Source organism: Candoia aspera, chromosome 1 (assembly GCF_035149785.1).
Source record: "Candoia aspera isolate rCanAsp1 chromosome 1, rCanAsp1.hap2, whole genome shotgun sequence".
NCBI classification, from domain to species: Eukaryota; Metazoa; Chordata; class Lepidosauria; order Squamata; family Boidae; genus Candoia; species Candoia aspera.
In genome coordinates this window covers 312,064,927-312,137,015 of record NC_086153.1, presented here as the reverse complement: position 1 = coordinate 312,137,015, position 72,089 = coordinate 312,064,927, and the positions used below count along the sequence as shown (strand labels likewise).

Below are 72,089 nucleotides of genomic sequence, written 5' to 3'. Positions count from 1 at the left end.
TGTCTGTCAGAAAGAAGTACTCTTTTCTCTTGTGTAGTATTCTAACTGGGATTTCCTTAAGGACAATTACATCTGTATTATCAATCCTCAGTCTAGTATTAAAATGCTGCTGTAGTACTTGGTCTCTTCTCTTCTTCCTGACAAAGAGCACAAAGTCATCCCTTGGAACATTTCTTAATTTTGCAAAACATGTGTTGATCCTATAGACCTTATCAATCTCTGTATCAATATCATCTTCCTCCCAATCCAGGAAATCAGACAGAGACATAACAACCTTTCCTCTGATATCCGCTCCATGTTCTTCTGGAAGTGCTCTAAATCTTAAGCAGAATTCTTTTTCTGTTAGTTCCAGTAATGCCAAATTGTCCAAACCCTTCTCCGTCTCTCTATTTATAACATCTGTCTTACTTTCCAAAACTTCCACTTTGTCAGTAATTTGTTTTAAGGATTTGCAGGGATGAAAAAATATCTGAAAGAAGAAGGTTAACAAAATTGAAGAATCTGTAGGGCAACTGCCTAAAAAAAATGGCACTGTCCAAAACGGCATTTTGCCTGAATTTTGATGACACAATGAGGACAGGGGGCCCTGGGTGATGTATAAGTGGTATGGGAGATGCATGCACCAGCCCTGATGCAGATAGTATGATTTGCTAGTTCTTGTGGCAATCTTAAAACCTTCCCTCCCTCCTGCCCAACATACCATCAATGTGGCTGATTAAAAAAGAAGCACAGGTAAATGCTTAAGTGAAACCTTCAAAATAGTTTTAACTTCCTACAATGCACCCAAGAAATAGGGAGGGACAAATATACATATTGGAATTATATCTAGACATTTTACAGTAGAGAAAATGAGTGAAGAGGTTCCTAGTACAGGATAGTCCATGCCTACTCTGGTAGGAGGGAGGCTTGCATGGAATATCATTCTTTTTCCAGCAACATGAAAGGTTGTCCGTCCTTTTGCTAATAATTTCAAAAACAATCCTTCAGTGAATTGTAGTACATGTTCCCTAACACTTCATGAAACTACATGTGATGTTTCACACTCTATGGAATGCTTGTGTTTTCAAATACAGGAATTTCCTTTCAACCAAGAAGCATCTGTTATTCACCACCCACAAAGCATCACCACCCACAGTACATTCTGTGCCATCATAGTAAGTCCAGCCAGCACTTTTCATTCAGGGTGAGATTTTTTTTAGATGGATGGACGGATGGAGGGAGGGAAGAAGGGAGGAAGGGAGGGATACTAGGGCACTCTTCTAGACAAATGTCAGTGACTGGCCATCCTAAGTAAATAATCAATATATAGACCCAGTTTGGTCTAGTGGTTAAGACAATGGGCTAGAAACCAGGAGACTGTGAGTTCTAGTCTCACCTTAAGCGTGAAAGCTGGCTGGGTGACTTTGGGCCAGCCACTCTCTCTCAGCCCAGCTCACCTCACAGGGTTGGTGTTGTGGGGAAAATAGGAGGAGGAATGAGTTGGTATGTTCATCGCCTTGAGTTATTTATAAAAATAATAAAGGCAGGATATAAAATAAAATAAAATAAAAATACACAATGTTATCCATAACCCAGTAAACCATATTAACACCATGCATGAAACTTACCAGCAATCATGAGCTCAATAAACTCAATAATGTATAGAAGCCCTAAGACTGCTAGCTTAAGGGTATAAGGCACCCTAAGGCCACAATGGTACAATCAAAGCCCTGTCTTTTATTACTCATATCACAGCTTGACTTTTTTGACCATACCCTATGGATACCCCTGGATAGGATTTTTCACTACTACTGTACTTGTTGGGCTGAGAAGAAAAACAAAAAAAAGCAGTCCAATAGAGTTTCCCAAACAATAGCAGTTTCAGTGCTCAAACCCGATTGAATCACTCCAAACGATGCCTCTGAAACAACCAAGTTTTGTTTCATGCTCACAACAAAGCTGTCAAAACACGTGTTTTTACTTCATAACAGAACACTCAAAATGCTGACCTCCCAAAAACATGAGGTCAGAATGTTTCAAACTCAGAATGATTTGCACACCCATATTTATTTCTACAATACATTATTTTCTGCTGCGTATTCATATGATTAGATTTTGTATGTTATGCAAATAAAAAAAAGCCCACCCACCCACCCTTAAATTTGTTTTTAATTCCCGTAACATGTCTTGCCTTAGAACCTTTGTCCTCCCACCTTAAGTCCTCAAACCAAGAAGATTCAAATGATCAAGCTGTAAACATAACCCACAAACATTTTTCCTAATTCATCTGCACTATAAAATTGTAATAAAATGAAAGGCAAGAGTGAGATCATAAGATGATTATAGCAACACAAGAAGGCATTTTCTCTACACCAAGAAGGGATTGTTTGAGTTTAATTTTCCTTCCAAGATAAAATACGTAAGAAAAATAACAAATTATTTGTTGACAGACCCCCTGCTCTCCAAATAAGTATCTATCTGGGCTAGAATACTGTGGTTAAATATAAAATAACACTGGGAATTAACTGCATATGATGGAGCTTTGCTATGAGAGCCAGTTAATATTTCCTTTGGGTTAATTCCATTAAGTTGGATTATAATATTTACAAGGAACTTAAATTCAAGCCTGTATGAACTAGAATACCCAAATTAGTAATGGGATATGTGCTACTGAAATTTTGGGAATTCAGAATTTTGTAATATAGAGACAAGCCTAAAAAAATACCCTTTGCTCCCTGAACATGACTTATGGCTGGTTGTATAATCAGAAATGCATAGCAGAGAGGTCTGGATGCTATTCAGATACAAGCAACAAATGACTGTGGCTATTTTCATTCAAACATCTGGATGATCATGTTGTGTATCATCAATACATATCAGAAGAAATGTTTGTGTGTGTTCAGTGTGAATGAGAAATGAATCAATGACTCATATTGTGTACATCTCATTTATCCTAGTTTGGAAAAGTGTGGGCTTTCAGGCTTCTCTGCATTCATTCTTTCAAAACTCAGTCTTCCCTGGTAAACTAGCCCCACAGAAGTCTACTAGGATGAAAAGGTTTGCAAGCCCCCAGAAAAATGTACAGAAATACATGCGGATTTGAGAATACTCAGTGATGAGCAAGATTTAAGTTGAGCTACTGAGTTCTGATTGGCCTACTACACTGCCTTTGCTCAGCAGTTAGTTGACTTTGAATGAGCAATGATTGCCTGATGGTATTCCCTGCAAGATCCAGAATATGTTTTTACTTTGCAGACAATACAGACAGTGTGGGAAAATGAGGCTTAGATTTTAAGTGTGTTGGTAATGATTTGCAGGTTGAACAGATGGTGGTGCAGCAGTTCCCACTTTGTAGTCCTGCATTACTGCTCAAATGCTATAAGTTTTATATATATAAAAAAGAGGGGGTTTTTTCCCCCTGTGATGGTGCACTAGAACAGTTTGCTTTTGACTGGAAGGAGTTTTTCATTATTTAATTATTAGAATTCCCAACTTGCCATCCCATACATGTGGTGGGACCATAGCTCTGAGAATTGTCAATCACCATGATATGCCAGCTGGGAATTCTGGAAGCTGTGGTCCCAGCCTATCTAGAGTGAGCCAGGCTTGAAGTGCAATTATAGAGGCAGGTCAGCTAGCTGGAGCTGGTTTGTTTGAGCTGGCAATCAGTGAGGCATCACTGAAAGATCTCTTGAGGTCTCTTTCTAATCTTAGATAAATATAGGCATTCATCAGTGGAGATGAACATCTGCAACACTTTATACATGTTTTCTGGAAGAGAGAGGAGTCCTGCCTCCACCAGAAGGTGAATGTCATGACCCAAGTAGTTCCTTCCAACTGTATATTTGTATGATCTTATCAGGGAAATGTAAGAAAGTGAGGAGACAACAGAAGGCTTAATGGAAGATTTCCAAATAATTCCATTTTTATGGGTTGTCTTGGATGAAGGGAAGAAAAAGAACTACATAAATGGAAGAAACTTAACAGTTTCTTCTTTTCCATGTCCTCAAATGCCAATTCTCAATTCAACTATCTCCCCCCTCCATACACTCATACACAAGCATTCATTTTAATTAAGTTCTCAGCTGGCTCCCAAACTCCTCTTATTTAATGGACAAAACAAGCTGATTTGCCCAGTAAGGCTCACAAACTCACACAGCTCTGATTCCTACAGAGATTTACTGCATTTCTATTCCCTCTCCTTGAAAGAACCTTACATGAACTAAATCAAATGAAAAACACATGAGCTAAAGGCAGCAGGATCTTGCCAGATACCCTTCTCCATCCAAAACGGCGAACTTGCAGTCAGTTTGTCCTTTCATGTGTTGTTTTTTCTGGCTTCATGACCCAAGAATTTTTTTTTTTACTACGTGCAGTAGTATAACAACATATTATGCAATTCTGTTTTCCAAGGAGAACACTGTGCAATTCATGAAGTTTACTGAACCAGTTTTTCTCTAAAGCAAGTCAGCAGAGTAGGATATGTAGGTATCCACATATCTGAATGCCACAGTGATGAAAACTACTTTTTACCCTAGGATGATGAATGTTATTTCAGTGGCTCTGTATGTGGGGCAGAAATTTAATTTTAGATTTGCCAAAGCTGAGCCCTGCATTTTAGGGCCATTTCGTACAATATTCAGAAGACAAACCAGGTTTGCTTGCATTTACAAAGTTGCTAAGGTGAGTTGCAACTATGTGATGCAATTCTTAGTGTGTTAAATTAAGCTGCCTTTCTGGCATCCAAAATTAATACATATGTGTAAGAACTGGTGTCCTGAACATTGGTCTTGCCCTGAATATTCTCATCCCTGTAGAAGGAACATTCACATTTCTGCATATTCAGCATGAAGATCTGGAAAGAGATTCTAAATACAAACCATAAACACATTTAGTTCTAGAGCGTTTTATGCACCATTATAATAGGACTTTGAGGCAGATGTCCAGGGCCCTAATAAGGACTTGCAAATCAGTAAAATTCTACTCTATTTTATAGTTCGTTTTTGCTGGATAATTTTCACTGAATTTGTTTCTATATAGATTTTTTAATATCATATTTTTAGAAATACATGTTTTAGGGTGTTGGACTTCAGTTATTTACTGTATGAGGTGGTTGTGGAGAAGGGCAGGTCTTCCATTTCTCTTTTATTTCTTCTTAAATCAACCTGCACAGAGGAGTCTTTGATGGTGGTTTCCACACTGCCCATGTGGACAAGTGATGTTGAAGTCAAAACTGCATTCCAGGAAGTGCTGTGGAAGAGACAACACCTTTAAAGGTCAAGGAAAAGACTTTCTCCCCCACTGACTTTATGCACTGAATAAAGTTAAGTCCATCTCCTGCCCTTATTTATTTCTTCATTTATTAATTAAAAGAAAGTTGAACATTAGCTAGGTTCTGCTCAACCCAGTGTTTATTTCAACCAATAGCAGCTCTCTGGAGGCCTAAAAGGAATCTTTCCCAGCTTTCCTGCTTCCAATCCTACAAATCAGAGGTGCTCAGGTTTGCATTGGCCCTGCCACTGCGGTATGAGATCAATGCTTCATGAACTTCTTGTTCAGACTCATAAAAGAACACCTAGCATACTTCAGGCATATCAAACTGTTTGTTAGCATTAGATCATACCCTCACAGAGAATTCACAAGGGAAAATGTGGGGGTGGGGGGGTTGATTAATGTGGTTTATTGTGTGTTTATTCTCTGGACACCATTCAGAAAAGGACACATTTGTATAAATTCAACCTTGGTAGGAGTTCTATGTTATGATTTACAGTTCCATGTTGGTTCAGATCAGTGATGTCCATAGCAGTCAAATAGTGCCTTATTGGAGATGTTCTTTTTCTTTCTACAGGTGAACCTTACAAATATACCCATCCTCACCCCTCTACAATCACATGTGGAATATATTTAATAAGTCATTCATTCATTGTAAAACAAGGGTAACAACTCATGGGAACCTATGACATAAGCACCTGATCACATAGCATACTGTATATTGTATTGATGGTAGAAGGACATCACATTTTCAGAAGAGTCCAGATAACATGGAGTAAGTTCAGAAAAGGACAACAAGCATGACCAGAGGACTAAAAACTCTTTATAAGAGAGATAGATGGAACTGGGAATGTTTAATCTAGAGAAAACTGGGGAGTGAGGGTGGGGAATAAATATGATAGGACTTCAAGTACTTGGAAGTATTGGAAGCCTTAGGCCTGTAATCTGTCATTCCAAAGGGCAGAACATGGAAGAATGGCTTTAAGCTATAAGAAGCCAGTTTCTAATTTAAAAAAAAAATCTTAACTTTCTAACAGCAAGAGCATGTCAAAAGTGGAACAAAATAATCGGTGATGTAGTAGGCTCACTTTTACTAGGTGTTAAAGTGCAGGCTAAACAGCCATTTGGACTTGTGCATGGTAGAGGATTTGGATTCAGTGGCTTAAAGGTCCCTTCAAAATTCATCATTTTATGAAAAGGGTGTACAAAAGCTTGAAGCTTATTCATACCACACCCAGGCTATATGCCAGACCAGTGTCTGAACCAAATGAGGAATTACTGTCTTATGCAACCGTTGAATAGCATTTCCCAATCAGCTATGTAGGTTTGGCCCTATGAGTTTAATATTTGGATAAGAAGATTATTTAACAGCCAGCATCACTAGACTTTGCATCACTTTTATGAATACTGCTGTGTGACAGTAAAGCTACACCCTCATATATGATTTGGCTGCTACTGTTTATTCAGATATATTCATTTTGTACATAAACCTTTTTTGACATACTCTTCAGATGTGGTGGACTTTAACTTCCATTTGAAGGACACCAGATTGAGAAAGTTTGTGTTATATTACATAAAATTCACTCCAACACATCCAGTATAAAACAAAGCTGTTTTGAATTCCTTCCACTTTCATCTACATCCAAGAAAAGAATAATTTTCAAATAATGATTTATAACAATTATTTCTAATTATATTCATTAGTGTTTCCTTATGAGTCTTGAATACTAAACCTGTGTATTAGATCCATGTCCCTCCTGGCTGCTTAAGGCCTCGTGGAAGATAAGTGAGAGGGTGGTCCTGCCTGTGACTAAGGAGGAGATGATTCAGCCTCTCCTCAAGAAGCCATCATTGGACCCAATGGTGCTGAATAATTTTTGACCTATTTCCAACCTTTCCCTTTTGTGGGAAAGTTGTTGAAAAGGTGATTGGGTTATAGCTATAGAGGGACCTGGAGGGAGTGAATTATCTAGACTCCTTCCAGTTGGGATTCAGGCTTGGATATGGCACTAATATTGACCACACTTGTAGTTGATCTCTGGTAGGATCAGGATGGTGGTAGTATATCTCTCTTGTCCCTTTGATCTCTCAGAGATGTTCAGTACCATCAGTCATGGTATCCTTCTGGACCAGTTCAGAGGTTTGGGAGTGGGGACCATGGTGTTGCAGTAATTCTCCTGCTTCTTACTGGGTCAGTTCTGGAGATGGGGGAGAGGTCTATTCTAAGCCCCTGATTTATGGGGCTATTTAACATTTCTATTTAATATCTACACGAAGCCACTGGTTGAACACATCCCCTGGCACAGGGTTAGGTAATACCCAGTGATACATCTCTTGGACAACGAAGTGATCCTGGAGGCTCTGGAGATCTGGATGGGAAGGAACAGGCTTAGTCCAAACAAGATCTGACAGGGCTGATATACTCTGGGGCCCTTCTAGTAAAGAGTGATATCTGATGGGACCCAGGAGATCTGTCTTTTCTGTTGCTGCCCTGTTCAACAGAATATTACCTCCCCCTCCCACCAAAATCCACATGGTCCCATCCCTGCCTACTTTTCCTAAGGCACTGAAGACCTGACGTTTTCCCCAGGCATTGAGTGAGGAAGTTAGGTGAACCCATTTAAACAGATTTATTCATTACAGATGCACAAGCTGTCTCTGGCACGATATGTTTTAATTGCTGTTCTTTATTTTGTTGATGTTTTTAGCTGGTTGTTAGCTGCTCAGAGTTGCATGGTGAGTGGGCAGCCATATACACAAATAAATAAAGTTTTCAATGATACAGAGTTGCCATGTAAGTAATTTTATCCATCATTTAACTAGCTTCTTGACAAAATCCTTAACTGAAGTACCATATTTTAATTTAATCTCATGTTGCCTTCATTTTGGGTTGAATTCTTTCAGAAGCCATCCTTAAACAGTTTGACCACCTATAGTTGTTGAACACTAGCTTTTGATTTGACTATTAATCAAAGAGAATATTTGCAGCTCAGGGTTGAACTGTTTCATTGCCGTCTAGGCAACATCTTCAGTGCAAGCCACTGAAGATGTTGCCTAGTCTGGCAATGAAATGTCTGCAAGAAAACAACAAAGCTCAGAGAGCACCAAGGACTCCACAGATTTGGCTATTATTTGTTCCAGAAGCAAAGGAGTTGGGCAGATGGATCCATGGTACAATTCAGGAGGTCGGAGATGAAATTTGGTCAATTGTACAGAGCTTGGAAAAATCTAAGGGTCCTGTTTTTGGTTTTTAGATTATGTTCTTGCATTTCTATTACATTTTAGTATTTTAGTATCGGTGGATTGCTTATTCATATATTTTTTAGTATTTGTATGAATATTTAGTTTTTGTCATTTTGGAATGGAAAAACAGTATATAAATAAAACATATGATGACCATCTAGTAAATCACAGCTGTAACTGATAAGATCTGGTGTTTATTGGATTTGCCATTAAACTGATCAGATCAGTAAAATGCAGGTTGGAAGCACCTTCGTTTTCTTCAAAGTTGCACTCTCTAGAATACTTTTTTCCCCTTTCCTTTAGTTGGTGTAGAGGGGAACATGACAGCCGTTACAATGAGGAAGAGATCTCGATAGTCAGCAGAGTCAATGACATTCAGAAGACATTGTATGGTTCACATGCCAAGGTTTGTTTCTACCCATAGTTTGCCAATTCTGATTCAGGGCAACCAAGATAACATCTCGGTATTATTTCTATAAATGTTTTAAATTAATGTATACGTTTTGCTCCATTAAAACATTATATGCATTTTGCTGTTCTTTATACACCAAATATTCAACTTTTCAAATATGAAATTTCAGCATTATCAAATTGTTTCTTAATATAGGGAACATTTTTATTTTCTCAACCTGGCAGTTTTTCTTGCACTCAGATGTTAACTTAATCATGCAACATAGCATAGTTTTACAGTAACTTAGAGAAACAATTGCCTTGGTTTTTTTTTAAATGGAGGAGGCTAAGTTATTTAGGAAATTAAAGCTGCCCCTCCTGGCTATTATGTCATCATGTTTCCCAAGTTAAAGCACCTGCCAGAACTCTATCCCAGCATAACACCTGTTCATTTTCTGAGAGAATGGTACCTATTGTTGCATGCCCCATCATTCTGGAGTATTGCAAATCATCATCATCATCATCATCATCAAAACTTAAATGGGCAATGGGTGAAAACTGGAGTTCTTAAAAAGAAACTGATGGAACCATCATGGCATTACAAGAACAGGCTATGCAAACAAACATAATCAAAGACAAAACTGATCATCTTTCAAATGATAGCAATTGCCAACTATGTGAGATCAAAGATGAAATTGTAGATCACCTCATTAGTGGCTGAAGCAAAATTGTCCAAACTGTGTACAAGCAATGTCACAACAGAGTTTGCAAAAATCGTGCATTGGAATTTATCTAATGAGTTGGGCTGTACTGTTAACAAAAATGACTGGGACCACCCATTAGAAAAGTCTCAGAAAAGTGGAGGTCATGATCTTGTAGGATTTTAAAGTACAGATCAACTGACACTTGAAACACAACAGATCAGACACTATTATTATTGAAAAGAAAAAAAAGTGTCGTTCATAGATGGAGCAATACCCTGAGATAGGGCAAAATAGAAGAAGTAGCAAAATATCAAGATTTGCAAATCGAAGTTTTTGGAAGAAAAAGTCGACTATAATGCCAATACTTATCAAGGCTCTTGCAGCCACATCAAAGGGATTTACCAAAGATTTGGAAGTTTTAATTTTACTGGACTTGATATCACCGAGTTTGCAAAAACCCATCTGAGGGCTGGTTTGCTGTATTGGCTAGGGTGCTGGGCTAGAAGCCAGCAGGGTATGAGTTCTAGTCCTCCCTTAGGCATGAAGGCCAGATGCCTGATGTTGGACTAGTCTCTCTCTCTCTCTCAGCCCAATCAACCTCACAAGATTGTTGTTGTGGGGAAAATTGGAGGCAGGAATTTTATGTGTGTATACCACCTTGAGGTGATAAAAAATAAAGGTGGGATAAAAATAAACAAACTGCCTTGATTGGAACTTCCTACATGTCACAAAGATACCACCATGATTCCTAAGCTCTTGGCTAGAACCCAGATCTTGGAAAATACTAAAGACTGTGGATGAATAATAGTAGCAGTAATAATTATAATAACAAATTGAGAGAACTTTCTGCAAATCATCCTTCCTTTTCAAGAAAAGGGATAAAGAAAAACAAAGCCTCTAAAATTTCACAGAAAAAGGTATTGTTTTAGATCAGTTATAGTTTTAATTACAATTATCTTATATATAGGTTACTTAAGTCTTCCCCAGTCTGATGACTTGGAGATGTGTTAGAAAATGACTCTGCAATATTACATCAACCACTTGGCTTTTACCTGCCTGCCTGTGTGCCATCTATCTATGTCCATCTGTCGATCAATCAATCAATCAAACAAAATTATTGGTAGACAAACTTAACACATAATTAGTTCATTATGTTATGAATCCAGTTTTGTAAATCTGGAAGATATTCTCCATATATAAAGTTTTTTTAAAAAAATCTTGCTTTAACATGTGATCAAAATTCATCTTTTGAACACAATGTGCATGATTAGTTCATTTGTGACTCACCCATCTCCGGATTTTTAATCTGTCAGATCTCTCTGCTATCAGGTATTTGCAGAAGAAAGTAGATTCAGCTGGCAAAAGTGGCTTGTGGGTCATCCTAATCCCTTGTAGCTGCCACAGGTTCTTTTTTAGAGTAGCTCCTTATATCTGTGCTGTTGACTGAAAAGGGGAAGTTGAGACTGAGGAAGAAAAGCTTCTTGAGGCTACCTTGTGAGTTCTTGGTAGATGCAGGATGCAAAGGTGATTTGTAGCCCAGTCTCTTAGCCACTGTGCTGTCCCAGTTGAAGCCCAATCTCTGGATCTATGATGTTGCAGTAGCTTCAGAAAGGGAAAAGGACAGGCAACACCAAATCTTTAAATTATTGGAGGTGATGGGATTTTCATCTGCCTAAAACAGTGTCTGTTCTGTTGGCTGACTGTTTTCCCACCCTTCTTAATAGGTTACTTAAGGCAAATACCATTTCAGGAAGTTGCATGGAAACATTTTATATGATTGATTGCCCTTATTAAATAATTGAATTCCTCCTATTTTTTTTAATCCTTACTACATCTGTGATGGATTTTTAGGAGTTTCCCCCAACAGCATAAAAATAGAGGACAAATGGGAATCAAATATATAAATCACATAGTTTTCATATGACAGTGCAGTTTGTTGGCATTGGGAACTAGTGACTAATGCAAGAGGAAGGAAAAGTGTTTCATTTAATGTATTGAGCAACATGTTATATCACATATAGTGATGTAACTATTAGAACTTTCAAGGCTGTTTGAGGAACACTAACCTGAATGGTGCTGCTCTCTGGTGGCTTATCAGCTGAATGGCACTAAATAAAAAACTAGATTTTTTTTTCACTAGCTTCATTGGTTTTGTAGGCTTATCTTTTTTAAAACTTGCAAATTTTCATTTGTACATATCCCTTTGTCTTTGTTAGAAATAATCTATTAGAAGAAAATAATATATAGATTTTGGACAAAAGTATCCCACCATTCAGAGAATTTTTTTTAATCTGTTCAATCATGTCCGATTCTTGGAGACTGCCTGGAGACTGGTTTGCCATTGCCTCCTTCCCAGGGCTGAGAGAATGTGACTGGCCCAAGGTCACCCAGCTGGCTTTGTGCCTAAGGTGGGACTAGAACTCACAGTCTCCCAGTTTCTAGCCTGACGCCTTAACCACTACACCAAACTGGCTTTCTCAGAGAAATTAGGGTAGCACTCTTAGATAGGCGACCTATAGCAGTCTAGATTTCACTGAGCATCAACTCCCTAAACCTCTCACAACTGGCCATGCTTTCTAGGAAAGCTGGGAATTGTATTGGTGAAATACAATTCCCAGCTTTCCTAGAAAGCATGGCCAGTTGTGAATTGTATGCTTGCTGGTGAATTCTGAGAGTTGAAGTCCACACATCTTAAAGTTGCCAAGGTTGAGAAACACTGATCTAGATTGTTGTACACGTTTAACTTGATGTGCATGCTTTTCCTGCCTATTTAGTCTTTTAGGTGGATGAAGCTGTGAGAGAATAAGGGTACCAATGTCTTCAAGGCAGCTTCCATGGTGAGCAGTTATTTACATCTATTGGTTTAATCCTTTCTTCAAGCAACTTGGAATCCTCCAGATCTGCTGGGATTGCAACTCCCAGAATTCTCTGCTTCTGACTAATTCCAACTGTTGGCCAAGAATTCTGGGAGCTGCAATCCCAACACATCTGGAGAAGGTTCTTTCAACCAGAACGCTGTGCTGAACACGACATCTCTTATTTGTTTGCTTGTATGTTTGTTCATGTATTTTTTCTTACATAGTTCACTTTAGTTCCATGTGGGGATGCCAAAGCAGCTTGCATACAGAAAAGAAACTATCAGTCTTTCACACAGCCTTGCCGTTCTTGTCCTCTGCTGCAGGTTTGTCTCTGAGTTTCTTTATTGCTGCTCCTGGGGCTTGGGTGGGAGAGGAAGGAGAACTGATTGAAAGCCATCTGGCTGGCCTAGATAGCCAGCACCTTGCCCCCATTCTCCTTGCTTCCTTGTTGTATGATTGTGGTTGGATATTTTGGTTTTATAGTATTTCTGTTCCATTTTGACTGTTTTGCTCTTTATTGATGTACATCACCCAGAATCATAACTGTGAGTTGGACATACTTATAACTTTCTTAAAAATAAGTAAATAAATAAATGTAATCCCCTCTCTAACCTGAAGAACCAGGTTAGGGAAAGATCTTTATTGAGAAAATCTATCTTTGTGGTCACTAAGAGTCGGCCCTGACTTAATGGCACATAATCAATCAAAAAATCCCCTCCACCATGAGATCATGCCTTAACTTCTCTAAGATAAATACCAGATTAACAGTGTGGCTGTCTCACTTGATACAGGCCCATGGTGACCTAGGAAAAGTCCATGTTTGTCAAGGGGGCCATGAAATCCTAGGCCTAACCCCAAGGAAGGAAAGTTGAAATTCCCCTGGCATTAGCAGTATGGGGAAGTTAATCAGCAACCCAGTGCTGAAATTAAGAGCTTGGGCAAGGATGCTGTAAGCATCAGGCTAGGCAGTACCACAGTAATACTCCCAATTATCCCTTGAGTCCAACTGCACAAATAAGGTCTCACATCTCAAGGATTATTGTTACCTCTCACCCCAATGTTGGAATTACAACTGAAATAGCACCTGAAATCCTAAAGGGCAAATTTCAGAGAGAGGAACCCCCACGTCATTGCCCAAAGACCAAATCTGCTCTGTCATCAATGATTAAGTTGTAGGTGAGGATGAACATGCAATTCAGCATCCTGGGCCCTGAGCAGAGGCAAAAAGGACAGAAGAGAGAAATGACTACAGATTTCCAATTCCTCTTCTACTGTAACAGATTTCCCAGTGCCTCCCATCATACAGCCATCTAGCCATCAATACCATAATTCTTCCTTCACCCATCAGCCTCCTTTGCTACCCATAACCAGAGCCTTGGCAGGACAGTAGCCACATTACCTCCCAACTATAAAGGACTCTGAGCAATGGATAGCTTCCAGAATCAGATAGCATCAACAGCACATGTAAAATACAGCATTAATTCTTTTTAAGGGTAACAGTGAATGAGCTAAGTGAGAGGGAAAAAGCAAAGCAAGGTGCAGAGATTAAGTACTACAATGAGTTTCTAGAACCCAAGTGCTACCACAGAGAAGAATCTATCTCCATTCTCAGCCAATGGACCTCAGGTAGCAGGAGACAGATCAATTCCTCTCCCAGAGATAGTAATGGGTAGACCTTGAGGAGCAGGAGGAAGAGTCACAACCAAAACAAGGGTCAGATAAAAGAAATCTGAATCCAAGGTTACCAGAACTGTAACCTCAGAAAGAGTCTCAGGCAAGACCCCCTCTAGTTCAAAGGTAGAGGGAGGGAGGGGAGAAGCACATTCAAACTTGCAAGATTCTGTTACTGTCACCTTATAATAAAAATAGTATTAGCATGCATGCCTTTGGTTTCCTAATCTGGTTTACTTTGAAGGGCTGACAGAGATGTTAACAAGTGGGCATAATTATACAGAAGTAGAAGGAACTGATGCAGAGTTTTTAAAAAATGCTGTTGTCTTCCTTTCCCATATGTCATGTTAACAGTCACAATACTGATACACTGAACAGAGAGACAATGCCTGGCCTGTGATTTAGAAAACAGGAAATCTAAGCTCAAATTCTAAAATTTGTGGAAGTATGTAGAAGCTGACAGAAGGCCTTGGGAACTGATTTGAATGTCTCTGGCAATTGGTTGGTAGCATTTTCTCATCAACGACAGCATATTGAAGTTAAGACAAAATTGCTGAGGAAGTCACCTGTTCACAAAAAATTATTGAGTATCATCTACTTTCATGGGAGATAGTCCAGCAACAGAGATGATGTTTATTCAGCATTCCTTGATTGCTGACCATTATCCCGGGCTGGCTCTTTTTACACTGCACCACTGTGGTGTAAACAAACAACTAGTACTGAAATTACATGTTGTTTCTAATTATATGAATACCATGCCAGAGGTCTTTCTGAGTTCCACAGAAGACCAAGCACTCTTTCATGATCATATAGGGCATTCATTTGTGAAGATCATCTTTGGTTATAGGATGCAGACAGGAAAGGATCAGGTTCTTAAGTGTTTCAGAGTAAACAATGGTCTTCTAAGCTCTTTAATTTTAACTGCAATCATGTTATTTCTGTTTCATTTCAATTTGGTTTCTTCATCTTATAATTGCAGGAAGTATGTCATTATGAATGGATGAATCTACAGAGACAGGCATACAAGGTGGCTAAAAAAAGAAAAAGAAAAAGAAAAAAAGAAAATTTTCAGCCACTTAAATTTCCACTGAATTTATTGGAGTTAGTTTAAAACAGATATTAAATTGACATGCAAAACATTTGTCTCTTTCCATGTGTTGTGATCATGCTCATTATTACTGAACTCTGTAATCAATGAATTACCAGTATTATTTACTCAAAGTCTGTCAACTTCTTTCCCTGTTGTCAGATGTCACCAGATGACCCCTTTCTATAAAAAATGACATGACATAATAATGGAATGTAACAAATCAATTCTGAATATGTAATGTCTCAAGAAGGGCAAGGGAGGTGACTAATAATGATAAGGGGAAAAGATCTATGAAAAGGAGAACAAAAACTTCTGTGAATAATTTCTGCTCAGCTGTACTAAGAAAATGGAATCATATGAAAGATAATGCTTAAGGGAATGATTTTAAACCACAGATACTAAGTATGCCAAGCACTTTGACCAATGAAATGGCATCAGTTTCACTGGAATTTAAGATTTCTGAATTTTTGGTTCATGTCTATTGTAATGTTTGAATGACTAAATGTGAAGTGGTGACTATTATTAGTAAATGTTTCTTATATGAATGGTAAAAAAGCATATCAAAGGAATGAGGGGACTGATATTTTATTTACTATTGGAAAGTAATTAGCCATAGCTTTTCTGAGTTTCATTTTATTTCAGAAAATTAGTTCTCCATCTTTTGTGGGTCTGTGTGATATACATATACGTATACGTATACGTATACGTATTCATTTTAAAAGGCTGAATAGATGAGAAAGGCTGAGATGGTAATAAGGATATAAAGAAGGGATGATTTGGAGGCATGATGATCTTGGTTTTTTTCAGAAAGTGATAGATTAAGGCCAGATGGGGCCTCACGTCCATCTACACTAATTTAGTACCTAATATCATGGTCAATCTCACCCTTCAGTTTCTGCATCAACCCCAGATGTCCTGGCTAAACTACAGCATGTGCATTAGGAAAGCATCCAGATTTTCCTTCACAGGCTTCAAGAGGGAAAAAAGTGGGAGGAGGAGAGCCCCAGAGTGACCCCATTGTCTGTCAGCTGCAAAGGGTCAGTGCTAATGCCAGGCAACACTTCCTTTAAACTCAGTCCAAAAGACATAAGCATGGTGTCCATGGATAGTCAAATCCTTGGCCTTTTCTTCTAAGTCTTTCTTTTTCAGTTGATACCAGTCCATATTAAGAGGCCATCTGTTGGAAGAATCTGGTCCAGCTACAACAACAAAAGGAACATGGGAACAGAAACATAAAAATAAAATTTCCTTATATTGAGTTAAATCATTGGTCCATTTCAACAATATTGTCAACACCAACTAGCTGTGGCTTTCCAGGATTACAGGGTGGTTTTTTCCAGCCTTACCTGGAGATGCCAGAGAGTGAAGATGGACCTTCCACAGGTGAAATATATACTCTAACCACTGAATTATCCTTCCAGAAATGTCTAGTTTCAAATCTCAATGTCACCAAATCTATAGATATTTAGAACACAAAGCCATGGTGTCAGGCTTCTTGTGGAAGGCGTATGTACATATACTGTATCCTCGAATATACAAGGCATTCAAGGATACAAGAGCTTCTGATAAGTAGGTTTATTGTAGAAAAGGTACTTAAGTCATTATGAAAGAATTCCAATTACTGTTGTATATTAAATGTGATCCCTATTTATAGCAAAATCAAGATTCAAATTCTTACACTTATTTCTCCCATTTGTGCAGTGTAACAGGCTAGAAGCTGTATCTCTTGATCAGGAGGGATGGATTCCATCTGCTTCTTGTCCTGGTAATGGACTGATCTGGTATGAGGTTGTTTGCTTACAACTGTGTGAGCATTTGCTATCATGTATGGGAAGAAAAATATTCTTCAGCTATTGCTGCAAAAAAAAGTAAACTAAGACTAGGTGAGTCTCTCTGGAAAGCACAATTAAAGATTGTGCTTTCCAGACCTTCATGGTAGCCACCCACCCATACTTCTAGGTATGGGCACTGAGAGAACAAACAATTATTGTTGAAACATACTGGTGTAGGCTTTCACAACTGCCATCAATGAAGCAGTGATGAGTTTTTGGGCTGAATGGCCATGGTTTACTTCTGAAGATGCCAGCCACAGCTGCTGATGAAATGTCACAAGGAAATTAGACCACAGCCATTCAGCCCAAAAGCTCATCACTGCATCATTGTTGAACCCTCCTATAGCAATTATAAACAGGCTAGTACAATTAATAATCTCTTGAGACATCATAAACAAAGACTTCCTCCATAATTCAGTTCACATTTTAACATCAAATTTACATCCACTCCCCCCAGCACATAGGAACTACAATACAGTTCAAGATGTGTATTTTTCCCAATTTCTGAACAAAAAAGCATATTAAAAAGTACACATTAAGGATATATATGAACAAAAATGTGTAGATTAATGGGGAAAGGTATCCAAAACTTTTAAATAATGTGGACAGATGTCACCACGTACATGAAAATTGCTGCAGGAGAGAATAGATATTCTAGCAGGCCACACAGTACATATAAAAAGAGCTGAATGCAATACGAGACTTTGATTCTTAGAAAGCAAGACAACCATGACTTTATATGTGCTAGAGAAAAAGACAAGAACTAAGGAAAGGATTTTTAGTTTTTTTGGTTTTATTTCAAACACACACCAAAACTTTATCCTCATTCAGTCTACTTGCGGTTTTTAAAACTGGAAAATTAAAGCAACAACCATATCTACTCTCATGTACACATGGACACAAATGCACAAACTTTACTACAGAGATAGACAATATGGTACCTTTGGGCATGATGTACATGTGGGTATCTCCCTTGGCACCTTTCAGGCTCCCTGCCCCATGTCTTAAAAAACAATAATAAATCAATGAATGAATGTGAAGCTTGCATGTTGAACAACCTCACCTTCTACCTCTTCATTAATAGAATATCTCTATGCCAACAGGCATTTTTAGAAAATACAGATGGGTGAATGGTTGCAGCTTTGTGCTTTTTGGAAATGTGTTCACCTACCCAGAGAAAAAAAAGAGAATATTTAGAGTTTTGGGGACATATTTTGTTGTTTATTCGTTTAGTCGCTTCCGACTCTTCGTGACTTCATGGACCAGCCCACGCCAGAGCTTCCTGTCGGTCGTCAACACCCCCAGCTCCCCCAGGGACGAGTCCGTCACCTCTAGAATATCATCCATCCATCTTGCCCTTGGTCGGCCCCTCTTCCTTTTGCCTTCCACTCTCCCTAGCATCAGCATCTTCTCCAGGGTGTCCTGTCTTCTCATGATGTGGCCAAAGTATTTCAGTTTTGCCTTTAATATCATTCCCTCAAGTGAGCAGTCTGGCTTGATTTCCTGGAGGATGGACTGGTTGGATCTTCTTGCAGTCCAAGGCACTCTCAGAATTTTCCTCCAACACCACAGTTCAAAAGCATCGATCTTCCTTCGCTCAGCCTTCCTTATGGTCCAGCTCTCACAGCCATATATTACTACAGGGAACACCATTGCTTTAACTATGCGGGCCTTTGTTGTCAGTGTGATGTCTCTGCTCTTAACTATTTTATCGAGATTTGTCATTGCTCTTCTTCCAAGGATTAAGCGTCTTCTGATTTCCTGACTGCAGTCAGCATCTGCAGTAATCTTTGCACCTAGGAATACAAAGTCTTTCACTGCTTCTACATTTTCTCCCTCTATTTGCCAGTTATCAATCAAGCTGGTTGCCATAATCTTGGTTTTTTTGAGGTTTAGCTGCAAACCAGCTTTTGCACTTTCTTCTTTCACCTTCATCATAAGGCTCCTCAGTTCCTCTTCACTTTCAGCCATCAAAGTGGTATCATCTGCATATCTGAGATTGTTAATGTTTCTTCCAGAGATTTTAACTCCAGCCTTGGATTCCTCAAGGCCAGCTTGTCGCATGATGTGTTCTGCATACAAGTTGAATAGGTAGGGTGAGAGTATACAGCCCTGCCGTACTCCTTTCCCAATCTTAAACCAGTCTGTTGTTCCGTGGTCTGTTCTTACTGTTGCTACTTGGTCGTTATACAGATTCTTCAGGAGGCATACAAGATGACTTGGTATCCCCATACCACTAAGAACTTGCCACAATTTGTTATGGTCCACACAGTCAAAGGCTTTAGAATAGTCAATAAAACAGAAATAGATGTTTTTCTGAAACTCCCTGGCTTTTTCCATTATCCAGCGGATATTGGCAATTTGGTCTCTAGTTCCTCTGCCTTTTCTAAACCCAGCTTGTATATCTGGCAATTCTCGCTCCATGAACTGCTGAAGTCTACCTTGCAGGATCTTGAGCATTACCTTACTGGCATGTGAAATGAGTGCCACTGTTCGATAGTTTGAACATTCTTTCGTGTTTCCCTTTTTTGGTATGGGGATATAAGTTGATTTTTTCCAGTCTGATGGCCATTCTTGTGTTTTCCAAATTTGCTGGCATATAGCATGCATTACCTTGACAGCATCATCTTGCAAGATTTTGAACAGTTCAGCTGGGATGCCGTCGTCTCCTGTTGCCTTGTTATTAGCAATGCTTCTTAAGGCCCATTCAACCTCACTCTTCAGGATGTCTGGCTCTAGCTCACCTACCACACTGTCAAAGCTATCCCCGATATTGTTATCCTTCCTATACAGGTTTTCTGTATATTCTTGCCACCTTTTCTTGATCTCTTCTTCTTCTGTTAGGTCCTTGCCATCTTTGTTTTTGATCATACCCATTTTTGCCTGGAATTTACCTCCAATGTTTCTAATTTTCTGGAAGAGGTCTCTTGTCCTTCCTATTCTATTGTCTTCTTCCACTTCCGCGCATTGCTTGTTTAAAAATAATTCCTTATCTCTTCTGGCTAACCTCTGGAATTTTGCATTTAATTGGGCATATCTCCCCCTATCACTATTGCCTTTTACTTTCCTTCTTTCTTGGGCTACTTCTAGTGTCTCAGCAGACAGCCATTTTGCCTTCTTGGTTTTCTCTTTCTTTGGGATGTGTTTTGTTGCCGCCTCCTGAACAATGCTGCCAACTTCTGTCCAGAGTTCTTCCGGGACCCTATCTACTAAGTCCAGTCCCTTAAATCTATTCTTCACCTCCACTGCATATTCCTTAGGAATATTAGTGAGCTCATATCTAGCTGATCTGTGGGTCTTCCCTAATCTCTTGAGTCTGATCCTAAATTGTGCAAGAAGAAGTTCGTGATCTGAACTACAGTCAGCTCCAGGCCTTGTTTTTACCGACTGTACAGATGTCCGCCACCTTTGGCTGCAAAGGATGTAATCAATCTGATTTCGGTGTTGTCCATCTGGTGAAGTCCATGTATAAAGCCGTCTCTTAGGTTGTTGGAAGAGAGTGTTTGTTATGCAGAGTGAATTGTCTTGGCAAAATTCTATCAGCCTGTGTCCTGCTTCGTTTTGTTCTCCCAGGCCATACTTACCTGTAATTCGAGGTGTCATTTGACTGCCCACCTTAGCATTCCAGTCTCCTGTGATGAAAATAACATCTCTTTTAGGCGTGTTGTCCAGTAGGTGCTGCAGATCCTCATAGAACTGCTCTACTTCAGCTTCTTCAGCATTTGTGGTTGGGGCGTATATTTGGATCACTGTGATGTTAGATGGCTTGCCCTGAATTCGAATTGAGATCATTCTGTCGTTTTTTGGGTTGTATCCAAGCACTGCTTTAGCCACTTTACTATTAATTATGAAGGCTACTCCATTTCTTCTGTGGTCCTCTTGTCCGCAGTAGTAGATCTGGTGGTCATTTGATGTGAAGTGGCCCATTCCAGTCCATTTCAGTTCACTGACGCCCAGAATATCTATCTTTAATCTTGACATCTCACCAATAACCACATCCAATTTGCCCTGGCTCATAGATCTTACATTCCAGGTTCCGATGGTGTGTTGATCCTTAGAACATCGGATTCGCCGTTCACCACCAGCACCGTCGGCCGCTAGCCGTCCTTTCGGCTTTGAGCTAGCTGCGTCATCACGTCTGGGGCTAGTTGAGCTCATCCTCTGTTCCTCCCCAGTAGCATTTTGACCATCTTCCGACCTGGGGGTCTCATCTTCCGATGGTATACCGACATATCTCTGGTTGTACTGATCCATTTAGTTTTCGCGGCAAGAATACTGAGGTGGGTTGCCATTACCTTCCCCAGGGATCGCATTTAGTCTGACCTCTCTGTCATGACCTTCCCGTCTTGGGTGGCCCTTCACGGTTTAGCTCATGGCATCATTGAGGTGCTCAAGCTCCAGCACCACGACAAGGTAACGACCCTTTGCTGAAGTGGGGACATATTGGAGGGACAGAAAAAGAGGCACAGAGAATGGTAGGACTAGAAAAGTCACAAGACCATGTGCAGATCAAACTGTACAACTGAATAACATGGTTGTGGAAAGAATGGTCAAATAAGACCATTACAAATGTTCATACTATAATCATATCGTGTTCTTTACAAAAGTTTCTACTGAATTCCAATAATGGTCTCAGAGATTCTTCTAAAACACTGTTAAAGTTTAAAAGATTATTGAAGGTAAAATCCTATGAAAAATATTGGTCTAAACTTGTTCAGTTGTTAGCAGAGAACCCCTCTGTTGTTGTTGAACTATATGCAACAAAAGGTTTACACAATTGACTCCTTCTGAAGCAACAAAATTCATTTAATTTTCCCAAATGGTGTTAAAGTTGAGAGTCTGCAAAAACAGAACAAAACCTTGCACAGCTATACATCCAATATGAGTTAGTGTTTGAGGTTAAAGGAAAGTTCTGATGTACAAATGATGACTTGAAGTTGTAATCAATGAGGAATAAAGATTACAAATTACTTTGAACAATGATCACCATGGGGTTCAATCTGGCAAAAAGGGTCAGATAGATTTTTATACTGACCATACTACATGATGGTGGATAAGTGCAGGTGAAAGATTTAGTTCTGTTGGACACAAGCTGAGGTAGAACTAGCCATTATAAGATTATGGCATATCTACCCCGCACTCTTAATTTGCTCCTGTGCTTATGCCAGCTTGACTTTAAGCCATTTTAAGAAAATCCTCTCCAAACTGAGACATTTTGGCAACAGATGTTCAGCCCAGACAGCAGGCTACCACATCCTCCCTTTGGAGAATTCCTCTGCTCTTCTCACCTTTCTGTTCCAGGAAACATCTTCAGCTTCTCCATCTGTGGGCATGCCTTATTAGATGTATATTCTTTTGTGTGAATGTATATAATATGACCATGAAAAAGCACACACATACAATACACAGCTTTAAAATGTTTTTCTTTTTTTTAACTGCCCTGTTAGACACCTGAAATTATCAGAAAAATTATGAAATTGTGCACTGCTGGACTTTCTCTTTTCTTTTTTTAAGCACAGGGTGAAATAGTTCAGGGAAATAAAAGCACTTTAAAAAGTTTCTGGTGGATTTCAAACCAGCAATCTTTTGTTTATAAGGGAAGAGTTATAGCCACTGTGTCATTATAACATTTCTGGAGACACCTTTCTTTTATTCCCACCACAATAACAGCACTGTAATATAGCCTAGGCTGATATATCATGGCTGCTCCAAAGTCATCAATGTGTCTGCCCAACAAAGTAGACCAGACGAAGGAACCAATGCCATACAGGTCAGGACTGCTTTTATTCTAACAGCTATAGTAACACAATCTTGCAAGTCTGAATGTGCTTCCCCCTCCCTGACTTTATGTTCATGTGAATTAGGAGGGGCCTGTCTGAGATGTTTACTCAAACTAATTTCTTGGCCCAGGCTCAAGCCCCTCTTATCTGACCACTGACTTGGTAGTAGCTCTTCTTCCTGTCCTTCAAGTCCATTCCCTCTGTCCTCTACACCAAGGGAGCCCTATGGTTAAGTAGTCCACTTGAATCTCAGTCTCCACAGTTCCTCTCTGACACCTTAACCTCAACACCACACAGATTTCTTCCCAGGCTATATTCCCTCAGTGTCCCTGATATAGTATTTACTCTGCCCTGCTCAATTTCCCAGTTGCTAGGTTGATGGGCCCTTCCCAAAAGCTATGGAAATAGGATGCCTAGATGCAATCATCTCTCTTTCCCTCTCTTTTTACATTCTAAACAAAGAGTCAATCTGCTGCTTTGGGTCCTGGCCCTGCCCACTGCCAGCTTGCTTATCCCAACAGATAATACTACAGGGGAAAAAAATATTGATTTCATCCTATGTGTTTTTATTATACTCGCTGTCACAATATGGGAAGAGAAGTATAAGTGCTCTTAGTAATTTAATTCTCTTGTTTTGGCTATCTAATCATGCTGACAAATGAAAAAAACCCAGTCAATGGTGTGAGAAAGGGAGTTCATACAGTACATTTCAAAGTCTATGTACATTGGCACTTCTTCCTTCCCTTATGTACACCTTATCACCAACTGACACTTCTGTATGTAATATACTGACATGCTGTGAGAATATCCTTAACGGACAACCATGGTGAGAGTGCATCTGAGAATAAATAAATAAATACCCTGTAATATAATTCAGAGGATGTGTGACATGGCTGATACTTGGAAAGTCATACACACATGCATCTAATTCACACTAAAGTCATCACCTCCTTACACTGATGCACATACCAATACACAGACATACAATCTTAAACTTTGGCTGCCCTTACATATAGTGTTTGCAACCTTTCCTGTTTGAAAACATGACTGGTCCTCAATCTGTCATCCCCTAGACATTTTTAACATCTGTTCAAAAGTGTGTGGTTAAGGCATATGCAAAGTTACATTTTTTTTTTCTGGAATGTCATTTTCCGACTGCATTTAGCTTCCACCTCTTGAGGATGTTCTTCTGTCAAACTTGTCCAGAGTGGGAGGAAAAGAAGAGAGACAAACAAGAGTGGAGTCTTAAAACATGTCTTCTGGACAAACACTTCACTTGAGCAAGTTCAACATCACCCTTGTTATTGGTTTGTACCTGAGGGAGCAGATCAGGTAAGGAAGAACCAGAACATGGACAGGGAAAAATAACTCTAGAAACATTTCTCATGACCAATTTACTGAAGAAAATGGATAGGCCAATTTTATAGAGTTGTAATCACTGCAATTAAAATGATAAGCTAGTTCAGAATGGAATTGTTAACAGAATTTGTAGGAAGGGGGTCAACCCAGCTTTCTTTCAGTGATTACACATGCTCTGCCTATTAATTACTTCAGGGTAAAAGAAAATAAGCCCACATGTGCAGATGTAGATCATTATCAGGTGGATTTCTCTTTTACCTACAGCTAGAGAAAGAGTCATATAGTCTTCCAGATGTTGGTGAACTACACCACCAGCGTTTTCCAGCAAGAGCTGCTGAAAATGTAGTTTACCAACATCTCACTACTAGTTCTCCACTCCTTAGCTAGATATTTCAGCGATATGGTTCCAGGATCTGGTTTGGAAGAGCATCAGTAGATTAGAACTAAGTAAAAAGGTACATAACATAAATACTAGCAAGAGGACAATAACCAATAATTAAGCAGGAGGTTGGAATACAGAAATGGAAGGAAAGGGTTAAATCTGCAAAAGGTCAAATAAATAAGGCATGAGAAATACTACAGGAAAATCTCAGAGAGATTAATATATTCAGTACCTTGAAAACTGAATGCACATAGCTAACTCAGCATCTCTTTCTCCCCCACTCCTGCTTTCAACCATTCAAAAACAAGTTTGAAAGTTTTAGATCTGGAGAGAGGTTTTAAAGGATTTCCTTTGATTGAAATGCCTTATTTGGGTGGCTAAAAATAGAACATCTTATTGACAGAAACAGAAATAGTAAGGTTGCCTGAGGTCAAATACTTCCTACCTGTTGAATGAAGAAAAGCAGATTGAAGGTACTTGCCAAAAATTCTCTTTGTTTCTACTAAATGTGCAGACTTTAGAAAGCTAATTCTTGCAGCCTTTTGTATTTCATGGGGCCACACAGTTTAAGATGCTATTTCAAGAAAGCATTTGGCAATTTAAGGAGGTCTTTTGAGAAGGGGGGGGGCTTTTTTGTGCTCTTATTTTAGACACATCCCTTGTTATAGAATGTAACCTTCTTTCCAGAATTGTCCCTCTTCACTTTAAGAGTCGACCATGCCTAGAGTCAGAAATAAGGTCTCAATTGCTGTTTTATACCAGTGACTCAAGGGGATGAACCACCTTGGGAAAGGAACAACTTCCTCTCCTCTACTGAAGCTGGCCAGCCTCCCTGCTGGTAGGTACTTTGGCAACCAAAGTCAAGCAACAGCATGAATGCATGATGTTAATTGCCCTTGAGATCTGTCCATTTCAAATAGACCCTGTGATATTTCATGGGCTATTACACAGAGTTGAACCTCATAAGGATGAGGGGCTCTCATCCTCCAATAAAAACAAAACAAGCCAATCCTATATGAGGAGCATGTTAGAACATAGGCAGCTGTCTCCTACCAAATTAGATCACAAGGCCATGTAGTTTGTAAATTGCAGTAGAGGCTGATCTCATTTGGGTTTGCTTCAGTAGGAGACAGACAGCTATCAGTAGGATGAACCAAGGGGTTATAGTAGGCAGACATATAAGAAATAGTAAGATAGTGGCATTCAATTTTGGGGAGGCAGAGAGTGACCTCTGCATTATTAATGCAATACAAAGGGGATCCGCAGAACAGCACTGCCACTGCAATTGCAGGACAAATAACACAGTCCAATAAAGAAGTAATACCTGTGTTTGTACAACATGTTGAGCTTGGTTACTGCTAATAATGTTCTTTTTAAATTTCATTTCTGTATCTTAGTGTAGTGTGGGAACCTAGGCCATTTATTTAGTTCATATTCAGTGGAATGTGCAAACCAGAAAACAAGTTGCTTCGGTAACCAGGTTAAGTGTGTTGTGGGAATACAGACTACAATACTCTTTTCATCCTACATTTCTTTGCTTCAGAGCAGCAACCATTGCACAGAAAGGGAAAACAGTGTCAGCCTAAGTTAGGTTGCAGTCCTATAGATCAGTGATTGTCAACCTCAGCAACTTTGAAATGCATGGACTTCAACTCCCAGAACTCCCTAGCCAGTATGCTGGCTGGGGAATTCTGGGAGATAACGTTCACACATCTTAAAGTTGCTGAGATTGACAATCATTGATCTATAGGTACTTACCTGGGAGTGAGCCCAGGAATGTATTCCTGAACAGAATACAGTTTATTCAGAATATAAATATGAATGTGATATATTAAGTATATTCCTGAATAGACATGGGTGTGTTATTAAACAGTCTAATTATTAAAAGGCAAAAAGAACCCAGCGTGAAGGTTTTTCAATTGTGGCTTCAGATAAAGGTTATGATTTGAGCTTGCTGCTATTCACCTAATGATGAAAGAAAAAGATTTTGGCTATAAGTTCTGAGAGCAACAAACATAGCTACCATGGAGCTGCAATCACCTTTTGTTATAGTTGTTGTTAAGTGTAATCAAGGTAGCTAATGAAAGTTCTCCCAAATCAGCCCAAGGCCATCATGAGATGGCTAACTCAAGATATATTTGGCAGCTGAAAGCAAAGAACCTCCATTAAACATATCCAGCCCTGCTAATGAGGCCAGCAGGAGACATCAAAGCCATAATGAGCTTTTACTAGCCTCTTCTGAAGTGCTTGAGGTAGATCTAAATTAATAGATAATTTGAAAGGGGAAGATTATGGCCACTGGGGAATCTTACACAAACCTGTCTTTGAAATAAGAACACTTTAATGACATGTTTCTCTTTGCTGAGCATTATTAAACAGAACTAGTAATTATTTGAACTCATGCTGCATATCCCATGTACACTTAGCTAAAAATAAGCCAGAAGAGATAAGGAATTATTTTTAAACAAGCAATGCGCGGAAGTGGAAGAAGACAATAGAATAGGAAGGACAAGAGACCTCTTCCAGAAAATTAGAAACATTGGAGATAAATTGGAGGTAAATTCCAGGCCAAAATGAGTATGATCAAAAACAAAAATGGCAAGGACCTAACAGAAGAAGAAGAGATCAAGAAAAGGTGGCAAGAATATACGGAAGACCTGTATGCCTCCTGAAGACTCTGTATAATGACCAAGTAGCAACAGTAAGAACAGACCACGGAACAACCGACTGGTTTAAGATTGGGAAAGGAGTACGGCAAGGCTGTATACTCTCACCCTACCTATTCAACTTGTACGCAGAACACATCATGCAACATGCTGGACTTGAGGAATCCAAGGCTGGAGTTAAAGCCAGACTGCTCACTTGAGGGAATGATATTAAAGGCAAAACTGAAATACTTTGGCCACATAATGAGAAGACAGGACACCCTGGAGAAGATGCTGATGCTAGGGAGAGTGGAAGGCAAAAGGAAGAGGGGCCAACCAAGGGCAAGGTGGATGGATGATATTCTAGAGGTGACGGACTCGTCCCTGGGGGAGCTGGGGATGTTGACGACCGACAGGAAGCTCTGGCGTGGGCTGGTCCATGAAGTCACAAAGAGTCGGAAGCGACTGAATGAATAAACAACAAAAAATAAACACCATTTATCAAACTAAGATTTATTCCTGAGTAAACTTACAAAAACTTGCACTGTCCAAAAGGCTTTTCTTCTGATTGTTACAATCTGAAATCTTTTTTGTTTCATATAAAAGGAGACATGTATTGCCATTGTTATTGCTTCAAGGCCTAAATAGTCCCTTCCAGCTGTATACTGTAATTCTGATTAATTGTTTTTCTAACTTAATACTTGAAGGTTTTGTTCAACAGTCTAGAAAACAGTATTATTGACACAGCACTCATAAAAATTATAAAGACTGAGTGACTATGGGTATGTGGGCCTTCTGGTGCCAAGGTTTTTCCATTGTTGGTCCTGGATGGGGTGGCACTGCCCCAGATGGACCCAGCACACAATCTGGGGTCCTCATGGACTCAAGGCTCCTGCCTGAAGAGCAGGTGGCAACTGTGCATAGGAGGGCCTTTGCACACCTTTGGGTCGTGCACCAGTTGCACCCATTCCTGGACCGAGAGGCTTTGCTCACAATCACTCAAGCCCTCATGACCTCCCGTCTGGATTACTGCAATGCGCTCTATATGTGGCTTGAAGAGCATCTGGAAGCTTCAACTGGTACAGAATGCGGCTGCATGGGTAGTAAATGGTGTCGGATATTCGGCACATGTAACACCACTATTACGTGAGCTGCATTGGTTGCCGGTGTGCTTCCAGGTGCAATTCAAGGTGCTGGTTTCTACCTTTAAAGCCCTTAATGGCTTGGGACCAGGTTAACTAAGGGACCATCCTCTCCCAGTTGTTTCTACCCATCCAATTCAGTCTGGTAGGGTGGGCATGCTATGGGTCCCATCAGCCAGTTGACAGGGACTAGAAGGCATGCCTTCTCTGCCATAGCGCTTACCCCCTGGAATATTCTCCCTTCAGAGATCAGGATGTCCCCGACCCTGTTGGCCTTCCATAAGGCCGTGAAGACCTGGTTATGTGCCCGGGCCTGGGGTCCGAGTGTGTTAAGGCCCTGTTTCTCAGCTATATTAACATCCATGCATTGCTTAGTTGGTGACCATATATATTTATTTTGTACTGTTTAATTATTTTTAATATTTTAACTGTTTTATGATTTTTATGATTGTAAGCCACCCAGAGTCACTTGTTGAGATGGGTGGCTATAGAAATCAAATAAATAAATAAAATCATAAGAATTGCCTATCATCTAGTTCAGTGTTTCTCAACTTCAGGAATGTTAAGATGCATTGAAGTCTACACATCTTAAAGCTGCTGAGGTTGCAAAACGCTGGTCAAGTTTATTTATCTATAACACAGAATAAACTTTTCATGATAGTCCTTTATGAATCAGAACATATTAAGGATATTATACACACTTTTCTAGGACTTGTACGTAACTTCTATTGGAGTAATGCTAATCTGCCCCAACTGTATGGATACAAATAGGGATAAAGCTCTCTGCTAAAATGCAGGATTTTTGTACTGTCCTTATGATTTTACATTTCTTGGAGAAAAGCCTCATGTAGACAGCACTGCAGCCATATAAATTAGGGTTATCTAAGTATCAGTGATAGTTGAAAGATTTGCCTTGAAGAAAAAAGAATAGTTGATATTGAAAGTTAATAAAATATTATTATTTTGTATCTCTCCTTTCGCCATATGTAGATCCGAAACAAATCCCACATCTACTGTATATAACAGAGACTAGTGCAGACAATATTCTCCTATTATAATTACAGAATACTTTGAAAAACTAAGGAGAGCTTTATATCCATTTCCAGCATAGCTGACACCACAGGAGTCACAGAGAACTGGAGCTGCTTTTGAACAGGTGCAGGATCCTTATGTGAAGATGCCCATAGCGAGAAGGTGGCACATAACTGGATGGTCCTATTGTACAGTGACACAGTAGTTGGCATGAGACAGAGCAAGCAGCTAAATAGTAGGGCATTTATTTTGCATATTAAATTCTCCAAGTTTAGTCTTAATATATTCATGTGGACTAGGAAAACTGGCAATTTTTACAAAGATTCTACTCCAACAAAGTCCTGATAGATCTCCACCATTGGTGGTCCTTGCCTGAATGCTAGGATAGCCAGCTGTTTGGGGAGATCTTCCTGTAGCCCAGTTCCAAGAAAAAATAAAAGGAAGAAAGGAAGTATTTGAATTTTCTTGGCCAAAGCCCAGAAGACACTGAATTTAACCAAACTTTGCGTAGTGTTGCAAGGGACCCAAGGAGGAATTGAGCAACAATGTAAACTTTCATGCGAGGAATGTTTTAATGACAATGTTATTTACAGCATAATGTGCAAGGAAATATATTTGGGGCTGGGGGGAGAAGAGAAAGACATACGAGGGAAGGTAGTGATCAGATCCACAGAATTTAAAAGAAAACCCATTTAATTTAGTAAGTCACATGTTTTTTAACATTAGAAACTCAAAATTCAGAGCATGTGTAAATGTCACTGTGAAGAAGAGGATCTAGAAGAGACTGATGGGCTGATCTTACTATAAGGAAACTCTTTCCAACTCTGAGCTAGAATCTGCCTTCCTGTAATTTAAGTCCATTATTTTATATCATCCTCTCTGGCAAAATAAAGAGCAAGTATTTTCTTTCTTCTGTGAGGCATCATTTCAGGTACTCAGACAAGACATATCCTCATTCTCTATATGAGAGAGAGAGAGAGAGAGAGAGAGAGAGAGAGAGAGAGAGAGAGAGAGAGAAAGAAAGAAAGAAAAAGAAAGAAAGAAAGAAAGAAAAAGAAAAAGAAAGAAAAAGAAAAAGAAAAAGAAAAAGAAAGAAAAAGAAAAAGAAAAAGAAAAAGAAAAAGAGGTGAGTTCTGTGAAATTCACTGAATCAAATATTCAGAGAGAAAGGCTCTGCATAACTAGACAGGGTGTTGCAGAGTGTAGGAGGAGGAAAAAGGAATGTTGGATTGCTTGACTCTTTCACCATGGCATGCAGGATCTCCTTCTCAAGAGTGAAAGCCTTGTTCAGGTAATTTTCCAACCGTGTAATTCACTAATCCTTGCCCCAAACTGTTAATCCTTCCTTTTACCTTCAAGTTGTGGGGCAAGTCCTAGTTGTAGCTACAGTATTGCCATTTCCTTTTTATGCCATTTTTTAATATTATGGATTGTGATTGTTACTTTGACAGTACTTGTTCACTACCCAGAGTGCTTTGGTAGTTGGACAGCCATATAAATATGTTAAATACATACATACATACATACAGCTTTGTTCTATATGGTAAAACTTTCTGTGCCGCCTCCCATGCTATTGGAAGAGCTCTCAATTGACTTGGACTGATGTTCTATAGCTGGAGTGGAAGAGGTAAGGGTATCATACAGAGAACCCCATTTATTTATTTTATTTTTATTTATTATTCAACTTTTGTTACCACCCATCTCCCCCAAAAGAGGGACTCTGGGTGGTTTACAATAAAATTAACACTATAACAAACGTTAAAATGCCATAAAAAGTAAACATAAGTTACAAATATAAAATACAATATAAATAAATATAGAATCCAAGTGGCTATAAAAATTCCAACCCGGTGGAAGCAATCTCTACATCTAAATGTGAAAAACAGCTGTGGTATTGCTCTAAGTCTATTCCCAAAACGTCGATATCTTCAATTATGACCAAATTAGAGAGTCTCAGGACAATGACACATAGTCAGCTTTTCTAAGATTGTGATGTCACTTGTCAAACCACACAAGAAAGTCCTTAATGAAATAAAATATGAAAAATAATGTGCATTTCAAGAAATAATTGCCAAAATGCATAGACACAGGAAATAGGGACCTGAGAAATGTAGCAACAGGAAGCTGAAAAGATGGTGGTCATAGAATTGTAGAGTTGAAAAGTACTGCAAGAATAATTTAGTCTAACCTTATGCAATGTGCAGGAAAACCAATTAACTATTCCTGAGAGGTGGCTGTCCAGCCTCTTTTTAACAACCTCCAGAGATGGAGCACCCACAATTTCCATAGGGAAACTATTCCACTGTTACACAGAAGCTACCATTAGGAGGTTTTTCCTTATATTTAAGTGAAATCTATGCAGCTGCAACTTATACTGTGTTCATAGTTTCTGTGATCATGGGGAAAAAAATTGGCAATCTTCCCTATAGCATCCCTTTAGGTACCTGAACAGAGCTGTCATGTCTCCTCAGTCTTCTTTCTTCCAGACATGGTATTCTCAGATCCTAGCTGAAACATGGCTTGAATGAAGTCTCTGAAGTCATAAATTCTTAAACTAAGCCCATCCTCAATCAACTTAATCAGAAACCTGGTATTGTTCTGCCAAAAAATTACACCTATGTTCAATATTTGTTATGATAGTTGGGGCAGGTTGGCTGAGAGCACAACAAGACAGATTTGCTCAATCCGATGCCTTTACAATGGCTGGAAATGATGGGGATTGATGTCCCAAAGCAATTGGAGGGCACCAGGTTAAAAAGTGTTGATGTAACAAACATCAAACATATCTAAAGAAAAAGTCTAAAACTAGTCTTAAGAATGAGGTGGCATAAATGTCGATAGATAGATAGATAGATAGATCCAGTGAATATATGCTTAAAGAGAGGCACTTTTACAAAATAGCAATTGATCCTCCTGTCCAAGTCTTTATCATTCTCAGTTATGTCAGTGTTTACTTTAGCTATTACCACATGTAACAAAAAAATCCATTAAAATACCAAACTTCATCACAGGGGACAGAGAAATTGTGTTATCTTCTGTGGCCTCTGAAACAGAAGAAAGTGTTGCAAAGCACTCTAGATTTCTAGTACAAATCAAATCAAAATTCCTTAGAGGAAGCACAAGTAAAATAAGACTCAAGTAACAAGAGTTTACATAATCTACTAAGTGCTTGAGTAATAATGTAGAGGGGGAGTATGATTGCTTAACCCCATGAGCATCTGCAAGAAAAGATTGTGGGAGAATACACAGCTCTGCTTTGTTGTCCTCATTATTAAATAATGTACAGCCCAATTCTAAGTGTTTACAGCTGTGTGTATGCACAGAATTGGGTTTAATGAGATTTACTCCCAAGTATGTCTATACAGGATTGCAATCATAATGTAAGTAGAAAATAATTAAGTGTTCACCACCAATAGGATTTGCTGAACCTTTTCAGCAGGGAGCGATTTTTTTGAAGGGGACTCCAAAAGTCAAAGGGACAGATCTGATGCCTGCAGACCAACCAGGGATTGTGTTAATTCTGTGCCAATCTTTGCTGTTCTGAAACGCAAACTGTAGTATCAACATCCATGTAAGCAACATTGTCCAAAACAACTATAGTGCAACAGCCTTCTCCAATTGACGTATTTTTCCTTTGTGAAGCATGTCAAAGAGGGACTATAGCCCAAGAAGAACCTGCTCCAATTATGCCTCTCCATTTTCCACCTTTCATCTTAAAATGATTTCCTATTGATTGTAGTTAAAACGTGGCATAGTACTTTATTAATAATAAGCATGTACATATGATCAGTGTTTCTCAGCGTTTGGTATCCTGTCCCGGCACTGTGTATCAAAGAACTTGGCTCCCACCATGTTAGAAGCAAAAACCCACTTTTCCAAGCAGGACCTTTATATGTTTACAGGCATTCTGCTATTTATCATTTATAAGTTTCAAAACCTTAAAGTTTCAATGACTTACTCTGAGCGCTACCTAGACTATTTCTGAGTCCCACACTTGGTATGTGGACCACCGCATGAGAATGACAGCATTAGATTATTCACTCTCTCTGTGTGTAAAACGAAGTGTCCTATACTGATCAAATTAAAGCCTCACTTAGGAAGTATTTAATAGGTCATTTTTGCACACATATGAGTAATAAAAGAGGAGGAAATACAAAACTTTTCAGCATAAAATCTCACCTCTAGTACTAAAGCCAAAATAAAACAGGTAAGAAGAAAAAAACAACAAAGACTATAGAACTAAGATCTTCCAGAGACCAGATAGATTCACAAATAACAGCAGCATCAATAAAGCATAACACCTTGAGACAAGACTGGGGTGTGAATTATTGGACTGGAAGAGAGAATGAAGGACTCAAAGAAAATGATTGGAATTAGAACTGGTCAGAGAGAATAAATCTGGAAGAGCATATATATAAGATGCAAACAAAGTAAGTCTCAGACCAAAGCACTTTAAACAGTCCTGCTCAGATGAAACAGAACTAGGAAAGATCAGACTTGAGCCAAGCATTACATAAGACTCAAGTTGGCATCCTGTCCCTGGAAAAGCTGGATATTGTGATTAGAAGGGAGACCTGTCAGTCCCCCTCCAATTTGTACTGTTTTCCATATCTTAAAAAAACAAAGTAGTATTCTTTTGCAGACAGGAGCCCCTTTCACTTTGTGTATCTAGAATGTATCCCATATGAATGCTCTTGTCATGAGTACTGATGGCGAGCAGGAGGGGGCCCCTATCCAGGGGGGAAAATGCATGCGTAGTACTGAGGAGTTAAGCAGCCATTCAAAGAGACACAGATCAGACCCGCCTTAACCTTTGGGGTTTATCTGTCTGGGTTTTTCCCACGCTTCTTCAGTTTGTTAGGATTTTCTGTCTAATGTAGCAGTAATAAAGCACTAGAGACCTATTCCTCGTCTCAGCGTGGTTCCTGGCTGTTAGGACAGCTCTGGATAATTCCTCTATTCCCAATCTCAGTCTGACAATGCTATAATGAAGTCAGGTTCCTGCAGGCATTACATATTCAGCATGACAGTCTGCAGAACTCCTGCAGAGAGTTGCCCTGAACACATGTTGACTGCAGGAAGCCGGCATCATTTGAGGAATGTCAGCAGGAGGCACTATTTAATTGGAGTGCTCATACGGTGATTATTCTGAGTACAATAATGCCTCACCATAGCTAGAGTGGCTGCATTGCAAAACACCAAATAGCTCATGAACTTTGGAAAACTCCACATTGAATTCTGATCAGTGCAGAATCTGCTTCGTTTCAGAGATACCTGATTCAAGATTCAGCCAAATCTAATGCACGCAGCTATTCTTAATTATTCTCTGCCTTTTTCAAAACCAAGTCATAACTGAACATCAAGATAAGAAGGTAAAGTTCCATAACATGTTTTTGGAATAAACATTCTTTGATTTATAGCCATGCAGACTGAATTATCAAAAACAAGAAAAAGCATGAGCCCACCATAACTGCCAAACTCTCACCCAACATGTCACCTCTTCCTATGTCTCTCAATTGTACGTTCTCTCCAGACTATAAGGAATTTGGTTGAGCTGGCAAAACAGAGATGCTGTTCCTGCTTCAGCAGCTTGATTGGCTTCCATATTTGCCAAAGGGAAAGTGAAACCATGTTCAGTGTAACATAAAATAGCATCCATTTCTGTTCTGGTGGGAATAGATACAGTGCAATCTTTTCTGTTCAGCTGAAGGGCACTATACAAAGAGCTTGACTAAGGACCTAGCTCTAACTCTGATAACAATATTTCTTAAGAGCACCTTGCTTTTGGAGCTGGGTACGGCTAGGGCTCTCTGGTGTCCTCCAGTGGACATGAAGTTGGGGTGAGTGGCAGGCTATGAGAAGCAGTCCAACCTTCCAGTAGGCCTCCAGAAGAAATCTGGAGGCAACCTATATATAGTCTAGGGGGCTCCCAATGCACATCCTTTTCAATAGTGAAGTGCACTGAATAAATTCCTGAAGATTAGCCTTATTAACAGGAAGTACTGTCAGCCTCATTAACAGGAAGTACTTCCTACCATCTTCATTTCAAGCTTCATTTCAGGACTTTGCCTACATTATCCCTCAGCCCAAACCCACAGCTCACATTCCAGCCATTACCATGGAAAGTGCATCCTTGGAACTGTATTTGAATGTAGCTGTTTATGGCCTGGAGAGTTACTGGTTTGTTTGTCTATTATATTTGTATACCCCTTGGGGCAGGCTGTTCCACAAATTGGGGAATGCCAAAGAGAAATACAATTCTCACCTCTTGTATCGGGGGAACATTTAACATCTGCAACGTGACAAGCAGGTTGGTTCTACCAGGAGGAAGCGGTCTTGTAGGTTCCTGGGACTCAAGCTATGTAGGGCTTTAAAAGTCAACACTAGCACTTTAAACTGTACCTGGAACCAATGTACTGGAAGTTAATGCAGTACCTGAAATATAGATGTCACATGGCTGTAGCAGCTATTACCTGCCAACATGGGAGCAGCCACATTCTACACCGATTACAGTTTCTGAGTAGTCTTCAAAAGTAACTCCATGTAAAGCACATTGCAGTAGTCTAGACTAGTGGTGATGAGGGAATGAATTATTGTTGCCAGGGCTTCCCACTCAAGGTTGAAGTTGAGCAGAGTCAATGGCCACCACCTGCAACTCCAGCAGCAGCTGGACCTGTTGTATACCTGTTCCTTCTGAGGGAGTGCTGGTCCATCCAGAGTTAAAACTGGAGCTTGAGGACAACCACTATCTCTGCCTTGTTAGTGCTTAACCTCAGCTTGTTTTGTTCCATCCAGGCCCCAACAGCCTCCAAGCCTTCTACAGCATTTCTGATTCAACCTGGTGATGTACAACTGGAGGACAGAAAAGATAGGTACTTGTATGATCCTATTAGAGAATGTCTACCAGGCTAACCTCTCTTTCTCCACTGTCATGACTGATTTTGGCCACACAGGAAGAAGTGGAACTATTGTAAAACAATGCCTCCAATTCATAATCCTTCAACAGCTGCTACATTTAACCAGTGGAGAGTATCTTACATTCACATCTTTCTACCTGAGCAGAGAAGCACTGCTCAATAGAACTGGGTTGTTATTGTGCAACTGTCTCTTATGCTATGATTGTGCTTGATATGTGTGTCTCTCTCAATCAGCAAAATAGTGCGATGGTGATTGGTGAACTCTTTTTCCAGGAATTTATTCTGTTCATCCATAAAACCCATTCATTTTGTATAATGAGGGAAGATAAGAAAACATTTTTATATGAAGGCAAGTGATATTTCACTAGACACGTCAAAGTTGAGAGTGTTTTCAAAATCATAGAAGTGTTATGGAGATAAGAAAAGTTTCATAATTTTCAAAACTTTAAAACTCTGGACATGAGAAATGTTTGTTGTGTTATATAGCAAACATAACATGGTCCAAGTTTGATGTTTTCCATTAGCAGGGGGAAAGGCACAGAAAAAGCTGATAGATGCCAGATGGCATAGAGAGATTTAAGAATGGTCAAACACATTTGTAGGTTTTTTTAATTTATAGCAGAAGATATGTGATCTGCAGAGAAGTAAAATCTTCAGTAACAATACCTGGGCTGTATTACAAATATGGAGGACTGGAGAAAATTGAATGTTACTTATGAGTCTTTTCCACATGGATTTGATTCTGCAGTGTAGAATGTAATATGTACATGGTTGTATGTGTATTTGTTTGAGATATTTCTGGAAAGCTGAGATTCTTTTTCTTAATAATTTCTTTCTGCAGAAATTCTCAGCTTTGCTGAGGCAGAGGATATTGATCCATGACCCTCTGAAACCTAACTTTCTCACAGATGACCTCTTACATATCTGATCTTCTCTATGATCAAAAGGATGACCATTCCACACAGCTAACATTTAGTTAATTTGAAACAGTAAAAACTGAAGATGTTGTCTTCTCTTCAATGCTCATAAAAAATAAGAGCCAGTTTGGTCTAGTGGTAAGGCATCAGGCTAGAAACCAGGAGACTGAGAGTTCTAGTCCTGCCTTAGGCATGAAAGCTGGCTGGGTGACCTTGGGCCAGTCACTCTCTCTCAGCCCAACTCACCTCACAGGGTTGTTGTTGTGGGGAAAACAGGAGAAGGAAGGAGTATTAGGTATGTTCCCCACCTTGAGTTATTTATAAAAATAATAAAGGCGGGATAGAAAATAAATAAATTAAAAAAACAAGGCCTGTCCATTCCTCTTAATTGATCAGCAAGATATCAACTGATTCCAGCTGAGAAATAAACTGAATAATCATTTTAGTACTACTTGAAATTGACCAGGGGTAGATGCATTTCCAAGAGACATGTCTATTGCTGTTTTAGAATACTCCTGGCTTGTTTTGTGTTAAAACAATACAGTATATTAAGGGATAGAATCTGGTATAACTGATACTGAATTCAGAGAAGTTGATTGTTTAGAAGGGGATTGGCAGCTTCTAAAACAGAGAGAAAAGGGGAAAAATCTGGACAACTAGCCCAAAAGTTGCCCCTATTTTAGATAAGGACTAGTTCTGATAATAATTCATGAACATGACTTTTGTTTTGCCCATGCTGATATACTAGTAGCAGTGTAATAATTTTTGATATGTGTGAGAGGTCCTACATTCCTATAAGAGCTGCTGGTTACCCCAGTCCCTGGGCTTCAAAGCTGTAAGCAGCTTTAAGCATAAGGCTGTTTTTGTCTGTCTGATGCTCTGTGTGCATGAGTTGCACCATTGTTGCACTGTTGGGAGAGGGAGTTGATGCCCTTCAATCACAGTCCCCAAATTCCCTGAATTTCTATTGCCACCCCTTGATGTTCACCAAGCAGATGCTTGCTTATTCTGTTTTGGGTCTCTGCACAGCTCATGACTTTTTTTGGTACCAGTCAATTCTGGCAGATGTTGACCACTAAGCCACAACTGCAGCCAAACCCCAGCTTTACCCCAAGCATGCAAACCAGATGAGATGATAGCAGCAAATGAAGTCAGACCAGAATAGACTGCATTACAATTAGACTAGAAATTATATGTGTTAGTGTGAACAACTAGGTAAAAATAAGATTATTTGGGAGAGATAGGAATGCATAACTTTGAGAGAAATAACCGGTCTCTGAGGGGAAAAAACAAGCAAATACCATAGAAGAAAAATAGGCTGGCATGTGACTTTGTAGGCAGTTTAACATTTTCTCCATTATAAAGTAGGAAAACTGAGATAAAAGTAATCTTGAGGTTCATTGTTTTGATGGTAAAGATCCCAGGTGTAATTCAAGGTGCTGGTTGTTACCTTTAAAGCTCTACATAGCACAGGCTCTGGTTACTTGAGGGCCTGCCTATCCTCCATAATGTCTGCCTGGTTAATTCAATCTGGCAAGGTTGGTGTGCTCTGAGTTCCTTCCATTAAACAATGCTATCTATTGGAACTTCGGAAGTGCACCTTCTCTGTCATGGCACCTGCCCTCTGGAATGAGCTTCCCCCAAGATCCATATGGCCTCCTGCCTCTTGGTATTTTGGAGAGCCTTGAAGACTGTCCCTTTGCCCAGGCCTTTGGCAAGGGTGGTTGAAGTCCCCTTCTGGGTAGTGTGGCTTTACTTTTTGTTGTTGCCTGGTTTTTGCCATCTTTTCATTCTTATTTTTATTATTGTATTGTTTTATTGTTCTTTATATTTTTATCTAAGTCTCTGGGAGTCAGGCAGTGTAAAAATTTAATAAATAAATGTTATGTCATTTATTTATTGTCCAAATCCAGTAAACATAGGTTTGAAATATATTGCTTATAAAGTCCTTCCATTTCAGTCCAGTATTTCACCACATTAGCCAACCAGGTACCTCAGGAATCCAGTTAAACTTCAAATCAGTTCTGAATTTGAGGTGATTTGACTGAAGCTTCTCTCTTACATAGACTGCAAGGAGTACAACCCATTGAGGACAGTGAGAGTTATTTCAAGTTCATATTTTTAATGATCAGCAAAGCAAGTGACATGAAAACTGACAGCTGTCAACATCATACATTATTTGTGAGCAGGAGATAAATTTGACTTACACAGACTTAACTCCTATTCACACAAAGCAAACTTTCCTGCAATTCGTTCATTAATCTGCTAGCTGAGGGTTGTTGTGCGGCAAATAGGAGGAGGAAGGAGTGTTAGGTATGTTCACTGCCTTGAGTTATTTATAAAAATAATAAAGGCGGGATAGATAATAAAATAAATAAATAAATACTCGGTTTATTTTCCTTTCCTCCAAATGCTTTGCTTCTCTGCTTCTAATGAGTACAACTGTGGTGATGCTTCAACAAGATTTCTACTTGCTTTCCTGCAAGCTCAGTAAAGGCTTCCAGAGTTTTCAGAAGTACAGAATGACAATTTAAAGGCTATTCTCTTTGAGCCACCCTTACCTAGCAATGTATATGTCCAGTCCAGCTGCTCTGCAGCCCCCACCCCATCAGAAGTGCAAGTCCAGATGAGCACCAGGTGGCTGCCCACAACCGTCTTTCTACTGTGGAGCTGGCTGGCCTTGCTTTAGCACAACGAGTCGCCCTCTGGAATTGGAAATGGTTGGAGAATGTAGACAAAATGGAGTGCAAGGAGACAGTATGTGAAAGGGGAGGAAAAGAGTGGTATACAGTTATGAAGCACTTCGGATCTGATTCCAAAAAGATGCCGTGGAATGCTGGGGAGTACAGAGGTACTATTTGACTGTGACTCTTTAAAGCGGCTGTGACTTTCTCCTGGATCACTTGGCTCTTGGTGTGTGTGTGTGTGTGTGTATGAGAGAGAGAGAGGGAGAGAGGGATTGGTACAACATATTTAACATGGCCATTGACTTAATTCTTTTGCTGAGTTGCAAAATACACTGAACTATAATCTGACCAAATGAACTTGATCTGCATGGAATGCTAAACCACCCAAACCAAGATTAGCATGCAGTATGAATCACCTGTGCAGGTTTTACCTGACCTAATGAAACATATTGTGTGAACAGAGCCAATGTGTTTTTATGAGATATCAAACACCATCAAGGATTGATCAGCCTGACTTCCTCAAAACAAAAAAATCTGGTTTTCTAAAATTTCCACTTTAGAAAATATCGTTTATCCTCCTTGCTTATCAAACAAATCTTATTCAAAAGTAGGATCTCCACTAAGGGATAGGAGATACATTGTGTGGTATTTGAGATTATAATTTTTCAGACTTTAAGTTTTGATTCACCCCACTTTTTCATGAGATTACAATTTCATTGACATTTCTAATACTTTAGTGAACTCCTTTTCTGCTGTAAGGTAAAGGTAAAGGTTTCCCTTGACGTAAAGTCCAGTCGTGTCCGACTCTAGGGGGCGGTGCTCATCTCCGTTTCTAAGCCTTTAGAGCCGGCATTGTCCATAGGACACTTCCAGGTCATGTGGCCAGCATGACTCACGGAACGCCGTTACCTTCCCGCCAAAGCGGTACCTATTGATCTACTCACATTTGCATGTTTTCGAACTGCTAGGTGAGCAGGAGCTGGGACGAGCAACGGGAGCTCACTCCGCCGCGCGGTTTCGAACCGCCGACCTTCCGATCGACAGCTCAGCGGTTTAACCTGCAGCGCCACCGCGTCCCTTTCTGCTGTACATATATATATATTTATGTGCCTTTTAATATATGTCCAGATGTGCACCTTTTTGAATACATACTTTGAGATGCTCTTTTTAAATTGCAAATTGTATCACAAAATGTGGGTGTGTAAAAGCATTCCAGTTTGCATATAAACTCAAGTTGTTCTAGCAAGAGTTCAATTGCCCCCAAACTCAACTTCTTCCCATTCATCTCTTGATGCTGACCATGGCTTTAATTCTCCTCCCACCCCAGGCTTGATTTTTTTCTGCTTCAGTTCTTCTTTCCTTAAAAATTCCTCAGATCTCTCAGTCTGTTCCTGGTGGTCAACAAACTTCTTTAACTCATCTCCCTTTTATTCAGTTTTGTCTCTAAACAAACTCTCAGCTGATTGGCTGGCATGACCATTTTGGTATTTATTGGTCTCTTACAAGAACAGTGACTATATAATCATGGTTTTCTAAGGTATTCCCATTGGCTGAAAAGGATGGGTTTTCAAATCTCAGAACTTGATTATAAGGCAGAATGCAACTCACCCACCACCCACCTACTACACTTGGTCATCAAGACAACTCTTAATTATATTCCAATCTGATACTGTATCCCTATTAAATGCTGAAGCACCCCTCACAGAACAGAGAATTGTCACTATACTACAAATATTACCTCAAATAAATGCCAAAAAAAAACCCTGCCCCAGGCTCAGACAATTATTCTACCTCCAAGTCCTTTAATTAGAATTAATTAGGGTTTTCTGTTGCTATGATGGTTACAATACCAAAACACCATAATTCAATAAGGGGAATGGGTTTGCAAAAAAAAACTAGATACAAGTGTTCTAAAGCTGAAAAGTCAGATTCAAGAGAGAGAATTGGGAGCCATCTATTCATTTATTTTTTATTTGAAGTGCTGAAGTAGCTGCAAATGTTTCTAGCTATTGAATATTTCATGGGTAAAAGAATTGTGCCTATTTTAGTTTTTCCAGGAGATTTAAAATGTTTCTTAATTATATTTTTCCTCTCCTTCCTGTTTTTACTATTCATCATTTATATTGTTTATTTCAGTAAAATGCTCTGGACCATCAGGAAAAACCTTTTGCTATATGTGAAAAATAGAAATAAATAACTGTATCTGAATCACAGATAGAAGATTAGAAGCAATTAATATATTAAAAAATGAGGTTTGTGCATTGGCTCCTGAGATGGAGTGGAATAATTCAGTCCAGACTGTTATTTCCCCAGAGCACAGCAAGGGCCCTGAAACTGTTTCATTCCAATCTTTGAATATTCTGGGAGAAACATCCTCATCAATAAGATTTGCAAGCATCTTAAGTGTAGGTTCTTTAGAACCTTGAAAAGTAATTCTAACTGGGCTGCTTTGAGCCAAATCTATGCTTGTATGAGGAAAAGTGAGTTTATTGTGTAGCAATATGATTGAACTGGAAGAGTTATACTATATGAGTAGTACATAAATTGTAAATTTACATTGCAAGAAGTAAATTGTGGTACAAATAAAGTATACCTGACATGGAAAAATCTGTCGGTTCCAGATTCTTTCAGTTTCTCCTCTCTGCTAATTTTGGTTCATCTTATTTCCATCCTAGAGTGAGAATTTCCATGTATGCTTTTGTACACAATTGTATATGGATATTTGTGTACATTTCTCCTAACATACATATCGTCATTTGCAATTTTGAGTAATGTTCACACTTTTTTGCCAGGAAAAAAAAAGTGCATTCAGAATCAAGCAGCCATTCTTCCAGTTTCCTTTGACCTTCCACATGTCAAGTACAGATCCCAGCACTAGAAAGTTGCCCATTTCTGAAGGGCGGGTCGAAGCCGTCCCTCCAACGCAAATTGTTCTAGCCTCAAGGTATCAGCTTCCCTCTGGGGAATCAGGGGAGATGCAAAATGTTACTTTCTTCTTCCCTTAATTCAGCAGCAGCTTCTTAGTAAATCTCCTTGTTCCCCTCTCCCACTTCAATATGATGTTAATTTATCAAACTGTAAAATGTTTCATTTAGAAGTTGGACTCCTTAAGAATTTGGCACCATAAAGGGCCATTTTATATGATATTGTGCACCATTTAAAAATACATTTTAGTTATATATGTTGTTTAGATCTATGATGAACATTAATTTAAAAAGAGAGAGAGAAGAGCTTTCAACAGGAGGCTCATGGAAAGTTTTCCATGTTTCGTTACTGCCACCTAGTGGGCACTAGTAACCATGTTTTAAAAATTAGGATTAACAAAACATCAAGGCTACACCTGGGGGCAAGGGGGTGGTCAAAACCCTGAGATATCAGAAAAGAATTAGAATTTTCTGTATATCTAGTAGCTGTCTGGATTTCTGCAGCCCAGATATGTTAGCTCAGTTTTGTAAAACTAATTTTTAAGTGTGATAACTAACGTATTTACAGCTGAAGGACTATATATATAAAAGAGGAGCCAGTGAATTGGAGGCTGTCCAGTCCCACTTTTCATGATATAATGGGATTGCCTGGTGCATATTGACAAGGCCACTTATTCATTGCAATCTGAAGTTAAAGCAGTCATTCCATTTCCTGATGGATCGTTCACAAATGTTATGTTCACTCAGTGTGGTAATTCATGGTTATTTGAACAATGGTTTATTGAATTAATTCCATTGCCTAGATTCTCACAATAATTTAACCATAGCAAACTATGATCACACAACATATTGGTTCTGCTCCCTTACTGTGATGTCCAGTGTGTTGTATTCTTGATGTTGGTCCTTCTGAATTTGAAATCCCATAATGTTTTACGTAGTCAGCCTGAACTACTTTTTCAACATTATGATCATATCTATACTTTGGAGCATTGAATTCATTCTTTTTGCATAAATCCCAATATATCATTTTGCCACGTAACCATATCATGTTTTATAATCTGGACAACTTTGTTATAGCTGATTATTCAACAGACACATATTTCTCTTTGCATAATCTACATTTGCAGAGGTTTCCTTTTTTTTTTCTTTTTTTCTTTTTTGTTTTTCTGGCATTTGTTGCCAGGCCTTGTTCTTGTGCTTCCTTCTGTTTCCTTCTTGATGGACCCAATCTGAAGCCACTGCCAAGTGTTATTACTATTCACCTTGCCTTCAATTTCTTTCAGGTATTGACCAGGCAGAGGTATATATTTCACTCACTCTTGTAACAGTTCAGATTTTTTAATGCCATCTTTGATTTTGTCACACTCAAAATGTTTTGTTTGCACACTTTTATTAATGTCCTCTCTTTGCTTGCTTTTGGGAGATCACTTAGGCCTCTGATTGCATCTTCCATGGCTTGTTTTCCTTTCAACAAGCCATGACCACCAATTTTCCTAGGTAATGTAAATGACCTATGCTACATTTTAGATGTAGTGCATTATATATTGTCATAGGCTTTCAGGCCTTGTCTAAAGTATCTATTTCCACAGTGTCCAGTCAATGAAACCTACTGGGTGCAGTAGTGTATTACAGGGACAGCCCAAATATTAATGGCTTCAATTGGGTTACCACTATTCAGCTTCAGTTTTAGAACTTTTCTACTGCAACTTATTTTACATTTTTGGGTGCTGGTTTTCTTTGTCACTTGGGCACGCAAAGTATCATTTCCTTCTAAAACACTCCAATGCTTATACATATCCTCCATTGTCACTGTTTTGATTTTAGTGCCATTTCATAGTTGAGCTCCATATAAATGTTCAAATTTTTCCTCTTTTTTATTGCCCGTATTGCATACTTATGTAATCCAAATTTCATTTTGATGTCATCACTAAAGATGCATCTAAAAGCGACTGTATTTCCCTGGATGATCTTGCATATAGTTTAAAATCGTCCATATAGTGCAAATATGAAACTTTTATTCCTTGATTGGATAATTCCTAGCCTTATGACATTTTAGTCAAAATGATCATCAGTGGAATCAGAGCCCATATTAAAAACCAATGGAAACAAAGAAGCTCCTTGGAAAGCTCCTCTTCTGATTTTGTCTTCTTACGTTCTTCTTTACAGTATTTGCCAGAAATGTTGTTTTCCATTTTTTCTTAAAAACTTTATAATTTTCTCATTAATTCCAAAATTTTTCATTTTTAAATCCAACTATGGGGTACTGAATCAAATACTTTTTGGTAATAAGCCCAAGCCATATAAAGATTTGTTTTATGCCTTTTAGAAGAAAGGTGTAAAACCCCAGATAAATAAGATAAAAGATCTAGATAAAACCTTTTAATACTGTTTTATTGATCAAAAGTTGGTCTTTTGTACCCTTGGAATTTTTGAAATTCCCTTATGCACTACAGGTTATAATGAATTTGGGATCAAGTGTTTGTAGGTGTTGTTGGCAATGATTCTTGATAACAGCTTGAATGTTGTGGGGAGTGATTAGACAAAAATTGTTGGGTGTTTTTTCTTTTGTCTTTCATAATCAGAAATGTAGCAGGCCAGTTATCTATTAATCTTGCTGCAACATTTGATTTAAATTATTTACAGGATGAGAAGGCTAAAGGGATGGTGTTTGAACCAAAATCCACGAAGTTCATGTTTTCCTGGTACGCTCCAATGGTTCACTTTCTTAGTCTGTTCACTTACCATTTCTGCTGTTGCCACAATATTTTCCATTTGTTCAGGTTTTTGATTCTTCTTCTGTATCCATATGGCCATGCCATTGTTTTTATTGGGTTATCTCAAATGTTTATACAAAACTCCAATATTTCTTCCTTATTTTTAGGGGATTCAATTGGCTTCATGTTTTCAGTTAAACTTAAAAAAAAGTTGGTTTGTCTGAAATTGTTTACTTTTTTTTTAATTCCATGATCTTACTTTTCATGCCATACCATTTTCTTTGTTTTAACTCTTCCATGATTTCTGCTGCAATCATTTTGCTGTCTAGATTCCATCATTTTTTCAAGCTTATTTTTATTTTCTAATTTTTAGTTTTTGTTGCTTTAAATTTTGTATATTGGCAATATCTTTTTGAAACTGATTTGTTTTATTTCCCAGTCTAATTTTCCACTTTGGCATCTGGTGTTTGGGTTGGTTGCTTACTATCAATTTATAACCTGTTTCTATTGTTACAACTTTTGCAACTTTTGTACATGAGCTGATTCACCTCTTTTTTCATAATTGATTGGGCAACCATATTTGCACCATGTAACATTTTATTTAAATGTTTCTTAGACTTGAAAGAGAGACTTTGTTTAACTCTTTCATGCATTCAAAATCTTTTCCTCTAAGTTGCTTTGCTATTCAGACAGTTGTTGTTCTGTTTTGTTATTTTGAATTGGCTGTTCAAAATTTTCATTGGCTGCATCCAAATCCCTATTTACGTTGACTTGTTCTATTGCTTTTCTATTACATTTTTCTTTTTCTTTTTCCGTTTCAAGTTTTTGTTTTCAATATATTTTTATTGTTGAGTATGAAACATCTCTGATCCACAAGTTATTGTTCTTTGAAATTTGATTCCAGAAATTTTATTCTCCACATTTGATACATTGGTTTCTAAAAACCACAAGCTGATGGGTTTGACTCATAATAGCATTTCATAATTCCTTGATTTTCACTGAGCACCCATTTTGAGGCAATTTCCTTCTAGCAGCCTTGCAATGCCTTGCTCTGTTTGCCTAGCAGAGAGAACAAAGGCCTGTAGCCCACTTGTCACTTGATGCCCAAGAGCCAGAGCATTAAATGTGCCTCTTGTTTAACTGGGTGGCAGCTGATGGAGATTTGTTTTCTAGTTTTCCCCATTCAGAATGAATAACTGGGATACTCTTGGTTTGATCTGATGGTTTTGTAAAGGCCTGTCTGTCTTATGAGACCCTACCAGTATCTCCGATACTGCTAGCAAAGTCCTTGACTTCATTGAAGATCTTAAGCCCCCGCAACACAACAAGGCAACACCTCATAGTGTGGTGATGGTGATGGTTGTTGCTACCATCACCACACTGTGGGGTGTAGCGAAAGAGCAGGTATGTGAATGCGTTCGTGCATTTTTTTTAAAGTTCCTTTTTATTTTAGCAACAGAATTCATGATTTCCCTCACAGGGGAAAAAAATCAGGATACCCAGGAGGATACTGAGCACACATAACAAAAGATCACATGAGGGAAATACAGAATATCATGGAATATTCTGAATATTTGTAACGGTTGCCTAATCCCAAATACTCAGTCTCACAAGCTCGGGCTTAAAGATAACTGATTTATTAAAGGAATAGTATGCAAATACAGAGAAAGCTGAGAATGAGCAAAAGCGCGCCAAATACAAACTTAAAAGCCTTGCCTGTGAGCAAGTTCCGCCCCATCCCTCGTCAGGGCGCTCCCCCTCCCAGGTGCTAGAAGCCGTTAGACGCGCCTGGGAAAGTAACCTTGAGCAGGAGCGCAAACCCAAACATACATTCCAAGCCCTCAAAACAACGGAGGGGGAAGGAATGGAAAAACCCAGGGTGAAGGAACACGGAACAGAAGATGACATGTGAAACGTTACAATGTTAACAGCACATTGAAATGGGAACATGACATATTGCCCCCCCAAAAAAAACTATGGAGCAGGTTTGTCAGGATAGGCAGAGTGAAATTGGGCTACCAGACGAGGGGAAAGCACGTCTGGAGCAGCAACCCATTCAGGATGAGGGAAATGTTTCCAGCGGACGAGGTAATGTAAAGCGGAGCGCTGGCGTCGGGAGTCGAGGATGGATGTCACCTCGAAGTGTTGCTGGTTGTCGATCATGAGCGGAGGTGGTGGAATGGGTTGGGGATGCCAGCGGTCCGACGGCAGGTAGGGCTTGAGTAAACGAATCGTGGTTACGCCTGGTTTCTTCCACCTGCCCTAGGGCGCCCTTCAGGGCAGGTGGTAGGCTTTTCCCGCTGGCTGCTCGAATTGCAACTCTTCTTCCTCTTCTCCGAAGGGTAGTTCTGGGGGGTCCCGTTCTGCGACGGCCGCTTTCAGTTTCCGCGGTGGAGCAGGAGCAGGCGACTTTACTGTAGGTTTCGTCTGTCGTTCCTCTGGACGGCGTCTCGGGCACGACGTGGCTCGATGCCCTTCTTTCCCACATCTCAGGCACTGACCTTTGGAGAATCGTCGTTCCCTTTCTTCTTCCCAGGTTTTCGGTTTGGGGCGGCTGGCAAGTCCAGATGTGCGCGCTCCTCTAGCAAGACGCCATTGTCTAAGCTCTTTGGTATGGGCATAGGTTTGCAGGGCATTTTCTGCGCTGCCCGCCAACTGAATCCACCCATACAGCGTTTTGGGATCATCTCTTCCTAGTGCCCAGCGAAGGATTTCTGGTTCTAGCCCCTGCTTAAACATTTCAATTAAGGTTGGCTCAGACCAGTCTTCCACTTTCCCCGACAAAGCTTTAAATTCCAACGCATAATTGGCAACTGAGAGGGACCCTTGGTAGAGTTTCCTCAGGGCATTTTTAGCTGTTTCTTGGGCTAGAGGGTCTTCGAAATGCTGTTTAAGTGCCCACAAAAAGTCCTCGAAGTCCTCTAACTCAGTTGCCTCAGCCTGGCACAGTTGCACATACCAATCAGCTGCCCTTCCTCTCAGTTTGTTGGCGATGAAATTGATTTTGCCATGTTCTGACCGAAAGTTCTGGCCCCAATCTTCCATATAATGCTTGGCATTAGTGATAAAGAAGGAGAGCGTAGTGGGATCCCCATCAAACTTTACTCCAAATGGTGGGAAGTTTCTTGCCGGCTCAGCTGGCTGTGGCGGTTCCGCGAATGTCAGCGTACGCTGAGCCCCCATGGGTGGCCGATCCCTAGGGGGTCTTGCCTCTCGCCCCCCCGCCTGACGGGCTGATCGAGTCTTGCTTCTCCCCCTGGTTGGTAGGGTACTGTGCCTGGGATACTGTGACGGCTCTTCCTCCCAATCCTCCGGGGTGGGCTCTGCATCTCTGGGTAGATCCTTAAGGATTGTCACTATTAGATCCATTTTATCCTCTAATGCCCTCATAAGAGCTGGAGTGACCGGCTCTTCCAGGGGTTGGTTGGTTACCACCACCCTCGGTGACAAGGGGACTTCGGGCTCCCAGGATAATTGTGGAGACCCCCTCCCCGGTGCTCTTTCCATAACAGTTTTATGTTCACTCCTGAGGCTCTCCTGCATGGATATCAGCAGCTCATCTAGTTGGACATCCCGCAACTCCCGACGTGCTGCTCTTTGCGCTCTCGAGGTTAGAGCTGGTCGGATCCTTGCCGCCTCCCGCTCCTCCTCGCTTCCATCACTTGCGCGAAGCTGATGTTCGGTCATCGCTAGCGTTCCCTCTTATCCAACGATTGGATGGGGCTAGCGGAAAATGGATGAAATGAATTCTCAGCTTTATGTAACGGTTGCCTAATCCCAAATACTCAGTCTCACAAGCTCGGGCTTAAAGATAACTGATTTATTAAAGGAATAGTATGCAAATACAGAGAAAGCTGAGAATGAGCAAAAGCGCGCCAAATACAAACTTAAAAGCCTTGCCTGTGAGCAAGTTCCGCCCCATCCCTCGTCAGGGCGCTCCCCCTCCCAGGTGCTAGAAGCCGTTAGACGCGCCTGGGAAAGTAACCTTGAGCAGGAGTGCAAACCCAAACATACATTCCAAGCCCTCAAAACAACGGAGGGGGAAGGAATGGAAAAACCCAGGGTGAAGGAACACGGAACAGAAGATGACATGTGAAACGTTACAATGTTAACAGCACATTGAAATGGGAACATGACATATTGCCCCCCCAAAAAAAACTATGGAGCAGGTTTGTCAGGATAGGCAGAGTGAAATTGGGCTACCAGACGAGGGGAAAGCACGTCTGGAGCAGCAACCCATTCAGGATGAGGGAAATGTTTCCAGCGGACGAGGTAATGTAAAGCGGAGCGCTGGCGTCGGGAGTCGAGGATGGATGTCACCTCGAAGTGTTGCTGGTTGTCGATCATGAGCGGAGGTGGTGGAATGGGTTGGGGATGCCAGCGGTCCGACGGCAGGTAGGGCTTGAGTAAACGAATCGTGGTTACGCCTGGTTTCTTCCACCTGCCCTAGGGCGCCCTTCAGGGCAGGTGGTAGGCTTTTCCCGCTGGCTGCTCGAATTGCAACTCTTCTTCCTCTTCTCCGAAGGGTAGTTCTGGGGGGTCCCGTTCTGCGACGGCCGCTTTCAGTTTCCGCGGTGGAGCAGGAGCAGGCGACTTTACTGTAGGTTTCGTCTGTCGTTCCTCTGGACGGCGTCTCGGGCACGACGTGGCTCGATGCCCTTCTTTCCCACATCTCAGGCACTGACCTTTGGAGAATCGTCGTTCCCTTTCTTCTTCCCAGGTTTTCGGTTTGGGGCGGCTGGCAAGTCCAGATGTGCGCGCTCCTCTAGCAAGACGCCATTGTCTAAGCTCTTTGGTATGGGCATAGGTTTGCAGGGCATTTTCTGCGCTGCCCGCCAACTGAATCCACCCATACAGCGTTTTGGGATCATCTCTTCCTAGTGCCCAGCGAAGGATTTCTGGTTCTAGCCCCTGCTTAAACATTTCAATTAAGGTTGGCTCAGACCAGTCTTCCACTTTCCCCGACAAAGCTTTAAATTCCAACGCATAATTGGCAACTGAGAGGGACCCTTGGTAGAGTTTCCTCAGGGCATTTTTAGCTGTTTCTTGGGCTAGAGGGTCTTCGAAATGCTGTTTAAGTGCCCACAAAAAGTCCTCGAAGTCCTCTAACTCAGTTGCCTCAGCCTGGCACAGTTGCACATACCAATCAGCTGCCCTTCCTCTCAGTTTGTTGGCGATGAAATTGATTTTGCCATGTTCTGACCGAAAGTTCTGGCCCCAATCTTCCATATAATGCTTGGCATTAGTGATAAAGAAGGAGAGCGTAGTGGGATCCCCATCAAACTTTACTCCAAATGGTGGGAAGTTTCTTGCCGGCTCAGCTGGCTGTGGCGGTTCCGCGAATGTCAGCGTACGCTGAGCCCCCATGGGTGGCCGATCCCTAGGGGGTCTTGCCTCTCGCCCCCCCGCCTGACGGGCTGATCGAGTCTTGCTTCTCCCCCTGGTTGGTAGGGTACTGTGCCTGGGATACTGTGACGGCTCTTCCTCCCAATCCTCCGGGGTGGGCTCTGCATCTCTGGGTAGATCCTTAAGGATTGTCACTATTAGATCCATTTTATCCTCTAATGCCCTCATAAGAGCTGGAGTGACCGGCTCTTCCAGGGGTTGGTTGGTTACCACCACCCTCGGTGACAAGGGGACTTCGGGCTCCCAGGATAATTGTGGAGACCCCCTCCCCGGTGCTCTTTCCATAACAGTTTTATGTTCACTCCTGAGGCTCTCCTGCATGGATATCAGCAGCTCATCTAGTTGGACATCCCGCAACTCCCGACGTGCTGCTCTTTGCGCTCTCGAGGTTAGAGCTGGTCGGATCCTTGCCGCCTCCCGCTCCTCCTCGCTTCCATCACTTGCGCGAAGCTGATGTTCGGTCATCGCTAGCGTTCCCTCTTATCCAACGATTGGATGGGGCTAGCGGAAAATGGATGAAATGAATTCTCAGCTTTATGTAACGGTTGCCTAATCCCAAATACTCAGTCTCACAAGCTCGGGCTTAAAGATAACTGATTTATTAAAGGAATAGTATGCAAATACAGAGAAAGCTGAGAATGAGCAAAAGCGCGCCAAATACAAACTTAAAAGCCTTGCCTGTGAGCAAGTTCCGCCCCATCCCTCGTCAGGGCGCTCCCCCTCCCAGGTGCTAGAAGCCGTTAGACGCGCCTGGGAAAGTAACCTTGAGCAGGAGCGCAAACCCAAACATACATTCCAAGCCCTCAAAACAACGGAGGGGGAAGGAATGGAAAAACCCAGGGTGAAGGAACACGGAACAGAAGATGACATGTGAAACGTTACAATGTTAACAGCACATTGAAATGGGAACATGACAATATTTCAGAGTTCATGCAAATGCACATTTAACATTATAAATGCACAGACACAACTCAACTTTCTGTCATTGTTTACCTTATTCTAGGGAGAATTCCAAGGATTAGCAACTCCATTACTACAGAATAATTGGTAATGCTGTTCTAGAGTAGCACAAAGTTATTCAGGGAGGATCTGTTCCATTTAACGGTCCCTTTTGAGGAGAGGCCATTTTTTGTATTGACTTTATAAAATTAAAAAATCCATAGAAAGAATGGGCAAATCAAAGGCAGAAGTGGACTGATAAATATATATTCCACTTAGTTTCTAAATTGTATAAGGTGAATGAGAGATCTCTTTTAGCTTTTAAACTTTGGAAAGAAAATAAATGATATTGAAGCAATTTAGGAAGTATTTGGAACTCCTTTCTCCTCTTATATTTTCCCTCCTGAGGAAAGACAAATGTTAGTCAAACTTTGCTCCAGCTGGTGTCTGTATTACCATCTGAATTTAAAAATTCAAGTTCACTCCTAGCATGACAGCTACACATTGAGGAAACTTTAATTTGGATTCTTGCAAAAACCAGGTTTTAAGATTGTATGGCTTAAATAGCCCCTTTCAGTCCTAAAATTCTCTGATCTGTGGCAAAATTATTTTTAATACCTTCTGTATGAACATTAGTAAGGGTCCTCTAGTGGAGGGTCAGAGTTGATCTGTAGAATGTGTTTTTCAGATGCAAGATCTTGAGCTCCATCTCTAGCATCTCCCATCAGGGTTATTTGCAGGTGGGGTGGGAGTCAAAAAGTCAGGATAGAAGCAATGATTTTGCAGTCAAAGCCCCACCCCCTTTATATGCATTGCCCAGGCAATTAATGTAAAAGAAGGATAGTGCATTGATTGTGGGGTCAATACCATCATCTTGGCTATTTTACCCCCTGAGGGACACCCATCTTCAATTAAATGATCTTAGATTGAAAAAAAAAATGGGAGACTGAGCCTCTTGCACAGCTTTCCCATTGTCATCCACAGCTTTTTGTATATACAACCAGGGCCGCAACTAGGGTCTGTGTCACCTGGGGCAAACATGGATTCTGCGCCCATTTTGGTGCCCCCCCCGCATTCATTTTGGTGCCCCCCACGCTCATTTTGGCACCCCACCAGTGCGGCGCCTGGGGCACATGCCCCGGTTGCCCCTCCCCCCCCCAGTTGCGGCCCTGTATACAACTTCCAGAACAATCAATCAGATTTAACCATTAACTATTAAAAGCTCTTGGAGGAAAATTCTGAGAGTGCCTTGGACTGCAAGAAGATCAAACCAGTCCATCCTCCAGGAAATAAAGCCAGACTGCTCACTTGAGGGAATGATATTAAAGGCAAAACTGAAATACTTTGGCCACATAATGAGAAGACAGGACACCCTGGAGAAGATGCTGATGCTAGGGAGAGTGGAGGGCAAAAGGAAGAGGGGCTGACCAAGGGCAAGATGGATGGATGATATTCTAGAGGTGATGGACTCGTCCCTGGGGGAGCTGGGGGTGTTGACGACCGACAGGAAGCTCTGGCATGGGCTGGTCCATGAAGTCACGAAGAGTCGGAAGCGATTAAATGAATAAACAACATTAAAAGCTCAACAGATCCCGAAAGGGAACTAAAGGAGAGGAAGGGAAGGAGTTTCACAACTGGATTTCTGCTCCAGGGAAATCTGTCTTGACCTTCTCTGGATACTGAGGAACATGCATCAAGTGATGAATGCAAAGCAGGGGCATATTCATATGACAGGAAGTAGTCTTTCTGATGTTTTTCAGATCTTTCTCTCTTTCTCTCTCTGGGAATTAGTCAAACATTCAGGAATTGCAAGTTTCTCAGGGAGCTACTTTTGATCTATAGTGTACTTGTAATATAAATGAGAACAATTCTTTAATTCCACAAATGCACAGAGGCTAAGAGACTTAACTAAGAAATTGGAAGGTCCCATTTTAATTACCTCACCTCTGCTCTGAACCAGCTAATTTGCCTTTAACAAATCATTCTTTCTTCAGCCTCATCATATCCATGGCAGGTAATCATATTGACATATTTATCTTAGTTTTTATTTGTTTTGTCCCACCTTACTACAGAGCTTAAGTACATGGGGATCAACTTTTTTTTTTAACCTCAGTAATAACTTTGTGAGGTAGCTTGGGCAGAGAGATAGCAATGTCCTAGAATTACCCAATCAGATATATGGTTGAATGTGGACTTCAAGCTGGTTCTCACTAGATCCAATCACATGCACTAACCACTGTGCCATGGTTTGTTGCAGGGATTGTAACTTTGAAAGTACCATATATCTGTAGTCTTTTCATTACTAGTAATTGCATCTTCTTGGTTTGGAGAGCAGTATGCTACTAACCAACTGCTGGGGAACAAGAATGGAAGAGGCTATCAGCTTTAGATTCTGCATGTAGTTTACTGGAGGTTGGCCACTGGTTGACCACTGAGGTAAACAGAATGTTGAATTACAGAGACTGATGCTCTGATCTAGCACGGCTCTCCTAATGCCCCTATCCATGTGGTTGAAGATAGGGACAATATTTTCTCACCATTTCAGCTGAAAAATATCTGGCCCAAATTCAAAAACAATGCCTAAATCAGCATCATCAAAAGAAAACAACCACTCCTACAAACGATTTGATCTGCTTTAGCCCTTAATAACTATTTATTCAAAATAAGCATTAGAAAATCATTTAGAAATATCACAATTGCCAAACATAGCACAAAATATGACGATAGTTATCTTAACAATGTTGCATTGACTTTTTATTTAAAATAGCAATAATTCAACTGTGCATGTGCCTGTTCAGAAGCAAACCCCACGAAGTTTAATGGAACTTACTTCCAGATATATAATATAGGATTACAACCTAAATTAAGTTTCATAAGTCTGTTACATTGGCATATACTGTAACACCTCCTTCTTCCAAGCCCTGGTGTGATCTTCAGAGCCCCTCAAAAAGCTGCTGCTGAATTTAAAATATGTTACAGACTGGAAAAGATATTAAATATATGGGGAATAATCATATTATAGTTAATTAGCTAAATAAATGAAAACTTACATTGAATTTTTAAAAAATGGGCAAGGCTCCACCACCTCTGTTTTGCTTCCCTAGCTCTCCGCTCAAGTTCTAAATATAGCCTTCAGTCCCAAAAAGGTTGTACAACATGGTCCACAACATGATTTCAACTGAAAAAAAAATGTTTGGGAAAACATGACTGACAAAAACTAAGCATCTTTCTTATTTGTCAATTGGTTCCAAAGCCAGAATTTTCGTTACAAGCAAAAATGAAAAAGGATCTATCTCACAAGATTGGCTCTATATAGCCTATTCATTAGTCTGATTAATCTTCTCAGGAAAGATTGTTGTAACAGAAAAATTCTCATCATCATTTGCTTTTAGAAAGCAATCCCTCTCCTTGTGCAGTAGTTGTCTGTATCTGGCATTGGCTAGCCATACTTCAAATTTAGAGAAAAATATAATCCCAGTTGTACCCAGAACAACAAGACATGTAAGGAAGCTTAGAACCATGAAGCAGATCACCTGACTCTTAGTAAGCAATGACTGCCTGTTTTCAATTGTCTCTTTTATGGTCAGTATTTCCTTTTCTTGCTGCTGAGCTGGTTTACGGTGACCTCTCAAATGCAGGTGGTGATTGTGATTCCCTCTGTGTTTAGCCACCACATTCACACTTGTGTTTCTAGTGGAAGAACCACAGGTGGCCCCAACAAAGTATGGTTTGCAAATGCACTTGAAGCCTCTGCCATGATGTCCATGACATGTCCCACCATTTTCACAAGGGCTACTATCACAAGCTGGGATGCGGTTACTGCACAACACACCTCCATAGCCAAGAGGACAAGAGCAGTGGAAGCTTTTGCCAATATCCGTGCACGTGCCTCCATTTTCACAGGGGTTTGGTTCACAGTCATCCATATCAATCTCACAAAACTGTCCAGTAAATCCTGGCAAGCACATGCAAGAGGCATAAGGTGCAAACCCATCATCGTCCAAACAAGTTCCTCCATTTTGGCAAGGTGAGCTGCAGTTCAAAAGAAGAGGAAAAAGAGTTCTATTATAATGTGATTCATACCTGAAGCATTTCTCTATTTCTTCACATTTTCTTCCTTGCCCCCCCCCCTTTTTTTAAACTGGTGTGCATAAAATGAAATGTTCTAAGCTTGAGGCAAAACACCACCACTGGAAATGTTTTGCTAGAACATTTCAAACATAATCCACTTGAACTGTTTAGAATATTCAACCACAGGTAATAAAACAAATGCAAAGTAAGACTTTGCTCCCACTTTTTTTTATCCTAGATCCACAAAAGCCACTGTTCCACTGCTGTAAAAAGGGGTTGACAGCTTGTCTGCCTGGGACCATCGGCAGCTCATGGGCAATCTCTGGCAAGGGTAAGTAGTCCCTTGGCAACTTCATAGCATGGAGAAGTTGGGAAGGAGGGGAGAAGAGGCAGGCAGGCATAAATATTGAGAAAAGGGAAAGGAAGTCCCACCTTAGCCCTATCAGGGCATAATGTTGTGAACTATGTAGTGTAGTGAGATGATCAGTGTCAGCCTAGAACTGGTGAGATTGCACAAAATCGTAAGCTATGTTGTTTGCTTTGGGTTAATCATGTTTTGAGAACCCAGCCAACACTAGTTAAGCAAACCATGGCTTAGCATGATGCATCAACCACGTTCCCGACTTAAACTCCTACTTGTCCCTGAAGTTAACTGGATGATTTTGATCTCTCTTGCTACATAATCCATCCTACAGATTTGTTGCAACTAGAAGTGGTTCTGTAAGAACAATTTACAGTATTATCACCTTAATTTCCCTAAAGAAAACTATGGATTATAAAAAAACAAATCAGCAGAGGGAGAGGGGGCAACTTCCAGTCAAGGCTGATCATAAACTCACAGGATTTGGAAGGGGCCATGTAGGCCAGCAAGTCCAATCCCCTGTTCAGTGTATGAATCAGCATTAAAGCATCCCGTACAGAAGCTTGTCTAGCTCTTCCTGAACCCACTGATGAAGGGAAGCCCACCTCCTCCCTGGGTAATAGATTCCACTGTCAAATTGCTGTTGCTATTAGGAACCTTTTTCTAACTGCCTTCCTGTAACTGAATTCCATTATTCTATGCTCTGCACTTCTGAAACAAAAGACAAGAGAAGGTGCCTTTTTATGCAGCAACTCTTCAGGCATTTGAAATGAGCTCCCCACGGTTGTCTTTCTCGAGACTAAACCTCCTAGCTCAGTGTTTCATGCTGGCTCGGGGATTCTGGGCGTTGAAGTCCACGCATCTTAAAGTTGCCAAAGTTGAGGAACACTGTCCTAGCTCCTTCAATCTTTCTTCCTAGAGCTTAATTTCTAGTCCACTGATCATCTACATTGCCCTTTTCTGGAACTGTTCCATTTCTCCAAATCCTTCTTAGAATTTGGTGCCCAGAACTGGATGCAGAAGTGAGGCAGGATCTGAGCAATGCAGGATATAGTAATGCAATTACTTCCTGGCTTTGGAAATTATATTTGAGTTGTTGCAGCTTAAAATTGCCTTATATGCAGCCACATTACACTGCCAGCTGATACTCAATTTGTACTGAACGACTATTCCAAGGTATTTTCACAAGTGTCATTATTAAGCCAGGTATTATCCATGGTATACCCCAAATGCATTTGATTTTTCTTTCCAAAGTGAATAATTTTGTATTTGCCTGGGTTGGATTTCAGTCTGTTACCCTTAGTCCATTTCTCCAACCTGTCAATATTGTTTGAATTTATTTCTAATGTGTTACCTATCACATCCCATTTTATGTCATCTGCAGATGTTAAGAGCATTTCCTCCATCTCTTGAACCCAAATCATTAATCAACATACTGAGGAGTGGAGGATCCAGGACTGGTTCCTCAGCCATTTCATTTAATGTCTCTCTCCAGTTTAATGTGCAGTCATTGGTAAGAACTTGGTGTAATTTTCAAACCAGGTATGGATTCACTTAATGTTCATGCCATCCAGCCCATACTTGACTAGCTTGTAAATCAACATGTCATGGGGCACTCTGTGAAACTGTTGCAGTCAATATATGTCTACAGCATTGCTATAGTCTATTACAGAGATTACCCACTCAAAAAATTAGTCTTTGCTCTTGACAAATCCATGCCAAGTTGTATTAAGTAGCACATTATTAGAAAGCCAGTTTGGTCTAGTGGTTAAGGTGCTGGGCTAGAAACCAGGAACTTAAGAGTTCTAGTCCCATTTTAGGCATGAAAACCAGCTGGGTGACCTGGGCCAGTCTCTCTCTCTCTCAGCCAAACTCACCTCACAGGGTTGTTGTTGTGGGGAAAATAGGAGGAGGAAGGAGTATTTGGTCTATTCCCTGCCTTGAGTTATTTATAAAAATAATAAAGGCTGGGTAGAGAATAATAAATAAATAAAATAAAAATAAATCTTCAAGGTGCTCACAGATTTATCTCTTTATTATCTGCTGTTACATCCTTCCTGTTATTCCTAACATACTTCACTAATCACAACTAATCCTGTTTTCTTTCCTGACACTAGCTCTGCAGTTCCAGCCACCTGCCTGTACTCTTGTGACTTGCCCCTTTTCAGTTCCCTGTACATGTCCTTTAAAACTTCATCAAGTTTTTTTTTAAATAACCAATTGGCCTTTTTTTTTTTTTTTTTTGCTGTCCTCCATTATTTCCTTATCATGGGAATTGTTTGCAATTGTGCTTTTAGAATCTCCTTTAGGAACTCCCACCCAACTTGAGCTTTTTTCCCATTACCTTCTGTCATGGGATCCTCCTTATCAGAGCTAAGGTTATTAGAAGCATTCTTTTTCAAAAAGTCCAAAGACTATTTGACTCTACTTTGTTTCCCTTAAAATAAATAACTTCACCATTACATGATCACTTTCCTCCAATGTTTCTGCTACTTCCACTTCCTCAAGAAACTCTTCCCTATTCTTGTACCTTCCTTCACCCTCTGAAGGAGAAAGCTGTCAGCAAGACTAGACAGGAATTTCCTGAAGGACTGCTTGGCAGAATTTGTCTCCCAACTGATAGCTGGATAATTAAAATCTCCCATTACTACAATTTCATCAACTTCATGTCTTTGAAAGATCTGCAATTTGCTTTGAAAAAACATCATATCTTCTCCCTGGTTGGGCATGGAAGAATAGACAACAACTGTATTGTTATTATTTGTTCCTTCATTTACTTTAACCCAGATATATTTTACAGTATTGCAAAGTTCATTCACTTGGGTTTCTGAGCAATAGATCTTTGAAAAATAATATATTTCTCTTCCTTTCCTCTGCTTTTGTTCCTTTTGAAGAAATTATATCCTTGTTTCTACATTCCAAGAAAATCATCACACCGTATGTCTGCTGTATTTATTAAATCATATCTGAGCTCAGACTCATTTTATTTCCCATGCTCTGAATATTAGGTTAAAACTAATAAAAGCTATAAATTTTGTGAGTCAATATTCTGATTTTTCTTTGTGTGCTTTCAGAAACCTTATTTTAGCAACTTCTACAGTACACAAGTCCTTATCTGAGGTCTTACTGCATTTCCACCACTCATTGGTTCCTATCTGAAATCTTGCTGATCAATCTATTTTTACCAGTTCCTGCAAAGTACATCCCATCTTGGGTCAGCAGTCCAGCTACATGGTTCAGACCATGATCCTGGAAACCAAATCTCTCTTTTGAAAGCAAATCAGATATTAAGTCACTGATACTTTCATTTAAATATCTCAGAAAGCTGGGATATGATCAATCTGGAACCAATAGAACAAATTCTTGTGGTATGGCTTTTTGTAATGTTAAACCTGAATTGTGGAAAGTAAATATTGAGGACTTAAAAGTTACTGGAGTCCAACAAATAGTATCTGTAATGCTATTAGATTTAAAATATAAATTAAGACCAAAAATTATTTTAGATGAATTTCTACTCTTATTTTGTGTCCTCATGTATTTCATCTTTCTCATTGTATAATTTACTGTGAAAACACAATCAGGAGGAAAGAAAATGATGTCTTAATCTGAAAAAAAATTACATAATCATGGCCTAACTGCTTTAACATCTAGGTTTTGTATTACAAATGTGAAGATCCTTCTCCAAAGTTGCAGTTGTGGAACATAGTTGGGTAGTGACTTTCAGATTAGGCTTAAAAACACCACATAAAACATGGCAGCTAACTAGGAGTTTGAAGTCTTTTTTTTCCTGAAACAATACATTCATGTTCTCCATTTGCATGGAAAGGCATGATAAATATTGAAAACATGAGTAACTGAACCCTTGCTCCAATACATGTGATTCTGTTGGAAAGAACAAAATGGGAGCATGCAGAATCTAGATTCAATGTTGTCCTCTACTCAACAGTGGTGCTGCCCACCACTTTCCAATCAAAATGATACCCACTCTTGTCTTTTCTTACTGCATGAACTAAGAAATAGCTTAACCATATTAATTTGCTTTAGTGCTAGAGAACAAACAAATTTGCAGCAAAGCAGTCTCTGTTTAATGGCAAAACGGCCAACTCTGCTTCTTCAGGTTTTTTTTCTCTCCATTAAACACTGAAACCAAAAGTGAGCAGGGCTCACCAAAAGCAAATGCATATATTAAAGTTATCTAAATAGAGCATTTGCCTTCCCATTTAGAAGTCACCTCCTTTCCCCAGCCTTCATTTTACAAGGGAAGAGAACAGGCATGGAATAAAGAGGCAGACATAGTAGGGCTGTGATCTTGAGAATTCTCTTCAGCCATTTTCACTGGGAATTCCAGCAGCTGCCGTGCCAATACATCTGGAAGGAGAAAACTGAAGAAGAATGAATTAGGCTAACCAAAGTCAAGAGTTAATCAACAAACTTCATCCATATTTACCCATTAACAATACAGGGCCCTCTTTTCATCTGGCAGTTTTTTCCCATATAGCCTTGAGAGCACAAGCAAATGTATCCGCCATTGCCAGTCTCAACACAATTCCTTGAGTAATTTGAACAAGGCTTGGAAGAACAAGGATGAACAACTGTGTTAAAAAAGGAAAAAGAGAAATACACCGTTGTTGTGATTACAATGTAATTAATATTTGTTTATTTACATTTAAGGAAAAAATACAAAACAGAAATATTCCTTTTTTCCCAATCGTGCCTGCTCTGAAAGGCAGTGGCTCTTTAGGACTAAATGTCCTAAACTAAATGTCTTATTTATGTGTCATGATTTCTGTGGCACTCCAATAATAAGTCTGGGTAGCTTTTGTACATAAAACAATAAAAGAACAAAAATATTAAAACCATTAAAAGAATCATCATCCTGGTCCCTTGGAGCAAACAATCCTGAAAGTCACCAGTATCCAAACCATCAAAAGCTTCATAAGTAATAATCAGCATTTTGAATTGTACTGAAAAACTTACAGGTACCCAGTGCAGTGACCAAAAGAGCAGGGTTACTCTGCTGAATCAGCTTCTGCCTGTCAGCAATCTGTTCCCAATTAAAGCTCCCCCAAATTGTCTTCAAAAGCAGTGCAGGATGCTGGTGTAGTCCAGCCACAAGGGAAGGAGGGCATGATGACTGTACCAGAGCACCTGGCACACCAGCCAAAATTGGGCAAAACCTCTCAGGGCTACAGCTTCCAACTGCTTTTCCAGCAGGACCCACATGTCCGAAAGAATCCCCAGACATAGATGTTTGGGGGAAAGGAGCAAGGGGAAGACAAGTGATAAAATATGTGTCACAACTTAAACTCCTTCCCTTACTTATTTTCATGCAAATATGAAAAAGTGGAGCCTGCATCATAATACCACAATGCACAGAATACAGGAATGGATCCCTGTGTCCCCAGATCACAGACCTGCTCTTTTTGGGATAGCACAGATATCCATAGTCAGAGTTGGAGCCAGATGGTTTCTGAGTCAACAGCCATTCCCTCTTGCTATGTGAACCTGTTTGATAACTTCCAGACACCGGATTAGGACAACCCCTACGTCTCCTGCTTGGCCCATGGCAGAGATGTATAACTAGGAATTGTCAGCATACTGATGGTACCTGACTCTGGACTGATACATGACCTCTTCTAGTGACTTTATTAAGATATTAGATATGATAAGGGAGAGGACCAAGCTCTGGGATACTGCATATTGGAGTGGCCAGGATCTTGATTTCTCTTCCCCATCACTACTGACTGGAACTGCTTCATTAGGAAGGATTTTTTAAATTTTTATTTATTTATTTATCATATTTTAATCACCGCCCATCTCCCCCACACGGGAGAATATCTATCTAGGACTGACTTTTGACTCAAAGTTCTATTCTATCAAAATAGTTTTTGTCCCATATCCAAGCCTGAAACCGGAGTGACAAGGATTCCAATAAGCCACTTCTTCCAAGATCCTCTGCAACTGAGACCTGATCACTTTCTGAAGATGGAGCGGAAGTTGTATTGCCACATGTACAGGTGACCTCTTCAGAGGGGAACGTGTCACCTTCTCCTTCAAGATGCCTGACACTATCCTCTCCTTCATAGAGGCATTCCTAATCCAGTCTCTCAGTTCCTTCCCTGGCAGCTCAAACAAGCCAGGAAGGGCAGAGGTCCAGTTCATAAGTATCAGAGCTCACATTACAGGAGACTACATTTCTTCAGTATCCATAAGGTTAAATGGATCCCAGATGATCTTGCAGATGTTCTTCCAGTCACCTCATCAGACTGCACAAGAAGTAACAAACTCTCAGCAAGCATGAGCAATTTTGACTCTTTCTAAACTAAAGCTAGCAGAAATTGAAGCCAGGAGCTTTTACATGCACTGTCTTTCAGCTAAAAACCATAAATAATATTTTGGGGAAAAAGCTAGTCCTAGATAGCATATGGACACATTCATGCAGTACTGGCAACAGCAGTTCGCCACTGCTGTCTTTTTTAAAACCTTTTTATTTAGTCTACAACCCTGGGATTCCCTGAGGATCTCACAACCACAGATTAAATAGGTCTGACTTGCTTAACTTCTGAGCTCTAACAAGGTCAGCCAGATGCTACTATGTGCATAATAGTATAAGCTATGATATTACAGGGTTATTAGTTGATTTGGACTTCATACATGTTTATCTCTTTTTAATGAGTCCTCTCCATATTCCAAAATGTATACTCCACCCAACCTTCTCAATACAACCTTTTCTCATTATTATAGTTCTGCAAGGAAAGGATGAATTATGGCTATTGGCTTAAAGCTATCCAGCTTCCTTTAACATGGCTGAACTAAAAATGGATTCAGTCAGAGCCAGTCTATACATGGTTTTGTGCTATACTATTCAAGCCCCTTCAATTTCAGTGGCCTCATTATGAAGTTATTGCCAGCATTTTTTACTGGGCCGGTAAAGATGATAAAATATTGGTAAACATCCTCATCATAATGTTCAGTTTCAATCCATGCTCTAACAATATTTAGTAGTAAAACTGTCTTGAAAAATATCTGATGTGTAATGTCTGTCTAAAATATAAACAGAAAGTTAGTATTATTAGTATTAAGCTTTTCAGAGAGTCTTTCTCTAATCTGTTTGGATGTTGCCATCTCTTTTATTCTATCTTCTTTGTATTTTTGTAGTGCTGTTGTGTGTTGTTTTTTTAAAGTGGTATGTTTTCTATTGTATCTTTTTCTATGTAAACAGCCAAGAGTTGTTGCAGCATAATAATATGTTAAATAAATAAATAGGATATCACCAACACCAGATGGAGCTCCAACTGTTTGGCATCAGGATTTTCATTCAACAGAAAAGGAAATTATCCCCAAACCTGTGTCACAGCGGCTACCGATCCATCCTTCTTCACACATGCACTGCCCTGGTTTGACACATGTTCCATGCAAACAGCCAGGGAAAGGAACACACTGATCACAGAGAGGGCCTTGCCAGCCAGGTTGACATCTAGCAAAAGCACAAGATGAGATGGCAAATCAGGCTAAGATCTTTCTGCAAACAGAATTAAGAACCTAGATGCTATTACACCGTAGATGAAATTATGGAAATAAGATTGCTTATTCTGATTGAAAGCAACTACAGAATACTGGCATTGTTTTCTTACTGAAATTTCCATGATAATCACTTCATTAACACACTTTACATCACATAGACAACCCACATTGCAGGGCCATGTGCAGTCTCAGTGCCTTTCTGTGGCTCCCATAGCTACCCAAGATTGTGATGCTCAGTTCTGCTGGCAAGTAGCAGCTTTACAATTTTCCATTTTCTTTTTAAAATAAGCAGTAAAATAGACTCCAATGCTTTGAACACATCTATTTCAGTTAAAGCTTCCCAATAAATAAAGGGGAAAAGGATTTGTCAGTGAACTGGGCATTATGCCATTGTATCATGTGCACTGGCCATTGTATCACATGCACATTGCTCTGTGTATGAAAAGCAGTTTATAAACACTTCAAATAAAAATGATTTTCACACCAGCAATGGCAGAATATGTGAATCATGTGTAATCACATTAATGAACCATGTCTTAGTACATTAATGCCAGCATATTGCCACTAGCATAAAACACCAATCATTATATAGTGCTACAATATAACAACTAATAGTTTTATGCCATTGACTTGTGTGAATGGACATGTATGAAAGATGGAGTGTCAGAGAGTCACTCACAGCAGGCCAAAGAGGCAGAAATGCTTGCTCAGGAAGATTTCAGCTTGTATAGCATATGGTAAATACATAACTGAATGAAGAGTTCAAAGAAGACACAAATTATGTTTAAAAAAAAAAATAGATGACTCCCAAGAGAACTGAATGAGGCAGTCACTTTGGTGGAAAAGTGTCATCATGAGTGAGAAAAGTGCCAAGCAAGACTAGCCAAGCTTTAATGGACTGGTCAAACCTTGTTGGAAGTTATGAAAATGTGTGAGAATCATAGTCCTTGGGAGCCATCAAACTGAATGTCTTTCTATGTAGTGTCCTGTCTTGATTCTTCTGGAACTCAAATATAGATTGGTCAGGTAGACTTTGAGTTGAGATGATAAGCATCAATGTGTGAACGAATGGAGCTTTTAGTTCAAAAGGTGACTAACAAAAACTGTAAATCAGTATTTGTTTCTATATATCTATTATAGTTGAACAACATCCAAATTGTCCAAAGAGACTTCCCTTTCCTCCACATCATGATGCACCCAACAGGCCTCTCGCTCCTCTGGAGCAAATTTCAGAGGGATGTGGGGAAAAAAGGGAAATCTTTTTCACCAACGCTGACCATTCTTTTTTGTTCTGCTGGTTTGAGAAACCTTATTTTTTCTTGATCAGCTGTTGTATGTTGCTGTTTTTAAAAATGATTGCTAAAAGTTTAAGTCAAGCATGAGTAATACTCTGATTAAAATATTTGTTACTGAATTGCATTTTTAGATAAATTATTCTTAAATAAAAATGTAAAGCAGCAATCATGCTTAACTGAAATAATGTGTCTTTTTGTTTCTCTCTTTGGCAAAAGTACTGTCAGTTAATTTACCTGCATTCATTGGAAACTTCACAAAATCCATTTACTTGATGGCAACCGGGTTTGCAATCAACTCCTAAAAAGAAAAGAACTGCTATGTAACATTTCAAAAGTTCTTACAAAAATGTCTACAATGTCTTCAGAATAGTAATATTATCAACACAAATATTCTATTAGCAATACACTAGACATTTTGGTGCCCTGGGCAAAGTAATATTCTGGTGCCCTGTATGGTTTGGCTCATCTTCTGGTTTTGTTAGGAATTTCAAAAAGGTGCCCCCTTGCTTCTTTTTTTCTTTTTCTTTTTCAGCTTTACACTTATGATTTTCAGCCCTGGACAATTTTCTTTTCTTGGACATTTTCACCCTATTTACATAATTTTAATTACATCAGCACCCATTGTTGTCATACAATTGCAACAATTCTGCAAAATTATATTTAACCGAGTGGGCACGCTGGCTCACAGAATGCACCGTTACTGCTTTTTGCTCTTTTATTGTGTTTTTTGGAAGTCTTTTCAATTTTGGCACCCCTAACACTTGGTACCCTAGGCAGGCACCTATTCAGCCTTAACCGGCCCTGGCTATACAGTATTTCCCTGAAAAATGTAGACATGATTTAAATCCCTATAGCCCATATATATTCTTAAAATAAATCCTCCCTTTTCTGAAGTTCAGACTGTGAATACCATTGCCTTATGAAGCCAAACCAATAACAATCACGAGATATCCGTATATTTGGAGGATAGTGGGGCAAAACCAAGATTTGCTTAAAATGAAAGGGGACTTCAAAACAGGTAATGAAGACTGAGCATGCTCAATGGCTACAGAATGCAATACGACAGTTGGGTGAAACAATGGGAGGGAGGGGAGGAAATGATATTGAATGGCTTAGATTCTGACCAGTTGCACTCCACACTGCTACAGTCTGCTTTAAACCTTCCTGTTAGCATTGTATAATACAGTATAAACTTCTCAGCTCTGAACATAAGTTTGTCATTTAAAGTTGTGTTGAATAATCCATGTGTGATGAATCTCAGCTCACGTCACACTGGAATTCTTGTTTATATGCTTTCAGTTGAAACTGCAACATGGAAATAATATTCTGTGAGTTTCAGATGGTTGCATTCATTCAAGAAGGATCAAGGAAAAGGCACTCCTCGCTCCAAAATGATTTGGCTTCCAATTTAATCCACATCAATATTGAATAAATCCAACATTCCTCAGTTTGATATTAAGTAGTTGAGAAAAGCAAAAAATAAGCAAAAGTATCTGAAGTTCATTATATGCTACAATAGTGGAATATGACTCCTAAAACAATTTAGTTTACTCAAAACGGGGTGGGGGAAGGTACTCCTGTGCACATATCCCTGGGAATAGGCCTTGATGAACTTCAGAGAGCTCACTTCAAGGATGAAGTAATATATAATAATCTTAATTGACCTTGAACCTTATTGCACTCAATGGAACTTCTAAGAAAATTTATACAAGGTTTAGCTATTTGACGTTGCCACAGCATGTCTTACTGTGTGACTGTAAACTATAGCTAAACCTAGAATATAAACTAACATTGTACATAGGATATATAACTGACTTGAAGGACAAGACTAATTTAATTCTTCTCTTAGGAGTTCAATAACTGCAAAGCAATGTTTTTCTGAATTGATCACACAAAGACATGTTGAATGTAAAATGTCTTAAAACAGGGGTCAGCAACCTTTAAAGACCCTGGATACCATGATATGATCTGATATGATCTGACATGATAGCCTGGGTACCATGACTTGAGGCTTCTGTGATCTTACCTGGTATTCACATGGGATTTTGTGCCTGATTTATAACAGAACTGAATATGCCTACATTTCTTTCAGCTTTTGTCAAAATGTTCACAAATCAGTACATACATTAAGTTGCAATCCTACTTCATACATTTAAGTTGCAATCCTAATTCATTTTGAGCCCGGCTGGACTGAGCAGCATATAAACTATAATAAATAAATTGTAACTGTTGTGGATAACCCATAAAAGTTCAATTCCCATTGATTTCATGGAAAGAGTTAACTGTAGGCTGATTATCATTGAAATATATGGGGCTTAAACAAGCCAGACTTAATTTGGATACAGTCTTTAATATGTGTACACATAACATTTTTACAAAACATAATTCAAAGAAAAGTCATATCTAGGTATTTCATATTTATGAGCTTCTCACTGATGATGTAAATTATAGGAGGTGGAAAACACAAATGACTGAAGCTGGGGGGGTGGGGGGGCAGAGAGTATGTTGGAAAAAAAGACAGAAGCCAGTGTACTTCAGCGTAAGAAATATATGGGTATTGCTGGTTCTAATTTTAAATGAAACTGAATGTCATAGAAAGTTTGTCATGGCTTTGCAGCCAGGACTCATTGCATTAATTAATGTAACTGAACACATTAAATTAATAACATATTCAAATTAATTTCTTGTAAACCGCTCAGAGTCCCTCTTGGGGGGAGATAGGCGGTAGTATAAATTTGAGAAATAAATAACTCATTTCTAACTTCCAACAAGGATGGAAAAATGAAGATGTCATTGTCTAAAACAGGCTTATCATTGATGTCTAAAACTGGTTATCCTATAACAAGACTTTCCAAGGAAATAAACAGTTTGAACATAGCTCTCATTCGCTCGCTCTCTACAGTATATATACACATATACACAGGTTAGAAGTAATAGACGCTTTATTTAAAACCGAAAGGAGGATTCACACATTTTCCCACTGGAGTACCAATCCATGGCTCTAGACCTGCCAACTGACCGTAGATAATAAGAGCTAAAAGGTGGCGAGCACCAGGTTGGGGACGGTTGATTTAGCCATTCCTTTCCACCACCCCAAGCTTTCACAAACTCGATGAGCACGTTCAACAAAAATACGAAGAACAAAACTCTCAGAAACACATTTTCTTTATAAAAAAAAAGTATGTTCCCAAGCAAACACGCGAATATCCCAAAGGAAGACGGTCAGCCCGGCTTATGTACAGTTTCGGAAGCGTCACGTGAAATCAGCGGGGCTTACTTCCAAGGGAGCAGGATTTAAACCGGCTGCGGACCGCTGCGGCTCGGAAGCGCTTCTGCTGCAAATCCTAGTACGGCAAGCTAGTACGAATTCGCCGGGCACATACGCCGCAGAAGCTAAGACAGGCGCGCGCTTCAGTCATCCCGGCGGCAGGGCTCTCTTCTTACCTTGGGCGAGCGGCAGATAGACGACCAGCGGCCAGAACAAGCAGCCCACGAATTTGGCGGTGTGGGAATCCATCGCCAAACGCGCCCAGCCGAGGGGCGCATGCCCCGCTCCCAGTGCCTGCGAGAGGAAAGACGAGGGAGCCCGCCGTCGCGGCTGGACGCGGGAGGAGCGTTCCGTCCGCCCGAGAAGTGCCCCAGTTGTTTTTTTGGTATGTTTGGTCGTTTCTTTTTTTTTTTCCAGGAAGGAAAAGGGAGGGGAACTTTCGGCCGCAGCAGGAGGAGGAGGGATGATTCTCCCTGCGAGAAATCCAGGCCCCACCTAATCTGGGGCGAAGCTCTTCTGTTCTGACCGGGGGGAACCAGGAATGGGAAGGGGCCAATGCATTCTCACGTTCGCGCTCCCACCTTGCTGGGAATCCGCATTCTGTCTGGAAGAAAAGGAAAACCAGGCGTAGGCGTAAGAATAGCGAAGAGGCAGAGAAGGGTGGAGGGAGGAAGTGCAGTACCAAAAAAAGAAAAAGCGGTAAGGATCGCGCTTCAGGTAGTTGGGTCTTTTCGCTCCCCTCCTGACGTGCACGCGCTCCTCCCCGTCCCACTTGTTGCGCAATAATCCATATACCACCCTTCTTTTCTGTAGAGACCGAAAGAAAGCCTCTGTGCGGGATGAATTTGACTCCTCCTCCACCCTTTCAAAACAGGATTCGCCCTTTAGGTTTTAGTTACCCGCGAAGCGGTCAAGATTCCGGAGGGGACACCTTGGCTACCCAGGCCGCGTGTTAAGGAACAGCCGATCGGGAAAGCAGGAGGCGAGGCGACTCCTTCCCATGCTAATGGCCGGATTGCGCTGCTAGAGTCCGGGGCATTTGGTGGGGAGAGACTGGGTTTAGCTTCACAGCGCTTGTCTGTTTCCAAAGTCACCGGTTAAACGCTTTCTGTCTTCTTTCATCACGTTGCGAGCACGTGGGGCGGCTTTGTTTGGAAGTCACTTGCTGCCCGCCTTGTATCTCTTCGCGGCAAGTTGACCTTTGGATCGCGCTGGTGTCTTTTGTCAGAGGGTTACTTAGGGCTCGGTATACCTGCTAGAAGGGACGCGGTGGCGCTGGGGGTTAAACCGCTGAGCTGCTGAGCTTGCCGATCGGAAGGTCCGCGGTTCGAATCCGCGTGACGCTGTGAGTTCCCTTTGCTAGTCCCAGCTCCTGCCAACCTAGCAGTTCGAAAACATGCAAATGTGAGTAGATTAATAGGTACCGCTTCTGCGGGCAGGTAACGGCGTTCCGTTTAGTCATGCCGGCCACATGACCACGGAAGTGTCTATGGACTAAACGCCGGCTCTTCGGCTTTGAAACGGAGATGAGCACCGCCCCCCTAGAGTCGGACACGACTGGACTTAATGTCAAGGGAAACCTTTACCTTTACTATACCTGCTAGAGGAAAGCCTTGACGACCTGGCTGTTTCCTCAGGCGCGGTGGCCAGGAGAATAAAAGTGCCCAGGTGATTGGTGAATGGGGTGTTGGGAAGCTGTGTTGGGTTAGCTAGGAATGGTGGTTTGTTTGTTTTTAATTGTTTTAATATACATTGTATTTATATTGTATTTTAATTTATGTTAGCTGCCCAGAGTCAGCCCAGAAAGGGGCAGCCATATAGATAGATAGATAGATAGATAGATAGATAGATAGATAGATAGATAGATAGATAGATAGATAGATAGATAGATAGATAGATAGATAGATAGATAGATAGATAGATAGATAGATAGATAGATAGATAGATAGATAGATAGATAGATAGATAGATAGATAGATAGATAGATAGATAGATAGATAGATAGATGATTGATTGATTGATTTGAGGGATGGCTCACCTAAAGCAACCAAATCACTTTGAAGATAGAACATAATTTTATTTGCATGCAATCAATAATACAATATATACTGAACCCCCGGCAAAGCTTTGACACTTTGCTGAGTGGCCATGAGCAAAAGCAGAACCGGAGCTTATATACCTTTGGCCTCATCGTTGCAAGGCAAAGGCAAAACAAAGAAAAGGGCAGATGCAGTGGTAATTACAGCATCATGTTGCAATATTTTAGATAAACCTACCTGTGTGTCATTATTATTTATCCCTTCCTACTAGGTCAGCATGCCAGCCATACCATCTTTGAGATATGGTCAGTGAATAGAAACAATTTGGTTTACTGGGCCACAGGTTCCTGACGGTCTTCCCCCTGTTGCCACGCAGGGTCACTTCAGCTTGCTGTGAATATTTTCCTGCAAGAGCACTTTAAGCACTTTAAGCAGTTTGTGTGTATGGGGGGCATCTCAGAGGTTTGGTAGTGGATGCAGCTGACGTGTGTACCGGGGGGGGGGCACCTTTCACCACCACAGATGCCACTGGTGTTGACCCCTCCAAGTGGGAAACACCTACTCAGGGTCAAAATGCAAAAAAAGGCAAGTGGCCAGAAGCACCGCCAAAGGCTAAGCACAGACCCTCCACTGCAAACATCGACAGGGAAACGAAGCTTCAAAATACGACTGCTGCCGGAGGACACCATCCACCACTTGCTAGAAGCAGCTGCCCCAGAGTCCACAGGACAAGCAGAGGAGACACAAGGCAGTGTCTGTGGAGAAACATCCTGCAGCATCTGTTGGCATTGTTGCTTTGGGTGTTGAACCCACTCGAATGAATACAATGATCAAAGGAATAAGTTTTGAGGGGAGTCCTTTTTATTTTACATTGATCTTATTTATTTATTTCAAATTTCTATTACTGCCCATCTCTCCCAAAAGGGGGACTCTGGGCGGTTTACAATAAAATCAAAATTAAAAGCATATAAATTACAATAAATAAAGACAAAATAGATATAAAATCCAAGAGGTGAAGATCTTATTCGTTGGGGAGAGATCTATGGTACTAGCCACCCCCAAGAGGGACTGGTGCCCTCCTCCCACCCCAGGTGGCTAACAATCAACATCTTGATTGTTAACCACCCAGAGCCTTCAGGAACAGGTGACATATAAACAAAGGAATATGAGCAGATTGACATTGATTATTGGAGAGTTGCAAGGACCACTTACACGAACCTGAACAGCGAAGAACCTCCCCTCAGTCCTGCTGGGATGATGATGGTTCTAATCCAACATCCAGAAAGCTACAGGTTCCCCACCTGGATCTGCAATATGCTATTCCTCAGCCTGGTGCCAGCACCTGACTTGGCAGGTCAAGGGCCCAGGATTTTGTGGAAGATTCATGGTGATTGACAACTGGCAACCTTTTAGTTCCTTGCAAATGTTAAGGATCTTTAAGGAGAAGCACACCTCTCCATCCTCCAAAATGCATTTTATTTTTCTTCATGCATGAAGTGACAACAACTGTATTTGGGGTCGATCCAACGGTTTGGTTACTATGATTCTTCTGCCAAGAGGGGAGTAAATGCGTTTCAAGCTGCTTTGCTACGTGGGCCATTGCAAAGGGTGTCTCTTAAATAAAACAATGTTTGAAATATACTCATATA

The 72,089-nt window shown here is 40.2% G+C and overlaps 1 protein-coding gene and 1 long non-coding RNA gene across 2 annotated transcripts; both read right to left on the bottom strand.

The window, feature by feature from the left end:
- Positions 1 to 5,091: 5,091 nt before the first annotated feature.
- LOC134490636 (uncharacterized) lies at positions 5,092 to 11,526 on the bottom strand. The gene is made up of 2 exons (XR_010067226.1): positions 10,875 to 11,526; positions 5,092 to 5,229 (listed from the first exon to the last, which is right to left on the bottom strand). It is a non-coding gene; the product is annotated as an uncharacterized LOC134490636 (long non-coding RNA).
- A 42,992-nt stretch (positions 11,527 to 54,518) lies between these two features.
- Positions 54,519 to 68,772, bottom strand: DLK1 (delta like non-canonical Notch ligand 1). The gene is made up of 5 exons (XM_063290327.1): positions 68,578 to 68,772; positions 65,368 to 65,431; positions 63,661 to 63,791; positions 60,762 to 60,906; positions 54,519 to 55,914 (listed from the first exon to the last, which is right to left on the bottom strand). Exons 1-5 carry the CDS (start codon positions 68,648 to 68,650, stop codon positions 55,200 to 55,202), a joined length of 1,128 nt encoding a protein of 375 aa, XP_063146397.1. The 5' UTR covers positions 68,651 to 68,772; the 3' UTR covers positions 54,519 to 55,199.
- Positions 68,773 to 72,089: the final 3,317 nt, after the last annotated feature.

Excerpts from the sequence above, each read along its gene's own strand:
- DLK1 (XM_063290327.1), bottom strand. The coding sequence starts at position 68,650 with ATGGATTCCCACACCGCCAAATTCGTGGGCTGCTTGTTCTGGCCGCTG. Across the intron at positions 65,432-68,577 it reads CTATCTGCCGCTCGCCCAAG|GAGTTGATTGCAAACCCGGT; the intron begins GTAAGAAGAGAG and ends TTTTCTTTTTAG. Across the intron at positions 60,907-63,660 it reads CGGTAGCCGCTGTGACACAG|TTGTTCATCCTTGTTCTTCC; the intron begins GTTTGGGGATAA and ends TTTTTAACACAG.